Source organism: Sarcophilus harrisii, chromosome 2, assembly GCF_902635505.1.
Source record: "Sarcophilus harrisii chromosome 2, mSarHar1.11, whole genome shotgun sequence".
In the NCBI taxonomy this organism is placed as follows: Eukaryota; Metazoa; Chordata; class Mammalia; order Dasyuromorphia; family Dasyuridae; genus Sarcophilus; species Sarcophilus harrisii.
This window is the reverse complement of record NC_045427.1, coordinates 267490195-267562283: the sequence shown is the minus strand read 5'-3', so window position 1 is coordinate 267562283 and position 72089 is coordinate 267490195.

The following is a 72089-nucleotide window of genomic DNA, read 5'->3' as shown; positions in this document are numbered from 1 at the left end:
TTACTACCTTATTTCTCATCCAAAAGCTCAATTCCACAAACATATATTAAGGGGACCACCCACCTATGTGCTTGACATTGTGCTAAGCACTATAGGAAAGATGATGTATGAGAAAAAAAAATAAGATTACTTTTTTTTTTTCCTTTGAGAGGTTACAACTTCACTGAGGAAGATGACATAGAAAAGAGTTAACTAACAGTATAAGAGAGTATGTAATCATGGCACAATAGATATTGCTGAAATTGAGAGGGAACCACATAGGTGTTAAATAAGTTATTATTAAATAAGTTAAATAACTCATTATTCAATGAATGGAAAGCATTGCTGGTAAGATTTATCACAAGACAATGTTAAGTTAAAAGAAGATTGGTATTGTTACCTATTGCTAGTAAAAAGTGCATTGAATTGGTCTTAGAAGATCGAATCTCAGATCTAATCTCTGTGATTTATTCTGTGTACCCTTGGACAGAGTGCTTAATATCTCTGGACTTCAGTTCCCCCACCTATGAAATGAAGTCGTTGGGGTAGTCAAAATCTGAGGTCCTTTCCAGCTCTAAAGATTCTATGGTTCGCTTAATATTCTCTATAATCCAAAAACTGTGTCACACCTGGACCTGAGGAATATGAATTTTGAATGCTTTGTTATATAATAAAGAAGGCAAGAAACTAAAATTGATGAGTTGGAATAGTCAATTAAGGAATTCATGAAAATTTTGATTTATAGATATTTTAAAAAATATACCTTTTATTCCAGCAACATACAGTTACATAATTTAGGCTAACAAAATATCACTTTATTAAATTACAAAATAGAAGTCAATCAGCTTTACTTTAATGAATAGTTTAAAAATTATTTGTAAATAACATATACATTTTTTATTTGAATGAGTGCTTTTAAAACAACTGATAATATGTTTTAAAAGTGGGCTTAATTGACTATTTTCAAATGCTTTGGTCTCAAAACTCCTTTACATTCTTTTTTTTTTTATTTTAGTAAAAGCTTTTTATTTACAAAACATATGCATGGGTAATTTTTTAACACTGACCCTTGCAAAATTTTCTGTTCCAAATTTTTTCTTCTTTCTCCCCACCTCCTCCCTTAGATTTCAAGTAATCTAACACATGTTAAATATGTCAAAATATATGTTAAATCCAATATATGTATACATATTTATACATCTTGCTGCACAAGAAAAATCGGATCAAGAAGGAAAAATAAACCTGAGAAAGAAAACAAAATGCAAGCAAACATCAACAGAAAGAGTTAAAATGCCATGTTGTGGTTCATACTCAGTTCCCACAGTCCTCTCTTTGAACCCCTTCCCATTCTTAAAATTATTGAGGACTCCTCAATGAGCTTTCATTTATGTGTGTTACATCTATCAAAACGTACCATATAAGAAATTAAAACATCAATATTATTATGGAAGTAGTTTTGACCCCCACATGAAAAGCTCTTAGAGGACCTCCAGGGATCTCTAACCCACATTTTGAGAATCATTGGGCTTAATGTTCAAAACAGTAAACTTTATGCCAGCCCCTGTCCTAATTAGCACAAAATCATAATTCATCGAATTTGAATTGATAAGATTTTATTGCTTTTCCTTTAAAACTATTGATTTTGTTGATTTGCTACTGTGAGATATCTAGCCATAGTCAAATGATACCAAAGAGTTAGAATACCACCAGCATCACCACTCCTACCACCTTCAGCCCTCAGAGCTCTGGGGTATTGCAAATTCAATCTCCTACTTTTGACCTAGGACATCACATTCCCATTTATTGTTGATTCTTCCATATATGATCAGCTTCTAGCTTCATCTTACATACAGTTTCTTGGATCTTTCCTGAATATTACATTTGGATCTTATTCTTCTTTGGACAGATCTCCTTATAATGATACCACCCATCAAACTTCCAGTTTATGAAAATTGTCCACATCTTTTGAGATACCCTGTGATGACCAGGCTCTTCTGATCCAGAATTCCTAAAACATTGTCTTCTCATTATTTTTAAATAAAAGTGCCAGGCTACCCATGATGATCAGTAGCATCAAAAAGAGTACAGCTTCAGGAAATAACAACTGCTAACAGAAAAAGCAACTCTGTTTGCATAGTAGAAAGGGTGTAGCACTGGAACTTAGGAGACTTGAGTTCTACCACTGTCTTTGTACCCTTGACCCAATCATTCAGACTCTTTAAGGCTCTTTTTCAAGGACTGTAGCAAATCTCAAAGTCTTCTTCCCATGAATCTACACCAGCTGGTCACAAACAATAGGTGGTTAGAAATCATCAACAATATCACCTTAGAAAATCAAAGCCATTTTTCTATTTTTGCTCTTTTTCTTTTTTTAAAAAAAAATTTGAAATAACTGTTTCATGAATGGCTCTCTGGCAGTTAGAGGGAAAGGGATACTGGCAAAAATTTTGGTAAAGCAATAACAAAAGATATCAATAAAATATTTTTTTAAAGGAAAAAGATCATTCAACTAAGAAATGATAAAAGAGGCCTTCTCTGAGATATAGTGCTAGAGAGAAAGCAAAATACTGTAGTATTGAATGAATAAATGAATGAACGAATAAAAAAGTATGTAGAATATGCCGTGACTTTTGCTGGGTCCTGAAGAAACAAATACAAAAAGTGAAAGAAACTTTGCCATCAAAGCTTATACATTCTAATTGAAGAACAACACATATAATGGAGTAATGGCCAAAGAAGAAGCATTTGGGTTATCATGGGAATAGTAAATTCATTAAGAGGGCAGTCTGTTAACATACCCTTTTGAGAAGCCTATTATCACATTTTCTTTTGGAGGCTTAAAGATTGTTACTTTTTTTTATCCTTACAAGATGCCTAGGAAGTGGGTAACAATGAGAAGGGATCATGATATAAGAATCCCCATTATATAAACACAGTGCCTAGTACATAGTAGGTCATTAATAAATGCCTATCTTTATTTATTTAATTTTCCAGATATTAAAATTGAAGAAACACTTTGTATGTAAGTAAACATTTTGCCCATGTAACTATACTTAATCACCAGTGAAGGCCTGAACACAAATTATTGAAACCTCTGCCCAGGACTCTTCCTATTCCAAAGGCATCACAATTTTTGTTTATTTGTGGACCAGATTTATGATTTCATTGATATAAGGAACTCCCTCTACCACCTTAAGTCAGGAACCAGTTCGGATCTTGTAGTCTTAGAGGAATACCATCAGGGTCTTGCCCAGGTCCCTAATTTTTGGCAGAGGTGGGACTTGAACCCAGATCTTTATGACTAGAGACTTACTTTTTATCCACTACAGTGAATTACCTCTTGAAAGAATATTTTAAAAGAAGACTTTAGATTTTTATTACCCTGAGACAATTTAACGTTTCTAAAGGTCAGATTACAAAGATTTTGCCCTTGATACTAAAGGGAGAATCTTATGGTCAAACACTTCTTTTCCAAAAAAAAAAGAAAGAAAGAAAGAAAAAAAGAAAGACAGAAAAGCTAGGCCCTTCATCTTGCTCCTGTGCCTACACCAGACAGCAAGTAGAAACAGATTGCTAAGACACAGGTGATGCCCTTCTTGGCTCTGGCTGACAGGGCATCAACGTCTCCCACATGGCGGTAACCCAGAGCCCATGGGGGCCTGCGATGTCACAGCTCACTTCTAGTGCCATCAAACAGCTGCTTGTGAACACATTCCTGATGTTAGGGACAACCCTCAGAGCCCACGCTGACATGTCAGGGTGGGTGCGTACGTGAGCCCATGCTCATGCTGTGATTAAGACTCCAAGCGCCTACTATTTTCAGCCTGAACAGCTGCCAAATCTTTTGTATCCAAGTTGGCAGAGGGACACTCTCCCGTGCCCAGTCTGCTGTGTATGAAATGTGGAGAAAGTACATGCAAATAAAAGGAACTTCTTTAAAATTTTTCATGTCATGAATTTACATTAACTCTCCCTCTAGCTATAACCTCATGGAGGCAAGGTACTTCTGCCTGACCAAGTCTTTTTTTGGAATGATTCACTGGGCTTGCATATGTCTTCAATATGTTTTTAAATCTATTTGGTGGGTTTTTTTTTAAGGCACTATATGCCATGGAGTTTCTGGAAGGTTCTGAACTGTTTTGTTTTCCCACCCAGACACAGGTACATTTCAGCAATGGAGAAAACAAGTTTGTTTAGTATCATTTAGGAAGTCATCTCACAGGAACATAGAATTGGAATATTCCTTGAAGCTACAAAGGAATCTGAAGATCATCTGGTTTTGTTCTCATTTTACAGATGGGGAAACTGAGACTCAGTTGAGGCTCTGTAACTGCAATTTCAACAATCTATAATAATGATACTTAATATTTATGTAAAACTTTAATGTTGATAAAGCTGTTTTTAAATATCTTCACAATAACTCTGGTAGGTAGATGCTATTATCACCCCCATTTTGTAGAGGAGAAAACAGGCAGCAGAAGTGAAATGACTTGCTCAGATTTACACTATTAGGTCAGATTTGAACTCAGATCTTATTGACTGTTCTATTAATGGTATTGCCTACCTGCCATTCCAAATACAGAATTCTTTCCAATCTGCCATGTTGCCTCTTAAGTATGGAGCAGTTGTGGGTATAGGGAACAGCTAGGTCACCAACATCTTACACAAGATTGGAAAAACTGATTAAACACTGAGTGTCTCAGTTACCATATCTCTAAAAGTACTACCCTAGGGAACAAAGCACAGGATTTAAAGACTCAAAGTCAAAGTTAAAGCCAGTAAGGTCTGGCTTTAACATTAACTTTTTTATATTGGGAAAATAACAAGTTTTCATTAGCTTAATTTCCTAATCTACAAAATTATGATCACTATATACATTATCTTCTTCATAGGCTCTTAAGAGAATCAAGTAAGGTGATATTTGATAGATAAATATAATTTACATTAGGAAAATAATTTGAGATGCTTGGATACCAGATACTACAGAAACCATGCCCTACTAAATATATATATATATATATATATATATATATATATATATATATATATATATATGGCTAATTGCTCCTTTAATGAAAAGAATGAATCAAATTCTAACTAAACCTGACCCTACATACTGTGCATGAATCAAACCCTTCCATTAGTTATGTGCCACTGGTGTGAGCCAACAAATGCACCAAAAAGAAGGCAGTGCTAATAAAAAGAGATGTGTAAGAAAAAAAGATTTTCTGTCCTAAACTTTGGAGGCACACTATGTGTCTAATCAAATAAATGATTTTTGAGATAGTAGATATACTGATCTCTTTCTCATTTATATTTCTTTAGTGTCCCTGGCTTAGGGAAAAACTAAATTAGATGGCTAACTGATCAATTAGTAATATGGAGAATACCATAAAACCATGAGTCATTGGGAGACTTTTTGATTAGCTGAGAAATCAGAGATTGTTAGATTTAGTATCAGTGATGGAGCCAGACTATTTAAGTTAGAGAATTTATAAATCACCTCAGGGGAGTTTGATGAGTGAAAACACCATTTTCCCCCTGAGGCAATTGGGGTTAAGTGACTTGCCCAGGGTCACACAGGCAGGAAGTGTCAAGTGCCTGACACCAGATTTGAACTCAGGTCCTCCTGACTTCAGAGCTGGTGCTCTATCCACTGCACCATCTAGCTGCCCCTGTAAATACCATTTTTAATTGAGTCTATGAGTGAATCATGACCTTTGTTACAAGGTTTCCAGGGTCAGAGTTTCATTGCCATGTTGCTTCAGGTATTTCAAGTTAAGAATTAGAGTAGAAAGCTTAGGTGCCACTGAATCTAGGAGTAATTAGATTTGTTTTATATATACTTCTAATCATCTTGTCATATCCTACTATTTCTGATTTTGTATATAATAAATAGAACAATCAGTAAGGTTCAACTGCAAGTATACCAGACTGAGGTTGACAATTCTACCCTGCCCCCTCTAATCACTATAACTGATGCTTCAAGGTACTCTGAATGCTCTGGTGTTAGCCAACAGAGGCATGATGGGATTTAGAAATGTATACTTATTACAACACAAATATCAAATCTTGGAGAATTATCAGCAAGAGATATAGAAGACTTGTGCTGACTGGGTGCTGCTGTGAGTATGACTCACAAAAAGATTGACATGATCTTTAGGATATGAGCTAGACTTATTTAAAGAGTTGTAAATACTGTTTTATAGAGACAAAACTGTATAATTTGTCAGTGGAAGACAAATAACCCTTAGCTGATTGATGGAGAACAAGGAAGTGATAACAACAGATCAAAGCATCTTAGGAGGATCTTATCAGTTCTACTTGAAAGCAGCAAATACTTGCAGATAGATATTCTAGCTGGGACATGGCCTAAGAATTATGAGTTATTTAGGCTCTGTGAATTTTCTACATATATGATGGCAGCAAGGTGGAATAGTGGATAGAGTGAAAGAATTGGAGTCAGTTAACTCTGAGTTCAAATTCTGACTGTGACTCTTGCTGTTTGTTCTTTAAACAAGTCACTTGGCTCCAAATTTCTCATCTGAAAAATGAGGATAATTATAGTAGTTACTTCACAGGGTAGTTGTAAGAAACAAATGAGGTTGCATGTGTAAAGTGCTTTGCAATCCTCCAAGATCTATATACAAGCTAGTTATTAATATGACATGAGAGTATGTAATAAATCAAGTATAAGGGAAAATTTCCTTGTTATTTAACTTGCTATTCTGATGATTTAAGTGCTTTTGTTTTGATTAATATGTTTTTTGGCTTGGCATAGTTTTTGTTTTTAATTGGATGGAGTTTTGTGAAATATGGTTTTGGATAAATGTTAACCCCAAATGTAACTTCAATCTGATTACAGTTTTCAGGAGCCAAAGATGACAGAAGCTCATGCTATATACACATTCACAAACCACTAGACAGATACTCTATGGAAGAACATGAACAAGGTTATTCCAGGATAAGAAAGCATAGGTAGGTTATAATTTGTACCATTGCATAGGTAACTAACTGGTACAATGGATAGAGCACTGGGCTTAGAATTAGGAAGACTTGTCTTAATGAGTTCAAATCTGGCCTCAGGTACTACCTGTGTGACCCTGGGTAAGTCACTTAAATCTGTTTGCCTCAGTTTCCTCAATTATAAAATGAGTTGAAGTAAATAAACAATCATTCAAGTATCTGCTAAGAAAATCCCAAATAGGGCCAAGAAAAATTGGTCATGATTCAAACAACTTAACAAAAAGGATGAATGACTACACTCATTGATCAGATCATAGCTCCTATTGATTATCAGAGCTTGAAGAAACTTTGTTGTTGTTCAATCATTTTAGTCATGTCTGACTCTTTGTGACCTCATATGTCTAGTGGACTGTATATTTTCCTCTAGGTATTTTTTACATATTGTGGTCCTCTAGATCTTTTTATATTTCCCTAATAACTTAAATCTAGAAAATATAGTCTTATGATCTCATTTATAAGAGACAGGGAGTTGAGGAGAAGAGAGAATTGGGGGTCTAGAACTATTTATACACAATGATAATACTATAAAAAAGGGATAGTGATTTAGGATTTGAGTAAAGAAACTCCATGATCTCAAGAATCCAAGGGCCATTTCCAGAATATAGAAAGTCTAGGAGCTTCTGAGAGTCTTGTTGAGAGAGGACAGGAAAAACCTAGAAAATAGTCAAAGAAGAAAGCCCTGGAGTGGAAAGGCAAAATCCTTCAGACAGTTTCTAAGCAAATTGACTAAAGATCTCAAAATGTCTAAGGTAGAGCAAGATCAAAGACCTAGGTCTGAATTCTTAACAGGGTGTCAATTAGAATAGCATGGGAAAGAACAGAACTAAGCCAAGCCATGATGTATCCAGGAAAAACAAAGGAAGTTTCACACCAAAAGTAAGACTAAATTTATGTGGCTGTCATCAATGTTTTCTTGCCAACAGAAATGGGTGTATTGGCCCAGAAAAATAGAAACACTACCAGAGACTATGAGTCACCTTCAAGGGAAGTAGAAGGAGGACATCACCTTCTCCATGCAACCTGAGAACATATGCATGAAAGTATGGAATGGCTTTGCCAAAGGTCTCACAAGTCAGTGGTGAAAATGGAAACAGACTTCCTTCTTTCTCATCTAGGAAGTCCAGTAACCCATAAAGAACCACTGGACACTCATTGCCTTAACATTTCCCCTTTGTTGGAATTTCTGCATTGTTTGTGTTTTTAAGTGTGATTATTCTTCAAAATACCTATCGTGAAGGTGCAAAATAGTTTTACCTTCTACCGCCCATCCCATAAATCAATCCCAACCCAAACTCTTAATGCCAGAGATGGAACTGTACATTATGAAACAGGCAAATTTAATATCTCTTCATTTCTCTAGGCACTCCACTAGCAATCTAGTCAGGTTTATTCATCAGTTTCCCAAATACTTTTCCTTCTGCCATTCCCTAATAGTCACATTTACCTGTCAGATATGTCATCCCCTCAGGACCCTGATGCATTTGAAAAAAAAAAAAGGTGAAAACAACTAAACAACTTAAACCATGGTAACCTTTGAATGGGTAGTACAGACTTCCAGATTCTTTCCCCTAGGCCAAGGATGCTTCTGGTCAAATAAATAAACATTTATTAAATATATATTAATGTATTACATATTGTGCTAAGAGCTGGGGATACAAAGAAAATTAAAAATAATCCCTGCCCTGAAAGAGTTTATGACTTAATGATGGAAAAAAATAGAATGGTGGATCAGTGGAATAGATTAGGTAGTAAATGATCATAGTGACTTAGTATTTGACATACTCAAAGATCCAAGATTTGAGGGCAAGAAATCACAATCAGAAAAAAATTATAGAGAAATTGGAAAACAGTTTGGCAAAAACTAGGTATACATGAACATCTCATACCATATACCAAGATAAGATCAAAAATGTATATGTAATTTACACATAAAGGGTGATATCATAAGCAAATTGGGGAAACATAGAATATTTTACCAAACAGATTTATAGATAAGGAGACAATTTATATACAAATGAAATAAAAAGCATTACAATCTATAAAATTATAATTTCGATTATATCAGATTTAAAAGTTTTTGAACAAAGTCAATGTAGCCAAGATGCAATGCAGCCAAGAAACTGGGTGGGGGCAGGAGTATTACAGCAAATTTCTCTAATTAAGACCTCATTTCTCAAATACAGAGACAACTGAATCAAATCTATAGGGAGAAGTCATCCCTCAATTAATAAATGATTAATAGACATGAAGAGGCAGTTTTAAGAAGAAGAAATCAAAATCACCTATAGTCATATGAAAAAATGCTCTAAATCACTATTGATTAAAGAAATGAAAATTAAGATGACTCTGGGGTTCCACTTTATACTCATTAGACTGGCTAATAGGAGAGAAAAGGAAAATTATAAGCATTGGAAAGAATGTGGGAAAATAGGGACACTAATGCATTGTTGGTAGAATTATGAACTCATCCAATCATTCGGGAGAGTAATTTGGAACTATGCTCAAAGGGCTATACCTTTTGACCCAGCATTACCACTATTTGGTCTATATTCCTAAAGAGATCAGACAAAGGAAAATAATCTATATGTACAAAAACTTATAGTAACTCTTTTTGTGGTGGTAAAGAATGAAAATTGAGGGGATGTCTTTCAATTGGAGAATGGCTCAACAAATTGTAATCTGATTGTGATAGAATATAATTTTACTATAAGAAATTACAAGCAAGTTGCCTTCAGAAAAACCTGGAAAAGACTTATATGAACTGATGCAAAATAAAATGAACAAAATTAGGAGGGTGTTGTACACAGTAACAGCAATATTGTAAGATGATCAACTGTGAATGACAACTATTTTCAGTAATATAATGATCCAAGACAATTTCAAAGGACTTCTGATGAAAAATGTTATCTAACTCCAGAGAAAAAACTGAAGGACCAAACGCAGATTAAAACATACTCTTTTTTTTTTTTTTTAACTTTCTTTATAATTCTTGGGATTTCTTGGTGTTTCTTTTCTTTTGCAGCATGGCTAATATGGAAATGTTTTGCATGACTGTACATAAATAGACTATATCAAGATGCTGTAAAAAGCTGTAAATCTGTAAAAATTAGAACTTTGCTTGTGTGTAATTAAAAAAATAAAACAAAGCAACTTAATGAGGAAAACAACATGCAAACAATTATGTTACTTGTGTCATGGAATTTTTTGGTAATCTGGTGAAGCCTATGGATTCCTCAGAATAGTGTTCTTTAAAGTGTAAAATATATAGGATTAGAAAGAAAATCCATTATATTGAAATATAATTATAAAATGTAAAAGCTTGTTTGTATACATTTTAGCACTAGTAAACTACTCTAGTAATAATACAATGATGATAATAGGTAATATGTGTAACATCGTAAATCTTGCAAAGAACTTCACAAATATTATTATTTTTGATCTTCATAACAACTCTCAGAGAACTATCATTCTGTCTCCCATTTTAGGGAGGAAAACAGCTCTGAGAAGTTAGGTGATTTCCCCAAAGTCACACAGCTGCTAAGTGTCTTGATGTAGGGTTTTTTCTCAGGTCATCTTCCCACTCAGCATTCTTTCTATCCATTTTGCCATCAAACTGCCTCAGTGATAGCCATTTAAGGCCAATAGGAAGTGCATTGGCAATTCAAAAGAAAAAAAGATCCACTTCAGGTTAGGAGGGGACAAGTAATACTTCCTCAGACCATGGCACATACAAGTATGGAGGAGGTTTGACACTAGGCATCAGCTAAATTTGGGACTTATCTTTCTGAGTTCAAATCTAGCCTTAGATATTTACTAGCTATGTGACCCTGGCAAGTCATTTAACTCAGTTTTCTCATCTGTAAAATAAGCCGGAGGAAAAAAATGGCCAACCACTTCAATATTTTTGTCAAGAAAATCCCAAATGGGGTCATGACTGAAAATGACTGAGCAACAATTGACAACAACAGTTATAGAGAGAAATTCAGCTTTTAGCCTTGTAGGTTTTCCAGATCCCTTACTGTCACTTTCTGACCAAGACACAGCTCTCAGCCTTCTGGAGAACTGTGCATGAAATTCCCTTGAAATCAGGGGTGGAGGAACCCTGCAAAATGACACATTTACATTAGACTTTGACTACTTTGCCTACTTATGGGGCCTCTGGGCTATTTTTAAATCGATTTCAAAACCACCTTTGCCACTGTTCCTGCTGCTTTAAAAGATTGTACATGTATTACAAACTCTAGTCCTGTGATGAGAATGTTTACTGTGACAGGGTGTTATTTTCAGAGAATAGTAGAGAAAGCAAGATTGCAAGATTACACGATTTTCATAGGTCTAGACTTGGCACATACAACCTGCAGCTTTCACTAATCAGGTCTCAGGAATTCAACAACCTGAGCAGATCTCTTTCAGTCATATTTATTCAGAGGACTAAAACATCCATCTTCAATTTTTGAGGTGGGAAGTATACAATAAGGTGTTGGAAAAAAATCTAGTATCTCTCCCAAGAATAAACCCAGGATATAGAGTGCTGAATGATGCTTGAGAGGATGAAAAGAAGATCTGAAGTGTTAGAAAAATGTTTGGACAGCAACACAAATCTCTTTTCTTACCTTTATCATCTTAAACATCAAGTTCAAAGTCAACCTTTTATAGTGCATGTTTCCTACTACTGGGGCAGTTTGTTCTCCCATCTTTCCTCTCATTCATTTGATCAATCTGCTTTCTGACCTTTAAAGAAAAGTCCAAAACTCAGTAAAATCTTAGACCAGGAGACCAAATCACCCAAATTCATTCATTTAGCAGCAGTTTTTAGACAATGCTGGGATATGGTACCCTATTTAACCAACCAATGGTATGGACTATGATAGCTCTGGAGTTCCATCTCAGTCAGGGATGTGCTGCACCCGTCTCAGACCATTAGATTATAATGTCCTTGACTGTCTTTTATCTCCTTTTGTAGCCCTAGCATTTAGCACAGTGATTAGCATATAGCAGGAATTTAAAAATGGTTTTTGGTTGATTGCCAGCGCCTGTTGTTAAATTTTCAGTGTGAGCATTTTTATCTCAGATATCAGCAAATGCTATAAATAAAGGGTTGATTTATTATTTTGTGGATTGCCTAAATTTAAGAAAGTGATAAAGAAAATGTTAGTGATGCAGATTGAACTTAAAAGTATATAGTTTCTTACCCTCTCCCCATTTCCCCAAATTGATTGTTAAATATCCTGGTCTCCCATCATGCAGAAGGTCTTGGGCTTTCTGTTATTTCCCTTTTCTTCTTTCCAGTTAAACATTCAGACAAGGCTGGCTCATCTAAAACTCAGCAGAATATGCACTATGCTAACCACAAATGTAATTGGATAAATTGAATGAAGTCTTACTCAACAGTCATGGGTTTGTCTGTGCCCTGAAAAATCAGGAAGGAGGCCAGAGGGCCAAACCACTGATGACTGAAATGTCTAGGTTTATGATAGGATTCACATTTACATAAAAACAAACTTCTGTAAGGATTAGATAAGGGGGTTGGGTTTCTTAGCAGTTCTTAGACAAATCTGGCTTGATGAGTTTGTACAAGACCAAAAGGCTGTCACAAAGTATAAAAAAGAATAGTGCTCTGGGCTGAGCTATAGAAACCTAGAAATCTTAATTCTCATCTCACCTTTGACATTCCACAAAACTTTAGCCAAATAGCTTTTATGAGACCCGATTTCAGGGCTTTAGATAGAGTGAAGAATATTCTCTCAGTTCTTTTTTGCAGGATGGTCATTTTATATGATTACTGATGAGCAGGTAAAAATATTTCCAACAGTCTGGCTACATGGAAAAAGCCCTGGTTTTGGAGACAGGAGACTTAAATTTGAATTCTAGTTCTAATATTTATTATCTCTATACTCTTAATCAATTGCTCTAATTTTTTTTCAGCTTTCTCTAAAGTTTTCTTTCACCTTGTTAGCCAGACTACTAGAAAAGGGGAAAATAAATGCTTTATGATTCTTATGCAGTCTACTTGTACCTCAAATCTATTAGGATGAGTAGGATCTTCTAGGGGAGTTTGGTGGCACAGTGGATAGAATGCCTGTCAGTAGTCAGGAATTATTGAATTTAAATCCAGTTTCAGATGCTTACTAGCTGTGTGACCTTGGACAAGTCACTTTATCTTTTTGCCTCAGTTTTCCCATCTTTAATAAACTGGAGAAGGAAATGATAAACCACTCTAGTATCTTTGATAGGAAAATTCCCAAAATGGGTCATGAAAAGTTAGTTAGTTAGTTAGTTAGTTGGTTAGTTTTGGAAGTAAACAACAGGCTATTTTAGGTATTAAATATAGAATATTGGGAAAACCTGACTCTGAAAAATAAGTAAACAATCTTTCTGGAGAAAGAAAAAATTTAATCAATTAAATAATCACTAAGTATTTCTTTAGTGCCCACTATGTACTAGACGGTACTAGACAACAGAGAAACAAATACTATGAAAAAATTCCTACTCTAAAGGAATTTACATTTAAACAAGAAGAAAACATGTGTACGTAAAGTGAATCCAAACAAAAAATACAAATAAATACTAAATGGTTATACATCAGGTCATTTGAGAGGGAGGTCAGTCCACACAACCAAAGTAGAAAGTGGTACTTGAACTTCTCGAAGGGAGAGAGGATGTCTCTAAGGTTCAGGTGAGGAGTGAGAACATCCCAGGCCCAGAAGATAGTCACTAAGTGTGAAAGCATAAAGACAAGTAATTAAGTATATGAGGAATAGAGAAAAGGTCAGTTTGGCTTATCACAAAGTTCAGGAGGAAGATTAATATAGAATGAGGCCAGAAAGATATGTGGAGGTCGGGCTGTGAAAGGCTTTAAAAGTTAAATGAAGGAATTGATGTGTTGATTCTAGAAGCAATAGGAAGCCACTGGAGTGATTTAGTAGTGAAAATTGTTGGAAATTTGTGGAAAATCACTTTGGCAGCAGTGTGGAGCAAGAATTATCAGCCTACAGACTATGAAGGGAATTGTTACATCTATAAAGAACATGCTAATCTAGGATAAATGGAATCCCTAGCTCTGTACAAATAGGCAACATGAAAAATGGCTCCTATGAAATGAAAAGAGAATCTTAAATAATAATCCCAAGAATATGACAGACAATTCATTATTCTTAGGAAATAGATGACAATTGATTAACAATTGATACCTGTCCTAGACCCAGTGGAGTATTTTCTGAACACAAAGGCTTAAAAAGACTACTTGGATTATTCAGTTCTTAGGGATGACAGGGAAAGAGAGACAGAGACTGAGAGAGAAAAAGAAAGAAGCAGTGAGGAACAGACAGACAGACATACACACAGGAATAGGAACAGAGATATGAAAAAAAAAGACAAAGAAACAAAAAGCCAGAAACAAATGGAGAAGGGAGATGGAGAAAAGAAGGAAGAAAGGAAAGAAGGAAGGAAGGAAGGAAGGAAGGAAGGAAGGAAGGAAGGAAGGAAGGAAGGAAGGAAGGAAGGAAGGAAGGAAGGAAGGAAAGAAGAACAAACTGAGGGTTTTCTGTCAAGTGATTAAAAAATGTCCGGCTGGCATTTGAATGATTACCTCACTAAGAGAAGGAAAAATTGAGATCCAGTCAATGAGGAAGAAGATTATAGAAGAGATCTCAACAATTTCAATATTAATAGGTGATTGCTTAATTGCTTCCCAGCATAGAATATTAAGTAAGGGATAATTTTCTGTAAGGAATCTTCTAGAGCATTTATTTTTTTAAAGTAACTATTTGACATAAGTAGTAAAATATCTAAATTCTCTAACAAAGACTCTATGCAAAATTAATAATGGCTTGGATTCCATTGGTTCATCAGGCAAGGTTGGAGGCCTCCCATCTGGGAAGATCTTCAGTGCCCATTCCAGGCTCCCATTTCTACCCCTGTACCCCCTAAGGCCCAGGTCAGGCAGCACCTTAATGGCTGAGTTAGGACTCAAATGCAGACCCTTGACCTGGGTCAAAGGGCAGAAGTTCAGGCCTCAACCTCAATGCACTCATCCATATCCACCATCATCCCTGAATCTCAGCCATGGACCACAACCCAGGCAACATCCCAATCAAAAGCCCACTCAACAGCTCATGTATTAGCTCATAGTGGAACTTAGACAACTATCCAGGCCAAAAATCATGGGGCAACTCATGCATCAACTCACGTCAGAGCCCACAAATCAGCATATGTGGCAGCCAGGCTGGGGTCCACCCACCAGTCTATCCAACAGCCCATTCACCAGTCTATCCAGTATCTCATGCATCAGTCTGTCTAGCAGCTCATGCCCCAGTCTATCCAACAGTCCACATCCAGTAACCGTGACCCAGTCCAAGCACCAGTCTATGCAGCCCATCATGGCAAAGCCTATGTATTCACCCAAGCCCAGGTTGACAAAATGCCCTGTTGTGAATGGCTGGGGCTAGTAGGCAACTCCTAGCCCGGAAGCTCTTTGGAAAAAGTGGAAGCTTCACGGAGGAGCTTTTTGAACCCAATGGAGAGAACCTGGCAACTAGTGGGAGAAGCCCAGCAACTCTTCCATCCCCAAGTCCAATTAGATGACTAATCCATAGGGATGAGAGAGTGGGAATAGAAATTAGTTTTGAGAATAGACCATAATTCCCTCCATCTACTATGACCCTAAATCTGGGTCTGAGTATGAGAATGGATTGTAAGTTAGGATCACCAGTTATCTTAGACATTCTGTTACTCCTATGGCCCCATCCTTCATATTATATATGAAGCCCCTATTATACCAGCTTTGGGGGACACAATGACAAAAACAAAAAAGTATTTGTCCCCAATGAACTTATATTATACCAGGGAATACATCAATTGATAAGAATTTATTAATCATCAAAAAAAGTGATGAACATATAGATAAGGCTTTAAAGTTTACAAAGTACTTTTCATTCATTATTTCATTTGATTCTCCAAAACAACCCTGTAAAATAAGTGTTCTTTTTATCCCCATTTTGCAAATGAGGAAACTGATATTTAGCTTTGGCTCTTGGTTTTTTGGCAACATAGAGGAGTCAGGAACTATGGAATGGGGGTGGGGGGTAGAAGGAAAAGGATACAAGGGAAAAGATTCCTTTAAAACAAAACATAAACTTTATCATTTTTAGAAATTAAGGAATTTGTTAAGTAAAAGATTTTAGATTTTTAAAAACTTCCATGTATTAGTTAATCTCTATTTCAAGTCAAAAAAAAATAGAGAAAGAATTGATCAAGGATCAATGAATTGAGCATGTAACTAAAACAACTAAGAAAAAGAACTAATTAAAAATCCCTAATTAAACACTAAATTAGAACATCATGGATTAGTGCAAGTTCACTGACTTGTAGTCATTCAGTCAGTTAATAAATACTTATTGGATATCTCCAACATTGAGGCATTTTATTAAGTGCTGAGGAAATCAAAAAGCAGGGAGAGTGGACAAAAGACCACAAGTAGCTCCCAATCTAATGGGGGAGATAGCATGCAAACAAATATATACAAAAATATACAAGATAAATAGGGCTTTATTTGGGACTGAAAGTGGAGCTGAGGAGGCAGAGCATTCTAGGTTTGGACAGCCAGAGAAAACGATAGGAGCTGAGAGATGGAGTGTCTTGTTTGGGGAATAGCCAAGAAATTAACATCACTGGATCAAAGGATACGGAAAAGGGAGTAAAATGTAAGAAAACTGGAAATGAAGATGGAGGCCAAGTTGTGAAGAACTAAGCAGAGTGTTCTCTAATTGCTCAGGGCGGGTGATGTGGCCGGAGCTGTGTTTAAGGAAAAGCATTTTGGCAGCTGAGTGGAGGATGGATTAGAGTGAGGAAGGACTTGTAGCAGGCAGACACAGAGTAGGTTATTGGAATAATTCAGATATGAGGTGATGAGGGCCTGAATTAGAGGGGAGGCAGTGGCAGAGGGGAGAAAGGGGGTTATTGGAGAATTGTTGCAAAGCCAAAATCAGTAGACCTTGGCAACATTGTGGGAGGTGAAAGGAGTTGAGAATGATTACTAGGTTGCAAAGAAAGATTTAGGATTTCTCAAATGAACCAGCTACTAAATAACCAATATGCAATTATTTATTTATTGAGGCAATTGGGGGCAAGTGACTTGTGCAGGGTCACACAACTATTAAGTTTGAAGACTGAATTTGAACTCAGGTCCTTCTGGTGGCTCCTGCAGTCTCCTGAATCAGTATTCTATCCACCATGACGCCTAGCTTCCCCTAACAAAATTGTTAATTACCTAGCACGTGCCTAACACTTGGCTAGGAAATTATAAGGTAATTTAAAAGAGAGTTAGGTGGGTTCATTGATTAGAGTGCTGGGCTGTAGTAAGAAAAACCTGAGTTAGCATGTGATGCTAAATGTGTGATTCTGGGCAAGTCATTTAACAACTGTTTGCTTCAGGTTCCTCATCTGTAAAAATGAGCTGGAGATGGAAATGGCAAACTTTTCTTTGCCAAGAAAATCCCAATGGGAGTCACAAAGAGCTGGACATAATTGGGATGACTGAACCACAAAAGACCATAGAAAGGTCCCATGGTCAGCATGGTCAGAGGTAAGTCTTCTGTGTTGTGAGACTTTTTCTATTTACTAAACATCACATTAAAAAGAAGAAAACTGAAAATGTTCTAGTAAAATTTGGATTTTGAGGAACGATGCTGGAGAATTAAGACTGGAGGAAGGATGGAGTAGTTCTAGTCTAGCTGTTCAGAAAGCCTGGATTCCTGCAGAGTTGCTGGCTCTTTCCTGCACTAGCAGCTGTCTGGCTCTAGCACTGTCCATCAGGTTTGATCCTTTGCCCCTTAAACACATGTTAAGGTTAATACTGGACCAGTCTTGATTTCTCAGGGAAGATATTTGTTGAGGATGGAGGTTGGAGAAGAAGGGAAACTTTAGCCAATAGTGGCCTTGAAATGCCTTAGTTCACTCTGGAAAAAGTTAATCTTAAGAACTCTGTGAGTCAGGCACACTTTTCTCCCAAGGGATCGACTTGATTGCCTATAGGTAAATATTGGAGGAGGACTCTGGCGTGGCTTGCTTATATACATAGTTTATAATGGCATTGATGGCAGTTGTTTTAAAGCACTATATGGGTATTAGTAACTAATGGGTAGTTACTTAGCTTTTATATTAACCTTTATGTTAAATCCTGATTTCTCACTGCCTTTAGGATCTATACACAATGCATGTTCCCTTCTTGCCCCATGGAATCACCCACCTTGATTGCCATTTCTCTCTTTCATCTCAGACCTGAGATAGAACAGTCAAGAATCAGAAAAGGACAGAGGATCTAGTGAGACTGGGCAATGAAGATCAGTTTGCTATGGGCCCAGGGCCAAGCTTGGACCAAACACAGAAATACATAGACAGACAGATTTATACACACATATACATATTTGCATATATATGTATGGATATGGATATATATGTGCACATGCATATAGATATAAATTTTTATTGCTGTTCAGTTATTTTCTGTTGTGTCTTAGTCTTTGTGATCTCATGTGGGATTTTCTTGGCAAAGACACTGGAATGGTTCGCCATTTCCTTCTGCAGTTCATTTTACAGATGAGGAAACTGAGGCAAACAGGGTCACACAGCTAGTAAGTGTTTAAGGCCAGATTTGACTTCAGGAAGATGAAACTTCTTGACTTTAGGCTTAGCTCTTTGCACTGAATGACATAGCTGCTCTATGTATATATGAAGAAATGTATATTTTTATATATGCATATATATGTATGTACATTTTACATATTATATAAATATATAATAAAGTTGGTATTTAATATCCTTAGCTATCTTTTTCAGCACTATCTTTTCCTACTATGGCAACACATAGGGCCCACAGCCCTGTACCAAGATGCACCACCCTAACTTGCTCTTCCTCAGCAGTGCTTTAGGGTCTTTTGGACTTCTTTCTCTTTTCTTTCAACTATTACAATTTGCTCTTCAATAATTATGGCATTGCAGGGGAGCTTAATATAAACTCTCTGTGGCCAAGGATTGTTTTCTCCTTTTTTTTCTGTATACTTCCATTCTAATAGTGCCTCGAAGCTTCACACTGAAGTGTTGGTGATTGATGAGGTTTAATGTATTTTATTCCTCCTAGAAATCCTTGCATTTTATTTTAGTTAAAGCCATCTTGCATATTAATTTGAAATAACACATCCCACCCAGTCCACCCTGCCAAAAAGCAAAAACAAAGAAACAACAACAAAAACATGGCAAGTCTATGGCTCATCTAAAAGCCTCTATAGAAATATCCCACACTTTGTCTCATGAAAGTTAGCAGTGTAAATACTAGATAGTTGACTTTGATACTACAAAGAACAGAGTTTAAGTTCTGCCACATAATATCTGTTTAACTCTGGATAAGTTCCTTAACTTTTAATAACCAGTGTCTCAAGTAAAGAAGAACCTATAGCTTTGTTACATTTTAAGTTCCAATCTGTAATTTAAAAAAAAGAGAGAGAAAGAAAGAGAAAAGTGGGGCGGGGGGAGTGGAGGGGGAGGGAAGGATGGAAAGAGGAAGGAAAGAAAAGAAGGAAACAGGCCACAAGTTGATTTAGAAAATCACAAGTTAACATCAATGTTTTATTGCATTTTAATTTATTTTTATAAAATATTTCTCAATCACATTTTAATCCAGTTCAGGACACTGAGGAGTTTTGCTTCAGTTTGATGTCTCTTCTTTAAGGCAACTCTCTAAGACTGTCACAGAGAAGGTGCTGACTTGCATTTATACATGGAGCAATGAAATCACAGATCCAGAACCTATTCCTATAGTAGGTGAAATAAGATCTAAAGCAAGTTACTCCATCATTTCTTTTCTTTCCCTCCTTCCCTCCTTCCTTTCTTTCCTCCTTCCTTCCCTCCTTCCTTCCCTCCCTCTGTCTTCCCCTCCTTCCTTCCTTCCTTCCTTCTTCCTTCCTTCCTTTTTCCTTCCTTCCCTTCTCCTCCTTCTCTTCCTCTTCTTCTTCTTCCTCCTCCTCCTCTGTGATCTTAGCTAATTTTTTTATCTCTCTAAGCTTTGGTTTTTGATCTGTTAAATGAAAGCATTAAACTTTATTAGCTTCTAAAGTTCCTTTCAGTTTATGATTCACCTATAACTTACCTAAATTAAAGTGAAGATAGAATGAAATTCCAATTCAGAAGCAGGAATAATCAAAAACGCATAGGAAAAGCATTCCCTCTTATATTTGAAGTCATTGCCATCATGGTTGTGGGCAGTTGCAAAGGATTATATCTTGATCCATTTACAATGCACACCTATATTTTGTATGTACTATAGTGATCTGTGCATTCTCAAGGGTTCTAACTCCTTCTGCCACCAGGATCAGAGAAGAGATGACCAGAATAGGAGCCAGTGACGATGACAAGGACAGCATCAGGGACTCAAGGGAGAGAAATCTTTCTCCATTTTCTTTTGAGTTAATAGGAAAATAATGTTCCATGTAAAGACTTATTAATTACATAAGTATGGACAAAATGACTTTTTATGGACATTTTATTTTTCTAACTATTGTCTCTAACTCACTGTGATGTGGTAGAAAGAGTATTGGATCTGCTATTGGAAAAACTTACTTTTAATCATGTTTCTGAAACTGACCCTCTATCTGGAGAGAGTCACTTAAACTTTTTAAACCTTGGTTTCCTCATATGTAAAATGGAGTTAATAATACCCTAGCCACCTGCTTCTTTGAGTTCTTAGAAAGGAAATATTTTGTAAATGTTAAGCTATGTTAATATATGTTAAATATGTTAAATATGAGTTGTTATACTGTTGTAATTATTGAAATTCCAGTATAAACAATAATAAAACAGAACTTTTAGAAATCTTTTAGATTTGAAAAATCTAGTGACACATCCTATGATGCTTTTCTCTTGAAGTGATATTTATTAAGCAGGAGAATCATCTATTTACCTCAGGGTTTGTTGATTATCTAATTATCTGCCTCTCCTTTTCCACTTCCTCACTTTTTCCATCACCCACTCTCCCACAAATCACCATAAGCTAATTTTGAATATATTTATGTGAAGAAGAAGCAGGTAGGAAGAGGAAAGGATAAAAGATGGAAATTCAACATCTGACACATACTGTTTATATGACCCCGAATAGCTCGCTCTCATCCCCATGCAATCTTTTATGATGATTTCTTGGAGAGAAAATGCTACCTTTTTATTCCTGTTTTGAGTTTCTTTTCCTCCCCCTTTTTTTGTGAGACTGGGCTGTCCCTGTCTTGCCCATACTGGAAGTGCAGCAGCTATTCATGAGGCCATTCCTAATTCTCAGTGTTGATTCATTTTAACCTTCTCTATTTTTCTGACCTGATGCTATTCTGGATTAATAGTGAGAATTTCCTCTTAGGGAATTTCCTATGACAATGAAATCACTGGTATATATTTATACACATCTGTAGTCTCATTGAATAGAATACAAATTCCTTAAAAACAGAAACTTTCACATTTGTGAAATGCCCCCAATGTCTAGCACATAACAGGAAATGACTAAATGCTTATATTGGTTGATTCTCTTGGGTTCTCCGGAGATAGGATAGACCTGGCTCTCCTAGAGATGCTCCTGATTCTTTAACATAAACATTTCTCTTCTGGGATATAAGAACATGGGCATCTAGGTATCAGGGAAGGCAAAGGGCAATAGTATCTGGAAGTCTCAACCAGTACCCAAATCTTCCAGACCACACTTACTCTTTTGCAAAAAACAAAACAAAACAAAACAAAACAAAAAAAAAAAAAAAAAAAAAAAAAAACACCAAGGAGAGGCAACCTTAGCTTTGGCCAGGGGCTGTATTGTCCACATGCCATCAAAAAGCTGACCAATTGCCCCCTGTGAAGAAAGATTAAAAGTAACTGGCAGAATGTGGGGTGATTATCAATGGTCATAATCCGACTCTACCAAGTGCACCTTCCACTGGTGCTCAGTTATCAAGTAATGCAAAATATGTTCTAGCAGTGCTCAGGGAACCAGAGTATTACAGTCTGTCAGAATTAAAAGCAAAAGATCAGCTGGGCTTATTAGCATTTATATGGATGGCTAAAAAGATTCTCTCCCATCTTTCCCTAAACCGGGCAGGCAGCAACACAGCATGAGACTCATTTGTTTAGAGTCCTGTTCACTACCACCTTAGAGGTAGCTCTCCAGCAATAAAGAAGCTGCTTAAGAAGTGGCTAACTTTATACTTACTGTGATGTACAGGCAGGAGCCAAATGGCCCCCAGGGCTTTCTCTACTTGGAACTTTCCTATTTAAAGCTTCTTTTTAGAGTGAAATTTACATGTTTGGTTTCAACCCAAAGACCAGCATTTTGGGAGAGTGGAGGAGCAAAGCACACTTCAGGCATATGATAATAACTATGAGTATAGTTTATTTTTATCTAGTAGCTATCTGGGGAGATAGTGTCAATAACTAAAGTGAATTTAAGCATTTCTTGAAAATGTTTCATTTCAAAAACACGAACAAAACTGTTGCCAACTTTTAAATCGCAGAAATTCTGAATGCTATGTATGAAACACAATCATAAGGATAATACACTTATATGTATATGTATATATACAATTTCCAAAATGTTATACCAAAAAAAGTATTTTCCAAAAAACTTTCTCACCCCCAATCACTTCTCAGTCCTTTGCCATATTGTTTCTATTCAACCCCTACCTCTTTTTTAAAGAAAGTTTTCTATTTTATATTTCGATTAACAAAGTATATATATTTGTCTACCTTCCTTCCCACCCCTTTTAAAACAGATAAAAAATGCAAATATTCATAGTCAAAGAAAACAAATTCCTTTATCTACAAGTCTACAAATGTTTGTCAGATTCTGCATTTTGAATCTATCACCTTGCCACAGGATATGGATAGTGGATTTCATTATTAATCCTCTTGATTGCATTGATCAGATTTCTGAGTCTTTCAAAGTTATTTTGAAATTGTATACCATCAACTGCTTTCTCCAAGATTCTCTACACTATCTCTCTCTTTTCCTTTTTTTTCCCCCCTTCCCTTGGTTTTTGTCTTGTTTTCTTTTTTGAGACTGAGTCTTCCTATCTTAACAATTTGGAAATATAGCAGCTATTCATGAGACCAATCCCAATATTGTTCTGTCTTCTGGAAACTTTAATCTGCTCTATTTTTCTGATCTGGACTGATTCCTCCTTCTTAGGTAGGTAGCCTCGTAGATTTCTGTTCCTTGGGATTTATCATATTTATGATAAACTCAGTGTAGACACTTTAGCAGAGATTATAGGCATGAGTCACAAATGCCAATGATTTCTTTATCATTAAACCCAATGACCTTTTTTTGGTCCTTGTTGACCTGGCTGCTGTACCTGATATTACTGATCATCCCCATCTTCTGCTCATTCTCTCCTGCCTAAGTTTTCATGACATTTTTACAATTCTCTTCCTATCTGTATTCTATCTCTTTAATAGGTCTCATCATAAGTATGTCCCAAGGCTTTGTTTTATGTAGGCTCCTTATCTTCCTATACTTTTTAAAAAAAATTATTATTATTATTTGCTAAGACAATTGATGTAGTAACTGTCCAAAGGTCACAGAACTAGGAAGTATTAAGTGTCTGAGACCAGCTTTGAACTCAGGCCCTTCTGACTTCAGGGGTGGTGCTCTATCCATTGAGCCACCTAGCTGCTCCTCCTATACCTTTTCTTGATGATATCTTCAGCATCCATTAATTCAACTATCGTCTCTATGCAGGTGACTCCCAAATCTTCACACCAATGTCATCTCCACCTGTTAGTATCTATAGTCATCTCCACCCATATGTCCCATAGGCACTTGTGTCAGGGGCAATATCCTAACCCCTTCTCCTATATGGGTTAGGATATTGTGTCCTTGAAAAGTATCAAGACATTCCTGGAAATTGGTTAACTCAAGAAACTAACAGGACAGAAAATATTAAGATCATTTCCTCATCAACTGAGTATTAAGTTTTTATCCTTTGTTTTTGAAGAGTTCCAAAATGACATCTCTATGTTAGAATCGAATTAATGTGTGTCTGACTATGGCTAATCAGACCAATATGAGTTTGAAATACTCTGGCACAGATCAGATACAAATAGTCCACATGAACTTTTGGGGATAGTTCTCTAATTTTGCGTATTTTGCATTTCCTTTGGGTTAATTCAGTTCTGCTTTGGAGTACAGAACTTTTTCTGATGATGGCACGCCATGCGGGGCATTCCTATGCCAGTGTCTCTCTCTCTTGTCATATAATCAATTCCAAAGTTCTTAAGCGATATTTAGAGAATGCCTTTGTATTGTTTTTTCTGACTACTTTGCGAGAGCTTGCCCTGTGTGAGTTCTCCATGAAATAATTTTTTTTAGCAAGCATGTATTTGGCATTTGAACAATGTGCCAGTCCAACAGAGTTGCATTCTCTGTAGTAGAACTGGAATGCTTGGCAGTTTAGTTTGAGAAAGGACATCAGTGTCTGGTCTCTTCTCCTGCCAGGTGATCTTTAGAATCTTCCTAAGACAGTCTCATGGAGCAGGAGGATACTCTTGAAATCTTGACTGGTGGATTGGGCATGACAGGAACTTTGCCCAGCTAAATTAACTCAAGGTGTCTTCAATGTCCATCCTTGTTGAATATCCTTCTTCTGCTATCACTAAGTAAATCTCTTAGTTTACTCCTGGATGATCTAAGAATGTTTCATTTTGTTCCAGAACTAAATCTAACTCATCAAGGGACTAAATTGACTCTGTGCCTGTCATACTAACCAACATCTATTCCCTGTAGATCAGTGGTTTCAAACTCAAATGGAATGGATCCCTTCAAGTCATAGTCAATTTTTTATTTCTTACCTAAACCCTTTTCTATGCAATCTCCCTCATGAAATTATTGTCATCATATACATCCCAAATACCTGATGGCAGAGACTGTTTTGTTTTTGTCTAGATCTATGATTCCACTAGTGTATAGAAATCCTGTTTTGGATAGTCTCTCTCCCAGTAATTCTTCCATAATTTATATAGTCTTAGAGTTAATCGGTCAGCCACGAAGTATTTTTAGATGTCAACTATAAAACAGACACTGTTAAGACTTGGGTACATTTTTAAAAATCTACATGTATCTGTGAACACATACACACACACAAACCAATCATGATTTCAAAGAGCTCACAACCTAATTGGGAGGACAGCATGCAAACAGTTCTATATAAACAGGACATATGCCATGTAAGTTGGAGATACTCTTTAGTTAGACAAATCTGAGAATTATCAGTATAGAAATAATCATTAGAGTGTTGCCCAGGTAAGGACTGCTTAAGTTGATTTTTACTTATGACTTCTTTTCACTTGAGAATTTTTTTTTGACAAGGCAGTCGGGAGTAAGTGACTTGTATAACTAGTACCTACATCCAACTAGTAAGTGTTTAGGTCAAATTTGAACTCAGGTCCTGCTGATTCCAGGGCCAGTTCTGTTTCTATTGCACCCTCTACCTTCCCCTCACTTGAGAAATTTTTATGTGACCCTGGGTATATAGGTATATAAAATAGTTATATAAATCAAACATTTACTGATAATAATAATTTTTTGACCTCCATATTCAATTATAATATCCCCGTATGATATCATGAACCAGAGTTTAAGAAGCTTGGATCATAGCTTCTCCTTGGTCACATAAGTACTATGGATCAAATCAAGGATTATACCCTTTTCTTCTGGATTCCAAGGCTGTCTCTTTATTACAAGAGCCTTTCTTTCACCCTGCACATAATAATCATAGGATCATAGAATTGAGAGCCAGAAAGGACCTCACAGGCCACGGGGCACATTCCTTTCATTTTATGCCCAAGGAGTGACTTTCCTTTCTAGGGTAGAATTTGAATCAACTGTTCTAATGCTAGGACCAGAGCTATTTCCCCTGTACAAGCCATCTTCCAAATTTAGAAATATCTGTTGAACTAAATATTTGCGTATGTATAGTCTCAGAAAGTTGACTAAGGTCACATAGTCTATATGTCTCAGAGATAGGACTTGAACTCAGATCTTCTTGCCTTAGAAGCTAGCTTTCCAGTCACTGTGTGACTATTCAAATTCAATTCAAAAGTTGATTTTTCATTTTTAGCTATTGTTTACAATATAGGGTAAACAATAGCTAAAAATGAAAAATCAACTTTTGAATTCCACACACACAGAATCCTTGTGTCTTCCAAGAAGAGGGAAAAAAGAATAAGCATATTTTGCATTTGAAGAATGTAACTTACCTGCCTAGTTTTAAAAGTTGTTTCTTTTGTAGTCTTCTTTCCCAATAGCAATTTAAAACAAGCAAAAAAAAAAAAAAAAAAAAAAAAAAAAGAATAAGCTTCAACTAGTTTTTTAAAAAATAAAACTTTTTGTGAGTAAACTGAGATTTCATAGATGCCAGAACACATAACCTCTCCAGTAATCGAGGATTTTAACAAACCCACCAGATTATAGCTCAATAATAACAACAAACCATAGCTGTGTTTTTATTGGTTCAACAAAGTAACAGGTATTATTTACTCTTTTTCATTTCTTCTCACAAAGGAACCACTGTGAAAAAGCAAAACAAGATTGTAAATACAATTGGAGAGGGAAGGAAAGTGGTACTAGACATTTGAACAAAAAACTTCAAGAAATGCATGTCAGTGTTTAGTTTACCATTAACTCACATATGATATATATTGTCAAATTAGATTTACATGATCTAAAAGTTTTTTTTAAAGAACTACAAGAGAAATATGATCGTGAATTATTTCTTAGCTGAGCCACTTTCTCTAAGCCTCCCATTATGTTCCTATTGAGCTAGAAAAACATATTTTATTATAAATATTTAATTTTTAAAATAAATATAATTTAATAAATATCTAATACATAAATTATATCAAATTAAATTCGGCATTTATGAGGCACCTACTATTTGCAATTCCTAGGCATTAATGACAACAGATTTTTTTTAAGTGGGCTCTATCTTTAAGGAACTATTGAAGAATGGAAATGAGATAGCTTTAACAGATATCCTAATATTGTTGTTATTCTTGTTCAAATGTTCCTGGCCCTGTGATCTTATTTGGGGTTTTCTTGGCAAAGATACTGGAATGATTTGCCATTTCATTCTCATTTTGCATTTGAGGAAACTGAGGCAAACAGGGTTAAGTGGCTTACCCAGGGTCACACCGCCAGTGTTTGAGATCACATTTGAACTCAAGGTTTCCTGACTCCAGACCCAGCTCTCTATCCACTGAGTCACCTACAAGCCCTGGAAAAGGTGGAACAAAATTAACAATTCAGTTCTGCAGGCTGAACTGCTGTTAAGGGGAACATCATGAACTATGGTAAGAAGATATTTAAAATGAGATATTAAAAGGAAATGCTGTTCAAATTTAGTCAATCTTACAAATTCACCTCTCTTGAATCTATTGTAATGCATAGATAAAAACATAAGTAAGTTATTTCACCAAGTTTAGGATTATAGATTTTAGGGGACCTGAGATGTCATTGAATCCATTCCTCTCATATTTTAGTGAGAAAAACAGAGGCCTGAAGTAAGGGGCTAAAGTAGATGTAACCCCAGGTTTTCTTGATTTCCCATCCAGCACTTTATTTATTATACAAGCTGTCTTTCCTTCCCATCTTATCTTATTAAGAGATCTCCACATTATTATGTTGCCAAAGAAAATGAAAAAAAAATTCCTAATTATTTAACAAAATCACGTTGGGGGCATATGGTTGTCACAGTGAATAGAGAAATGGCCCTGGAGTCAGGAGGACCTGAGTTCAAATCAAAGACCTCAGATGCTTGATATTTAATGCATGACCCTGGGCAAATCATTTAATTCCAATTGCCTCACCAAAAAAAGAAAAATTGACTTAGACACAGCAGGCCCAGCAGACCCTCAGTGAGTAGGTTAGTACCAAGAAGTTGTATGCTTTTCTATTCTTTGTTGCCTTCATTCTGGTGCAGAGAAAAAATAACTACTAACCAGACCCTACCTTCCAAGATCAAATGAAATGGGTGATAGGTAATATCTAAGGTAAGGTAACTCAATCTTCCAGCAGAAAGATAGAGGGAGTTCATTCTGGGGGGTGTCATTCTGATACAGCTTACAGGCCTCTCTACTAAATAATGTTTAAAAATTAATTTTAAAAATACATAGAATTAATAAGGAAATCAATTATATTGAAATGTAGTTACTTAAAAAGTTTTTTTCAGTTCATAAAATTCCCATTAAGAAATTCCTTTCATAGACAAATAATACCAGTTAATATAGGATGCAAATTTGCAACCATTTTATGTATATTATCTCACTTGATCCTTATAACAACTCTGCAAAGTAGGCACTATTATTATTCCTATTTTATAGAGGGAGAAACCTAGACTAAGAAATGATTATAACTCAACTAGTAGATGGCTATCTAAGGCGGGATTCCATCTCAAGTCTTAAAGACTCCAAGTGCAGCAGTCTTCCTACCATGTCAAATATCCAGTGGACTTGTAGCTATCAAGGTCCAAGGACCCATCATTGTGAAGAATAAGCAATCAAAATTTATATTCCTTTGGGCAGAGCACTAAATATGTAAGAGTAGGACTCCCTATGTGGACAGAGGGAGAAGAAGAGGAGAAGGGAAGGAGGAAAGAAATAGCAATATTGCCCAAATAGGACTGGCTACTTGGGTCCCTAGGGAAGGAGAGGGGGGCAGCTACTACTAGTCACAGATTGTTCATCCTTCATTCTCAAAGAGGACTCATGACATCAGGAGAGTGATGTTAGACTCACCGTGTCCTGCAGAATCATCCGAATCCAGGGACAGCTAGTTAGGAGGACCTGAGTTCAAATCTGATCTCAGCCACTTAACACATCCTAGCTGTGCGACCCTGGGCAAGTCACTTAACCCCAATTGCCTCAGGGGGGGAAAAGGACATCTGAGTCTAGTGTCAACAACCAGCAATGGCCCCATACACATCAAGTTCTGGCTTAAACCATCCATCAAGTTAAATAAACTCTAGATCTTTGACCAAACCAATGAGCCTCAAGATAATACTATACTGGACAATGGCAGAGAGTCCCTAATGTCACCAGACTTGAAATCTGTTCCTGAGAATCTAATGACTAAATTAGAATATATGAAAAAATAGCTTAATCCTTTAACTCCCCCTTTGAGCCTTTTCCTCTTATTTTAACTTCATTCTCACTCTTTTTACTCCACTTTGACCAGTGGGGGTTAATAAATAAATTCCATTAATGTTGAGATTCAGAAAGCATTCCTCCTATCATTTTGTTTATGCTATCCTTTGATTTCACAGCATATGGCTATCCCATTCATCTGGAACTTAATCAATATTGCCTTCTAACATCTCACATTGTTGACATTCATTGTTCTTTAAGTTTTTGTATTATTGTTTTTTCATAGGCACAGGTTTTATCTTCTCATCTTGATACTAATTTAATATATGTATCTGTATTCTCTCTGGTGTCACAAGTTATTATAAATCCAATATTCTCTCTTCTCTTGGCTTCCATGTTTTTTTAAAGTATTGTCCATATTCCTTTTATTGAATTATAAATTCCCTAAGGATAGATATTAGGTTATTTTTTTTTATCTTTTTCCCCCTCAGTATCTAGCACAGTGCTTTGCACTAAGTAGTTATTTAGATGTTTGTTGAAAGAGTAAATAAATTAGAAGCTCATCTGATAGATATGGGACCTTTAGACAAGGCACATACATAATAATACCCCTGGGCTTCAGTATCTTCCTCTGTAAAATTAAAACAACTCTGAGGTACCACCTCACATCTATCATATTGGCTAAAATGACAACAAACAATAATGATAAATGTTAGAAGGGATGTAGGAAAAACTGAGACATAAATGCACTGTGGAGTTGTGTACTGATCCAAATATCCTGAAGAGCAATTTAAAATCATGTCCAAAGGATTATCAGACTGTGCATACTCTTTGGTCCAACAGTACCACTACTGGGTCTGTATCTCAAAGAAATAATAAAAGAAAGGAAAAGACCTACATATGCAAAAATGTTTATAGCAGCTCTTTTTGTGGTGGGAAAGAATTAAAAAATGTGTAGATGCTCATCAATTGGGGAATGGATGAATAATTCATGGTAGAAGAAAGTAATGGAATATTATTATTCTATAAAAAATGATGAACAGGCTGATTTTAGAAAAGCCTGGGAAATTTTACATGAACTGATGCTGAATGAAACAAACAGAACTAGGAAATTGTACACAGCAACAAGAAGATTGTGTAATGATCAACTATGATAGACTTGGTTTTTCTTAGCAATTCAGTAATCCAAGGCAATTCCAATAAATTTTAGATGGAAAACACCATCCACATTCAGAGAGAGAACTATGGAGACTGAATGTGGATGAACATACTATTTTTGCCTTTTTCCCCTTTCTGTTTTTTTTTTTCTTGTTCTTTTTCCTTTTTGTTCTGAGTGTTCTCTCCCAATGTAATTCATATAGAAATATATATAAAAAATGAATATACATGTTTTTTTTTAAAATGAGATGGCCAAACTAGATGATCTCTGAAGTTCCTCTCAGCAATGAGGCCTAACTTTTTTCAAATGAATATTCTTCCAATGACTTTGTATAGCTACAAGTCAAGCAACACTACAGACTCCAAAGAACCCAAGTTGACTTTTGCATAAAGAGGTGATGTCAGAGGCAAAATAGTTATAGTAGTGGTGAATTATAATCCTTTTTGGCTAACAGAAAAGAATGATTTATATTGCTTTACAATCCATACTTCAGATTAGAGCTGTCTGCAAGATGATTTACTCAATCAATCCATCAATAAACATTTATTATGTACCTACTGTATGCTAGGCATTGTGTTCACTACTGAGCATATTTTTAAAAAGATAAAAGACATTCTTGCCCTCAAGGGACTTACAGTCTAATAGGGGAGACAACATGTAAAGAAATGTGTTTACACATTGACATTAAAAATGTGTTTACACATTTTCACACATTTCTCTATTTCTCTGTCTCTCTCTGTTGCTCAACTTTTTTCAGCTCTTCTGAAAGGCACTTTCCTGAGCTTTCTTGAGATGGCTGACACATTCTATAAACTTGCATTGCCTTATCGGAACAGAAGTAAGTGCAAGGGATAATGTTGTAAAAATTACCCTGGCATGGGTTCTGTCAATAAAATGTTATTATAATAAATAAAATTTAAAAATAAATAAATAATAAACACTTTTAAAAAGTCCAAAAAAAAAAAAAAAAAAAAAAAAAAAACTTGCATTGCTTTGCCAGGGACTCTTTTGTGTACAATTGAAAGAAGACATGCCTTCACTTAGTGCTATGAATCTGGATGTGATATAGGAAATGGGAGCTCTGCCCTAGGCACATCCTGAGCTACTAATACTATCCATGGGCTGGTGCCATTCACTGAAGAAGATATCTTACTCCTGGAGTAAGAGCTGCAGGTTACAAACAATATTTAGCTGCCTCAGATTGTTGACTTTACTTTCAAATTTGGGTGATTATTTGGTATTGGTTAAGTTCTTCCTTATTGTCTGGAATTTGGGGTTTTCCTAGCTGTTTTTCAGGTTTTCTGATGATGTTAAAAAGAAATCCTTTGCAGCTTCACTTTCTCCATGAAATCAAGTCTGGACTTCTTATAGAAATTTCATTATTTAAGTACCCTTCCCAAAACATCAAAGTTATGATTTCTCTATGGCAATCCAGGGCATACTCTCCAGCTTTTACTTTTTACATTTTCCAAAAGTGTACATTTATAAGACAAATTGAAGAGGGAATAGGAAGTGCTATTTTAGAACAGTTATGTCATTCTCTATATATTTTTTCTTCAACTGCATAAAATTTAATAATAATTCTTTTGAAAGCAGGTAGCTTGAAATGATTATGTACAATAGGTGCCTTTATTATCAGATCTCAGACCTAGAATTTCTGTCAACTTTTGTAGATCATAGGATCATAAATAGAGCTGAAAAGGGCCTCAGAGACCATCATTTCAATCCCTTCATTTTATCCACAAAGACCTGAATCCCCAAGAAAGTGACTTGTACAGTTTGTAAATATCTGGATTGAGATCTGATTCTAGGTCTTTCACCCTATTGATGATTTCAGGCTGTCTTTGTGTCCAAAGAGATCAGAAAATGCCCGTTTTTGTGAACACCTTTCAGGTTTCTTTTAAGGACATTTATTTCATTTTATTGAAGGCCTTTACTATAAGCAGTCCATAAAATGTGCATAAAATTCCTGATTAGCTCACCTTGTGAGTGCAGGTACTCTCCAAATGTTGATCATGAGCCAAGACCCATTAACCCTTTGCAATAAATCATGCTATCCAGAAACCATCTTGTAGTATATGTATGTAATTTCTGAGCCCTGACTAGTCAGGTTCATCTTGGAAAGCAATTTCTGAGCATGAATATAGGAGACAAAGAAGTTCCTTATGTGAAAAAAAGGAAGAGTTAGCCTCATATCATCACATGACATAGAGATTTCCCAGTAGCTAAAAGAATGCCAGTCACATATTCCTTTTTGGGGTCATTAAAATATTTCCTTATTTATCTTTTTCTCATATTTCTGACAATAGGCATTCAGAGCAGAGCCACTTATCCATTATTTATACTGAAGGAAGCAGAAATTTGGACATGAATCAAAAGAACCATAATAAGTGGCAACATCTGGATTTTGCTCCAGAGTATTGATAGAAGGGAACACATTTCTTCAAGGAGATTAGGGATTGTTTTTTATTTTAGTTCTCCAAAGATTATCCTTCTCCTGCCTTGCTGTCCATAGTAGTTTTGATTTCTTAATTAGTCTTACTCACCAACCCAGGGAGTTCCATCCCCATGGCACCCTCTCCTAAGAACTGTGTTCTTCCCCCAACTCACTGGGGCTGAGGGGGATGGCCTAAACTCCTTGTGGCTAAGTAGCCCAATCCACAGAGTGCTGACTGCCTTCCTAACACTCCCAACTAATTTTGTCCTTGGTGGAGACAACTTGATCTAGGTGGGGTGGTATAGTTCAAGCACCAAAAGGATGCAGATGATGTAGACACCAGATGATGGTGGGTACCAAAAATTGGAGCCCAGTCATGTAAAGAATTCACCATGGCCATTCTCTTTGGCAAAAGGTAGATTTATTTGGGAGAAAGGGTCACAGACAAAAATGAAGGGATACAATAGATACCATAGAGCTAAACTGATCTCTATCAGAGCCTTTTCCCTGCCTGTCCCAGAGACTCATTTTTATCATTTCCACAGCTATCACTGAAGACCCCATCAGCAGCACATACCTACAATCTTTGTTACCAGGGAGGCAGAGGCTGGCAGTTCTCTTGAGCTCCAGAGTTCTGAGTTTTAATGAGCTAAGCCAATCAGTTTTTTATACCGTTTGGCATTAATATTAGAATTAGGGAGGTAATGTAAGATTGCCTAAGGAGGGATAAAATGATACAGGTCAGAAAGCAGAGAAAGTCACCGATCCTACACTAGTCAGTGTGACCCTTCCACATTTAACTTAGTCTTTTTTAAATGGCAAAATAATACTAATTTTAAGAGTTGAACTGGTTTTAACCTCTGGAATTTCTCTCTCCATTCTCTCAACTCCTAATCCTCCCACCATTATTGCTAACAGGTAGCAAGCTTCTCTCTTTTACAAATCTGCCCATCTCTCTTGTTAAAAGATAATTACTGGATCTGGGATTTCATTGCTATAGAGAGGTCACAAGTGAGGAAACTTCTGATACCAATGCAAGTCAGCACTTTTTCTGTAGTTTATAGTCTTAGAGGGTTGCCAAGGGCAAAGGTGTCCAAAACAGTCCACACCACTTCTGAATATACCAGACCAGACTAAAATGTAATTGGTAAATATTTAACAAAATAAGTAAAAATATGCTCAAACACTGATTCTTTTCAGACTTTTCTTTTCTTTTCTTTCTTTTTTTTTTTTTTTTTTGCAAGTCATTTGGGATTTAAGTGCCCTGCCCCAGGTCACAGAGCTAATATGTGTTAAGACTGGAACTTAGAGCTCACTACTTCAGGGCTAGTGCTCCATCCATTTGGCCACCTAACTCCTATATATATGACATATATATATATATATATATATATATATATGACAAATATATATTATATATATATATGACAAATATATATTATATATATGATATATATGACAAATATATATATATATATATATACTGCATGTGGAGATCCTTACATATGATTTAATAGGCCTTTTTTCCTATGTGAGTCTGACACAACTAGGCTAAAATATATTTTAGTGTGACAGGATATTGAGTGACATATATTTATGTCTTAAGTTATAAAGCTAGTATGTATCAGTCAGGACTTGAATTCAGCTCTTTCTCACTTTGGTGTCAGTTCTTTTAATAATCTCCTATGCACTTTGCTACTGCACCACACAACAAATGTGTCAGAAGAAATGGAAGTAAGGAGGCAATCCAAAGGACAGTGGGCTTAATGACCATTCAGAGTGGACCACGTTTGATTATAAATTGCTCTCGTTAACATTCAGCACAATATGCCCCTGAATGAGTCTCTCTGAGTCACAGAATGGTGAAGTCTCCTAAGGTCACACAGTGAATTAGAGCAAACCCAGGTATCTGGCTTCCCAATTCAGTCCCTTCTTCTATAATTTGTACTTGCTGAATGAACCTTTAAATGTAGCTGATTCTAAACTATCTATATATCTTGACCTAGTAGTTGTACTCTTGGGAGTATTCCACAGATCAATAACAGCAAAAAAAAAAGTCATGTACACACACATTAGGTTTGTACAAATGTGTATGCACAATATAGATGGATGTATCTATACATGTGTATATAGGTACAGCTATATGCTAGCACATACGTACACTTGCATGTTTATGTGTGCTATACACAATACAGATTTTCATTAATTTACCATGTACATATCCATATGAGTGTAGATGCTTGTACATGTGTATATGTGTACATATGTATATTATGCTATATGTATGATGTTTGTACATTGTCTATGCATACATTTACATATATATGCATGTCTTCCATTCATGAATATGAATGTATGTAAAATATTCATTAAAAACACTTTTTGTGATAACAAAAACTTTGAGACAAACTTAACATAAGTTAATTGAGAATATATGCACTCACTGTGCTAGGTGAATACAATAGAATATTATTACACTATAAGAAATAATAAATGTGAGAATTTGAGAAAAGTTTGGGAAGAATTGAATCAGAATAAAGTAAACAAATCCAGTAGAATCATATATGCAATATATATAATGATGTAAATAAAAATAACACTAAAAAGACAAAATTAACCAATCTTGATCCAGAAGAGCACATGATATAATGTGTTTCCTTTTTTTCTAAAGAGAGATGAGGCACTACTAATATAGATTTGTGCCTTAGTTGCCAGATTTTATTATAATGTCCACTAGTTTTGCTTAACTGCTTTTCTTTTTTACAAGGGAGATGTGGTAAAGAGGGTTGTATAAGGGAAATAGCTATTGTCAAAAACAAAAAACAAAAAAAACAAGAAGAATCTTTTTTTTAAATAAGATAAAAGTTTAGGTGACTTTTAAAACTTCTTCAAGGCAAAATGAGCTAATTAAATGCTTGCCACTGGCTTAGGTGGGAGAGATCATACAGTGAGTGACAAGAGGTTGAAAGAATTTTAGGCCAGTATTGATTACTTTGAACACCATGGAAATCATCCAAGCACGTAAGGAAGGTAAGGAAGCTAAACCCAGACCACATACTTCATGACTGATGATTATTAATATGGTAACGCTTTGGCTTATTGGTGCAGAAGAGCAATCCTGGACCATATAAAGGAATCCAAAGCCTAGAGATGTAGTGAAAGGGAGAAAATAGAATCCTTCAAGGTTAAAGAAGAGTCTAGTTAAATATTCCATCTAATTATTTTGGGATAACTATTAGTACCCTGTTTAAAATGGAAGCAACTAAATCAATTTACTTCATTTAAGGGGAAGGAAAGGCAAAATTGCGGGGCTACTCACCATGGCAGAGTTCTACTCTGGCCCAGAACCCAGGTGAGCAGCCATCATTTAAAAACCTGTCTTCACATTCTGTGACAAATTAAAACAACCTTCAGTGATCAAAAAGTTCATATTGAAACTTACAGAAAGACTTCCAGTGCATCAGTTTCATTTTTAAGTGCACTGTTCATTTTTAAGAGACTGCCAGCCTTTTTTGAGCTCTGAATTTATCCCTCCTTTTCCCTCCAGTGAGATGGTGATTTCATTCCCTGGTAAAAATTGATAAGGTCTTAAATCAGAGCATTAGTCTCAGTCACACTCTTAATTCACATGGCACTTCTGTGATCCAAATCAAATCTTCCTTATACTTCATGTTGACCTGAAGCAGCTCTTGGGTTTTCATTCCAAAACTTAAACTCCCCAGAAATCAACTCAAGTCCCTGGTCATATGGTAGAGTCACTGAATGATAGAGTCTTGGAATTGGGAAGGGACCTTGGAGGTCAGTTAGTTCAACTATTCCCTGAAACATAGGTTTTCTCTACAACATCCTCCCCATAAATGGTCATTCAGACTCTGCCTGAATACTGTTAGTAAGAAGAAACTCAGCGTCTGCTGAGTTAGCACGTTCTCTTTTTGGATAGCTTTACTTATTAGAGATTTTTTTTTCTTTTTATTGAGTTAAAATCTGTTTCCCTCTAACTTCTATCCATTATTCCTAATTCTGTCCTCATAACAACCCTGTGAATTTGTCATCTGTTATTCGTACTTTACAGACCAAGAATCTGAGATGCATAAATTTGCTCTAAGTCACACAACTGGAAAATATTGAAACCAATATTTGAGCATAGTCTCAAATCCAATTTCCACTATAGGGTGCTGCCTTTTCAATTTGTAGAGAGTTAGTATAACCTCACTGTATTCTCTCTTATGAGTTAAATATTCCTGGTTCTTTCAGCTGAAATTCATAGATGCTAAAATTTTGAGTTCCTTCACCATACCTACTGTTCTCCTTTAACTGTATGCAATTTGGCAATGGTTCCCCTAACATTTGACATCCTTCACTATACAGATCTCATCTAATGAGAGTTGGGTACAATTAAGAATTTCTTTTATTTTCCATTTTAATTTATAGAATAAAATAAGCATTTCCATAACATAGTACAATTTTTTAAAAAAAGATGATTACATGTGAAACTTTTAGGTGCAATTTGCTATTCCTTTTAAATATATAATAAAATTATGATGTAAATTCCTTTTTTTCCTTCCCCCCCACCCACCCTAGGGATAACTAACATTAGACACAAATATGTGTGGATGTGTACATGTAAAGCTTCTATTTATTAGTTTTTTCTCTGGATGCAAATATCATCTCCCTTCATATGTCCTTTGTAGTTAATTTGGGTATTATAATAACCAAAATGACTGATTCACTCAAAGTTGTTCTTAAAACAATATTGCTATTGCTATATACAATGATCTCTTGGTTCTCCACATTTTTGTGTAATTCTATCCATATTTTTTCTAAGATTCTGAGCTTATAATTTCTTATGGTACAGTAGTATTTCATCACAACTTGGTCAATTATACCTCAATTGACAAGTAACCCCACAATGTCCAATTCTTTGCCACCACTATTGCTTTTGATTGAGATATTTGTGGGTCAGCTAGTTGGCGCAGTGGATAGAGACTGGTCTTGAAGTCAGGAGGACCTGAGTTCAAATCTGGCCTCAGACACTTAACACTTCCTAGCTGTGTGAGCCTGGGTGAGTCACTTGGCCTCCATAAAAAAGAGAGAGAGAGAGAGATTTGTAAAGCAATTTGTAAGGCTCTTTTTTCATCATCATCATAATCACTTAAACTCTCAGAACCTTGAGCAGTTCTATAAAAGTTGCAAAGCAAATGCTGATCTGAATTATTACAAGGACTTCTTCACTGAAAGGCCTTAGCATCATTAACATCATAGGTCTTAAATAAACAAACAAAAATACTTCCATTAAAATAAACTAAAATCACATTAACTTTTTGGGTCACTTCAATGTATTAATTTATGTCAAGATTGCAGATTCAAAGTTTTTTTTTTTTTTTTTTTTTTTTTTCATGTGGCTTACTACTACCTAGCCAGATTTCTTCCTACTTTATATTTATGGTGGTTGTTTTCTTGGACTCAGCAAATGAAAACTACACATTTTTCTCTATAATATTTCATTGAATTAGATCTAATCAGTTATTGCAAAATGTCAACACCTTTTTAATACACATTTCTTTATGAATCATGTTGGGAGAGGAAAGTCAGAACAAAAAGGGAAAAATCACAGGAGAGAAAAAAAAACAGAAAAAAGAAGTGAACATAACATGTATTGATTTATATTCAATCTCCATAGTTCTTTTTCTAGATGCAGATGGCATTTTTTATGCAAAGTTTATTAGGCATTACCTTGGATCACTGAAACACTGAGAAGAATCAAGTATTTCATACTTGATCATCACACATTCTTTCTGTTACTGTGCACAATGTATTACTGGTTCTGTTTGTTTCTTTCAGCATCAGTTCATATAAATTTTTCCAGGCCTTTCTAAAATCAGCTTGTCAAGACCTTTTTAGATTACAATTCTATCATCCAAAATGAAGCTGTTCCTTCCAGCCTTAATCATTTAAAATTTTGACAAATGCAACATTTCTATCTTTATCCAAGTAGAATTTGAAATATATTTTTATTTGCTTCATTAAATATTTCCCAATTATATACAAAAATTGTAATATTCATTTTTTTTAATATTGAGTTTTTCTCCCCTCTACTTCTTAAGAAAACAAGCAATATGATATCAATTATACATGTTTTTATAAAACATATTTTTATATTAACCATATTTCAAAACACACACATACACATGAAAGAAAAAAATAAAGTTTTAAAAAGAATGTTTTAATCAATATTCAGTATTCATCAGTTCTTTCTCTGAAAATGGATAGCATTTTTCATCAAGGGAACTTTGAAATTTTCTTGGATCATTATCTTGATCAGAATAGCTAAGTCTTTAACAATTGATCATCATTACAATATTGCTGTTAAAAAGTGGAATTTTCAGTGAATGCAAATGGGCCAAGGAAAAAAAATTCTACAACAAATTTCTGTGGACCACTTTCAAGGTTAATATCATTTCTTTAAATACCTTCAATTGGGTCCAGTTATTCAACCAGTTCTGAATACCTTTAATTATACTCACACAATCCACATCTTTTATCTTGTTCACAGGGATAGTGTCATTAAATTTTTTGTCAAATTCCTTACTAATATATAAGTATTTTATGGTGAAATAAAGAGGAAATCTTTGTTCATTTTTAGAGTATGGAGAGAACAGTGTGAGCATATAATTTACATGTTTCTATAATGGCTCTAGGGTGAGTTTTAATTTAGTTATTGACACTAGGATTGTGAGGATTATTTAGACAGGCAGTAAGTTTTCTCAGTTGCCTCCACTTTTCTAGCACGGGTTTGGAGATTATGGATTATATGCCTGCTAATAAGCTATGAGGCAAGCAGAACTCAAAAACACCATTCTTGTCAAGGAAACCCACATAAGAACAGCCATATGTCAAGTTGTAGCAGGGTCTTAGAATGTGAGAGATTGGCTAGAGAAACTAAATAGAGTTAGAACAATTAAGACCTGTTTAGTTAGGAATTGGGAATGCTCCAGGGACACTGCTACTGATGATGATGGGAAGTGACTAATCTTCCAATTTTTCTAAGTTTATCAAGTTGACCTCAATGACTTCAAACTTAATAGAAACAACTTACATACTACACTTATTGACTTAATATTGACTTAAAAAACAATAAATTAACATAATCAATGTTGTATTTATTATTTTGTTAAACATTTCCCAGTTACATTTTAATCTAGTTCTGGTCATATTAAGAAGTTTTGCTGACTGTACACACTACAAATAGTGAGTTTGATACCTCTACTATAGTCTGTGATAAGAGAGGGGAAATAATGTTCTAAGATCACTGCCTAGCTTTCCCCACACCAGCTGCCCTTTGTACAAAGGCAAGAGTCTATTTTTTCAAGGTGCTCCCATAACTAGAAGCTCCCAAATCAGTTGTGGAATCTCTTACTGGAATGTCATAGAGCACTATCCAATTCTTCCAACCAATTGTAAAACATTATCTGATGATACTATCTAATTTTAATCCAATGGGATTTCACTCATACTGAATTAAGGCTTTGTTCACAACTACTTTAAGCTGTTGAGTAATCTAATGATGTCCAGAGTTTCTATACATAATTTCATTAATGTGGGTGGGAGGGTGCTTCTCACCTAATATGTTTGTCATAGGATGATAGATTTAGATCTGAAAAGGACCTTAGAGGCCATGATATCCAACTTCCTTTATTTTACAGAGAGAATTAAAGCGAAAAGAATCTGCCAAGATCACATAGCTAGAATCTAAAACAAAATTTGAATCTAAGTCTTTCTGATTCAAATCCAGTACTCAATTCCAGACTATCTTGGAGTAGGAAGCTTAATTTATAATTCTGCTCTTGCTATGTTAATAGTTATCAAAGCATTTAGTTTCTTTTTCTGTTTTTATCTGTTTGGGACTACTTTTTTGCAAAACACTAGCAGCAGGGAAAAACTCATTACTGAAAATGTTACTTCCAAATTTCAGTATATACTACATAAATATTTCAGTTATTAGTTTGAAGATGGCGTCTCCCACATCAGTTTTCTTCATGAAGGTTTTCTGATCCCCTCAAATGCTGGTGTCATTCCTCTCAATTTACTTTATATTTATTTTTATTTATTCTATTTATTTGTATATGCCTTTGCCTACACTGTGAGAATATTAACTTCTGTGGAATATGAATTATTTCATTTATTGTATTCATATACTTATCACCTAGCACAATGTCTGGAACATAGTAAGTGCTTAATAATTGTTGTTTATTGACTGATTAAATTTTGGGCAGATTCCTTTTTAATAGAACCCTAGGAATAAGACCCATTAAAGGTCTCTCAGCTCCAGTTTCTCCCCCCTTTCACAAGTTCACTATTAGCATATCTGACTTAGAAAATTCCTAGGCCAGCCCTGTTGTATCTGGGGCTCCCACTTAGGGCCCAGGGGCCCTGTATTACAAGAGTGCAGACTCCACTTTCCCCTTTAGCTTTAGGGCAGAATTGGCTAGAAAGGCTAAGTTTTTCCATTAAAAAAAAAGCACTTGACATAACATAATTTGTTCAGCTATTCCCTAACTGATGGAAACCTTAGTTTCCAGTTCTTTGTCAACACAAAGAGTTGCTATAAATATTTTTGTGCATATGAACTCTTTAACTTTTTCCTCTCCAAGTTACACTCTGAACTTTCTACCAATTCCTCCCTACCTACACTGTATATTTTTGTTGCTCCTTCCACTCACCTACTCAGATTTCTAATTAATTTTTATGTGTTATTTTCCTCCAATAGAATGTAAGCTCTTGAGGGCAAGAGCTATCTTTTTAAAATTTTATTTTTTCACAATAGTATTCCATTTTTCCAAATAAAGATAAAGATAGTTTTCAACATTCATTTTTGTAAGATTTTGTGTTTGAAATTTTTCTCCTTCCCTCCCTTACCTCTCCCCTCTCCAAGAGAGCCAGTAATCTGATGTAGTTAAATATGTGCAATCCTGCTAACCATATTTTTATATTTGTCACGTTGTCCAACAAAAATTATACTAAAAGGGAGAAAACCACAGGAAAAGAAAAGCAAACAAGCCAAAAAAGATGAAAATATTATTCTTCAGTCCACATTCAGTTGCCATAGTTCTCCCTTTGGATGCAGATGGCTTTTTCCATCCTAAGTGTATTGGAATTGGCTTGAATCACTGAATTGCTGAGAAGAGCTGAGTCCATTCCAGTTGATCATTACATAATCTTGTTGCTGTATACAACATTCTTTTGGTTCCACTCACTTCACTCAACATCAGTTCATTTAAGTCTCTCCAGGTCTCTCTAAAATCATCCTGCTGATAGTTTTTTATAGAACAATAATATTCCATAACATTCATAATCCATAACTTTTTCAGCCATTCCTCAGCTGATGGGCATCCCCTCACTTTCCAGTTCCTTGCTATTACAAAAAGAGCTGCTAAAATATTTTTGCATATGTGGGTCCTTTCCTTTTACGATCTCTTTGGGATGCAGACCTAATATTGTCACTGATGGATCTAAGGGTATGTACAGTTTTATAGTTCTTTGGACATAAGGAACTATTTCTTTTTCTGCTCATATTTGAATTCCCAGCACTTAGTATAGTGTCTAGCACATAGTAGGCACTTAATAAATGCTTGTTGACTGACTAATGGCACATATAGATTGGTACAACTTGTATTTGTAGGGAAAGTCCTGACTGTTGCCTTTAATCAGTCTGATCCCTACCTTGGCATCCTTTTTGGCTTCTCCTATCTTGATCTTATCTCTTAAAAAGAACATTATGTCTACCATCTGCTTGGCATCCCTACCTATACCCATTCCTTGCCTTCACTGATCTGATGAAGAATCCCTGGTGCCTGGATTACCTGCATCCTGTTCCAATCTTATTGTCCTTAGCCCATCCTTTACCTGGAATTCTTAGATTAATCTCCCAGGAATCTGCCTAGTTCCACTTGAAATATACAGTGTAGATACTGGTGAATTGGACCTAATCTCCAGCCCCGTTTCTGAATATAAATTCACAACATCAGCCAGTCCAAGCTTGCCTGGCTTCCACAACGATAGGCAAAGTCTCTGGTAGTTCATCAGTCCATCCCAATTTTCCTTTTCCCTGTATAACTCTGTTCAGAGTTACAGCAACATTTTCTACTCCTTTGGGATATAGTTGGGCATTCAGTCATCTATGAACAAATCCCCACTTCTGCCCTAATTACTGCATTTCATGAAGGACAGCATTATTGCACTGAATGCTATGTAGGAGGAGGAAAATGTGACTTCTGTCTGGTTCACCTACCTCTGACTTTTGTCATGGAAAGGGACTTTGGAGAAAGAGGAGCAGAAATGAATTTTGAGACAGATGTCAGAAGAGAAACAAGACATCAGCATTTCAAGAGTGGACAGGAAATATCTTTGTAGAATCATAGAGACATGAGACAACTGGCCCTCAATACATTCCTTGACTCCCCATGTCTATAACTTTAGGGAATGGTAAGAGAAGACTTCCCCTGATTAGATCATTTTCAGCTTGGATGAGTTGGATTTTTTTTTCCTTAACCCCAAATCAAAGAGTTCATTTTCTCTAATGTATTCATTTACCTATCCTAATATGTATATACATATCTACTCCAAGTTCTGTTTGCTACTTGCTTTGATAAAGAGGCTTATTAGCTCTCCATGACTGTATTTGTGAACCAAGCATTTAGAGCTCTACTGCCAAGAATAAGCTATTACCTTCCTCCTTAGAGCAACTAAGCAAAGCAGCTTTTATTTGGAACCACTAAAAGAAAACATTGTGCCTTTAGACTATCAATTTTTGAGATATGAGAAATAGAAATAATTCTAGTCCAATACCTTTTTGGGGAAATAGGTGAACGAAGGAATGAATACCAGTCAGTCTAGGGGCAAATACATAATTCTCTATTTGGTATTCAAAGCCCTTCATAACCTAGTCCCCACCTACTTTTCTAGTCTTTTTATACTTATTCCCCAACATAGGCTCTTTCTTCTTTGATACTGGCCTCCTGGCTGGCCTATGAACAAGACATTTTATCTCTCTGGCTATTCTTCATACCTGGAAACTCTCCCTTCTCCATTCCAACCACTGGCCTCCCTTACTTCCTTTAAGTTACAATCTGACCTTCTACAAGAAATTTCCTCTAACCCTTCCTAAATCCAGCATTTTCCTTTTTTAAATTATTTTCTATTTATGGGTATATATAGGATATATATTGAATTATCTATTGTTTTCCACATTAGATTATAAGCTCCTTGAGGGCAAGAACTGTCTTTTGCTTCTTGTCTCCCTAGAATTTAGCACAGTGTCTGGTACAAATTAGGCACTTAGTAAATATTGGTTAATTATGAGTAGACCAGATTTTAGATCAAATATCTATACATGTCACATCTGAACCAATCACTTTATATTAGATAACAAACAATGCTACCCTTGTATATGCTATCCTTACAAAGTCAAAATGACATTTTTGGACTTTTGGACCCAGACCAACTGAGTTCAATTCACAGCTCTTTCATATCCTACTTGTTTGAATTTGGATGAGTCACTGAATGTGTCTGAACTTTAATTTCCATATCTAAAAAATAAAAGAATTAAGATTACCTTCAAATTCTTCTTCTGTTCTGTACTTACAATTCTATAATGCCAATGAGTTGTGCTCAGTTGGTCACGTACTTATTTACTCCTTTGTGTGCAAAGCCAAAAATTGGGATGGAAAGATGCAAATTATGGCTCTGAGAAGTTGTTTCTCATTGCACAGATAACATATTTGGGTATTAAACTTATATCTGTAGCCTCAACCATTTATACCAGTAACAGTATGATAGGCAAGGTACCCAGATACCAAACTATATGGAATCCAGAATGCCCAGAGATTTTCTTTCAGATATTTGATCATTGAGCTCATAAAATACTAATTGTACCAGAAACAGTGTTGCCCTGTAGCTCCCCTCTTCTACCTCTATCCCCCCATGACTCTCTTCCACCTCTATCCCCCCATGACTCTAGTTATTTATTGGAGTGTTGTCATCTGTGTATCACTACTCAGTCCCTGGGACAACCAGGTACAATGAGGGTACAATGAAGATGAAATCTTCCTTCCTACATTTGTAACTCAGGTTCCAGGAAGATTCCTGGGGCTTCCATTTCCTCTTCTGGAACCTTGGGATGGATGAGGAAAGTTCTTGAGTTCACCTACTATTCTTATCTTGAAGAGTTAATTGTGCAGCTTGAGGTAGGGAGGGAGAACAACAGAGAAGTTCACAATATAGAAAAACTATCTTATTTGTGGGGGGAATCTCCATTACTGCATTTTTGTTATTGTTCAATCATTTTAGCTGTGTATGAGTCTCTGTGTGGTTGGATTTTCTTGGCAAAGATACGGGAATGATTACCATTTCCTTCTCCAGTTCATTTTCTAGATGAGGAAACAGAGACAAACAGGGTTAAGTGACTTGCCCAGAGATACACAGTTAGGAAGTAGTATCTGAGGCCAGATTTGAACTCAGGAAGATGAGACTTCCTGACTAAACTTGGCATTCTATCCACTCTACCACCCCTGATTGCCCCTTCATTACTGTGATCACCTGATGACAAGTTTAGAAGCATACTTACCAAGTGGAGGGAATTAAATTCAGGCAAATCATTTAACTTTTCTTGCTCTCCGTTTCTTATTCTGCAAAATGCAATAACAAAATCATTTATGTCACAGGATCAAATGGAATAATGCCTGTTTGCAAAGTGCTTACAAACATTAAAGCACTACAAAAAATGACAGACATTATTTTTAGCCAATCTAACTGGCCCCCCAAAAAATCAGCACAGTGTTTAAAAATCAAACTGTAATATTAACCTTCAGGGCAAACCATCAAGGTGGCAGTGTGCTCTTGGCGTACCCTTTGGTTAACGATTCAAGATGACATGTAATTTCCTTAGGTTCTGCTCAGCAAATCTCTACATTCCAACTTTCAAACTTAGCTACAGTGGATGTGGTACATTTATTGCAGCTGAGATATCCTTGTCCAGCTTTATCATATTGGCTCCATCTAAGACTTTATTTACACGATATATAATCACTACAGCGACATTTCATCTCCTGGCCTGACACTTATGTGCTTTATGATTAGAATAAGAATCAATATGGCTCTGGAAGATATATGTAAGGAGGGCTCTGTCTCTCTCACTCTCTATGGCATGCGATTATCTTCTTCTTAATGTGAAGAACAGAGGCTTCAGTGATAAATATCTCCTCGGTTTTAGTCCCTGGACTATATAGTTCACTTTTTCTGTGGTAAATAAATTAAATGGAATTTTAAAATTCAGACTGATCATAGACTCTTTGCCAGATGAGGCCTTAGAGGTCACCTAGTTTAGCTTCTTCATTTTATAGATGAGGAAACTGAGGCTGAAAGAGGTCATATAGGTAAATCGTGGCAAAGCTAGTATTTAAACACAGGTCCTCTGCCCAAAGAAATATCTAGGTATTTTTTACCTGGGGAAAAAACAGTTGAGGAATAGAATGTGACAGAAGTGCAAAGGGTACATTATACCAGAATATCCTGTCCCTCCCTCAACCATTTCCAGTTATTCTGCTCTAAATCTTGCCACTGGACAGATGGCTCTGGAGAGGAAAATGAGGCAGATGACCTTGCACAGCCCTCCTCACTTCAGTCCATCTCAAGTGCATATCATGACATTATCTCCCTGATGTCATGGTTCTCTTCAAGAAAGAAGGACAAACAACAACCTCTGTGAATAGGAGTAGGAGCTGTCCACTAGGGACCCAACTGGACAACTGGACAATATAATTCCTTTCTTTTTTTTCTTCTTTTCCTTCCCTCTGTCCACATAGGGTATCTTACCTGTTGGTTCTCTAGCCCAAAGAAATGTAAATGTTGATCACTGAAAACTTGCAAGTTATCTTGGGATTTACAGGTTAGATTTCTTTCTTAAGGCACAGGCCTTAAACCTAAATCACATTGATTGACCAATAAAAGATCCCAGGATAAGCCCCACCATTGTTTGGGTTCTCATTGGCTCAGAGTGAATGTGAATGGTAATTGTTTCTGTTTTGGCCAGAGACTCTGAAAGTCTTCTCCTCACAGATTGATTTGATTTGATTTATTTTTTTAAACTAGGTAAAAGAAACCAGTTTACCTAGCTTTAATCACTGATCAAGTATTGTCTCAGTCAAATAGACCTTAGCTTAACAAAGTCACAGTTTCTCACTGCATCACGGACCATTTCCAGTCTTCCTGATCTATATCTTGCCACTGGATCTGGATGGCTCTGAGGAGAATGTGAGGCAAGTTTGCACAGCCTTCTCTCTCTTAAATCCAATTCACTTGCACATCATGGCAGTATCTCCCTGATGTCATGGTCCTCTTCAAGAACAAAGGACAAACAACAATAACTCTCTTCCTCAGACATGAGGCCTGTATGGATTATCTCCCCAAGAATTTAGGAGGTTCAAGCCTGGGAGAGGGATGCCATGGCAACATCATCATGGGAATAATGGAGTGGGGCAGAGCAGAGGGTAGGATCTTCATAAATAATTTGGGCCTAGTGAGAACAGTGGAATCTGAACCTCCGTGGAAAAGAAAAGTCCCTCCCAAAATGAGGTACACCTCTTGAATATTGGTGTCCTGAGGGAAAGTCCCATCATCCTGCCCTACTTATGACCCTGTCTCCAACACTCAAACCAGCATGCTTTCTACTACATTGCCTTCTGAATGTAGTAACTTCAGATGTAATGACTCCTAAAAGCCAATATTGAGAAGGGACCCTAAAATGTTCTGTTAAAATGTAATTAGTATTATATGCTATGATTTTCAGATGAATGAAGGAAGAAATAGTGCTTGCAAAGCCTGCTACCATTGAAAATTTTTGAATAGGCTCCTAACTCATAGAAGGTGAACAATTTGATGGCGCATAGATGAGTTAGTTAATATAAAGTTATTATCTAGCTCTACTGCTGACCTAAACTCTTGAAGCAACAATACTCTTACAATTTATCCCTGCTAGAATTTCCATTTCCTTTTCCTGTTGCTGAGTTCAAGTTCAAAAATCAGTCATTGAGTATATTTACACTTAATTAAAATTTTTCACTATTTGGTATTGTTAGATTAAAACAAAACAAAAACCCTAACAGAGGAATAATGTCCAAGTTGGAGGCTCTTCTGTTGTAAAAAGTTATAAAAATCTATCCACTTATATAATATTAATTTCTGGGGGTACCAGAAACAATAGGCTAGCTAGGGGGCACAGTGCATAGAGTACAAGGCCTGAAGTGAGAGACTCATTTTCCTGAATTCAAATATGGTCTCAGATACTTATTAGCTATGTGACCTTGAACAAGTCACTTAAACCTGTTTGCCTAAGTTTCCTTATTTGTAAAATGAGTTAGAAAAGAAAATGGCACACGACTCTAGTATTTCAGCCAAGAAAACTGCAAATGAGGTCATGAGGAGCCAGATATGACTGAAATGACTGAACAACAACATACCAGAAATGATGACCTTGAATTTTTTCTTTTCTTTTCTTTTCTTTTCTTTTTTTTTTTTTTTTTTTTTTTTTTTTTTTTTTTGTCAAGTATTAAATGACTTGCCTAGATCCTCTTGATTTCAGGGTCGATGTTAGCCACTTCACCATGTAACTGCCCCCTTGATCTTGAATTTTTATACTTGTTGAGTATCCACTATGAGCAGGATCCTGGGTAGCCAAGATAAATGAGATTCAACCATTCTGGAGAACAATTTGGAACTATAATCAATGGACTATAAAACTGTGCATACCTTTAGGATCCAGGTTTACATTCTAAAGAGATCATAAGAGGAAGAAGGACTCACAAGTGCAAAAATATTTGTAGGAGCTCTTTTTGTAGTGCTAAGGAACTGGAAATTGAGTAGCTGCCCATCAGTTGGGGAACAGTTGAATGCAAAAGAACATGATAATTCTATAAGAAATGATGAGCAGGCTGATTTCAGAAAAACCTGGAAAGACTTACATGAACTGATACAGAGTGAAGTGAGCAAAACCAGGAGAACATTGTACACAGTAACAGCAACATTGTGTGATAATCAACTATGATGGACTTATCTCTCCTCAGCCAAACACTGATCCAAGACAATTCAATAGGCTTGGGATAGAAAATGCCATCCGTATTCAGAGAGAGAACTATGGAGCCTGGACACAGATGAAATCACACTATTTTCACCCTTTTTTATTTATTCACTTTTTTCCCCTTGTGTTTTTTCCCTTTTGTTTTGATATTTCTTTCATAATGTAATTAATATGGAAATATGTTTAAAATGATTGTACATGTGTAACCTATATTAGATTGCTTGCTATCTTGGGGAGGGGAGACGGAAAGGAGAGAGTAAGAAAAAAAATTTGGGACTCAAAATCTTACAAAAATTAATAAGGAAAATTATCTTTGCATACAGCTGGAAAAATGCTATTGATTTTTTTAAAAAGATGGATGACATCAAATTCTTGCTCTCAGGGAGCTTGTAATCTAGTTTGGAGACAAGCTCACCCCTCTCACTTTCTATTCTTTTTGTTTCCCACTATTCCTTGATTTTCCTTCTGTATCCTTCTTCCCTCTTCCTCCACCCCCATTGCTCTTTTCTGTTGGAAAAGAAAATGATTTCTTATAGTAAGCTATTATTGTTGGAGGAGGAGAGGGAAGAGAGGTTAGGAAGTTGAATAGAGGGAGTTTCTAAATTGTCAGGATTTGTCTCTTTTCAAAACCACGTTTCAGTATTGGTCTTCTTTCTCTAATTGCCTCTTCTTGGTTAGATACTTAACTCATTTACCACTTGTATTCATCTTTCTACTCATCTTTCATTTAATAAATGTTCTTTCCCTTGCATTAATGGTTAACAGAGCATGCACTGTAAATTAGCATTTATAAAAATCAATTACATTGCCTCATAAGAGAGAGCAGACACTAGGATTTTCTTCACTGGATCATTTGTATTTATCTGTTAATTATAAACCTTAATTGTCTCTTCTTATCATATTAATTTTCACAAATTGTACAACTTCAGAGTTTAGTAGTTTTCAAATCCTTGAAATACAATTATTCTCTTAACATTCTTTTTAGAAACATGGCATTCATTAATGATTAGCTTAGTAAAAATTAGCAGTTCTGATAATTGGCCTTGGCTTCTCCTTGGGATTTTTATTCTTTACTTATTAAGGAGCTAGTTTTCACAATTATAATCTTAGCTAGCATTTATTAACACTTTTGAGTTTATTAAGCACTTTATAAATATTATCTTACTTGATCTTTACAACTATCTTTAAAGGTAAATGCTATTATTATCCCTAATTTACAGAAATTTACTGAGACAGGCAGAGGTCAACTGACTTGCCCATGGTGATATAACCAGTAAATATTTGAAACCAGAATTGAACTTGTCTTCTTCCTGACTCTATGCCTTGAAACACCTAGTAACAAAATATACATGTATGTTTGGTGATGTCTTAAAGCTTTTAAATCCAGTTTTATTTGGACTACATAGTCCAGGAGATATTATAGGTTGGGGCTTGAGGTGGAACCCAATTCTATACATCTGTACATTATATTTCCAGGCCTTGGTCTCCACCCCACTCAGCCAAGGGAGTTGGGAATATTCAAAGACCCAGAGAGACTCAAGAAATGATATAAGCAGTTATCTTTATGTTATTGTTTGTATCTATATTAATATAGTATATATTTAATATATTATGTACTTATATGTTATACATTATTAATATATTTCATTATATACATATTTATATTATATATGTTTAAATGTCCTCAAAGGCAAACCCTGGCTCTTACCAGAGAAGCCAGCCTTTCTGAAAGATCTCAATAGTACACAGACAGACAGAAAGACCAAGAGATGCCCACATCTACTTCTAAGAACTGTTGCTTCTAACTAACCCATCATGAAAATGTTGGACATATCATTGTCCCTATTAAGTTTATTTAACCAGATGCTTTTTAGCCAGCTGTACTAAATTTCAAAGAAGTATGACTCTTTCCCCTTTCCCCAACCTCCTCTAAATTCCGTTCCCAAGGGCTTAACCTAGCTGCCTTTAACCTCGGGGATTGAAAGTAGCTGAGAGAGCTCTCCAAAACTCCAGCCCTGTTGGAGAAATAAATAGCCACAGATCGTAACACTTTGTTATTTGGCAAGCAAGATATGAGTGAAGGAGGCCTCTTCAGACTTGTCACTCATCTAACCATCTGTGCATCAGCAATGTCCTTCAAATCCAACCCACCTTGTTCACTTCATCAGGAAAGCATTTGTGATGACTGTTGAAAAGGAACTTTATCACAAATGACATTTATCTCATATGCCCTTAAAGTACTTCACCCTTTACTAGGACATACAAATACGTATTAGAACAAGAAAACACCAGAGAAAACAGAGAGAGAAAGAATACTGGCCACCTTGGAAATCAACCACACCATTTTAGTGATGCTATCAGGTCACCAAGTTGACTAAGCTGCTTCAAATTTATATACTATCTTATCTCAACTGGGCATTTACCACAGCAAGATAATTCTAGTTCTTGTTTCTAATTTCTTACACCACTCACCATCATGACTTCTCCAAACTTTCTCTACTTTATTCAAGCCCTCATGACATTCTTCCCCTACTTTCTCAGCTTAGGAGAACTAATGCTTCCTATTTCCTATTTCTCCTATTTCTCAACTCAAATTTCACTGAAAAAAATTGAGGCTATTAGTTTCCTCTTTTTCATTTCACACTCCTCTGCCATTTTCCGTATACTCTTTCATTGCTCTAGCCTCTGATGAAGATATGGCTCTTATGCTAACCTTCTTTGTATTCTTGATCTTTTCCCTACTTAATTTTTTTCTAATAAGTTGTCCCCACTATCTTCCTAACTTTCTCTGATTTTCAATCTCTCCCTGTCTACTGGTTTCTTCCTTGATATTTATAAAATCTTACTCATCCTAAAAATAGCTCACTAAATCCTACCATGCTGACTAGATATTTTCTTAAATTTACCTTCCCCTATTCAAGTAATCTTGAGAAATCCATTTGGATGCTCTCTTTCCAATTTCTCTATTCCTACTTTCTTCTAAAATCCCTGCAATCTTGCTTCCAATCTTATCATTCAAAGGAAATTACTATCTTTAAAGTTACCAAGCATATCTTAATTTTCCAATCTAATGGCCTTTTCTCAATTCTTATCCTTCTTGATCTGTCTTTAGCATTTGATTCTGTTCACCATATTCTTTTGAGCACTTTTTCTGGGTTTTCATAGACTTTTCTCTTTTGTTTTTCTCCTATCTTTTGATCACCTAGTCTGCTTGGCTGGATTTTCATCCATGGTTTGCATCCTAATTGCTGGTTGTAGGCCTTCTCTTTTTTTCTATATTCTTTCACTTGGCAATCTCATTAGATTCCAAAGGTTCAGTTATCATGTGAATACAGATATTTTCCCAGACCTATTTAATCAGTCTTAATCTCTCTCTTGAGCTTTAACCTTAAATTGCCCTCACCTATTGGATATTTTAAACTGGATGTTCTATAGGCATCCCTAGCCTGTCTTATTTTTTTCAAAACAGAAGTCAACTTTTCCCCCAAACTCACCTTACATCTAAGTTTCCCTATTACTACTGATGACTTTTTCATCCTTTTAATAACTCAGAAATCAAATCCTTGATTTCTCTGTCTTTGTTGTTAAATATTTCTCAGCCAAATCACACACACAGGTTCTTTTCTCTCCATTCACATAGCTTAGACCATCACTTGGAATTACCTTTCAAACCAGATGCTACTTCAAGTCTTTCCACACTCCAATCCATTACCCACAAAGCTGACAAATGATTTTCCTAAAATGTAGATCTAACCTTGTTGCTCTCTTCCTCAGGTCCTTCTTTTCCCTTCCCTCTCCTTTGTTTCTCACTATCTTCCCCAGCAGGAAGTGCAAGGATCAACAAAGGATCTTTAATCTTCTCCATTTCCAACTTGGTCTAGTTCACCCCTTCTTTAAGCAACCCAGTATTCTCCTATCCCCTGACATTTAAGAACTAGTTGTATCAGTGCCAACCTTTATGTAGACACCCAAACAGCATAATCTATTATAGTTCAGAACTTGGGTCCTCAAAAGATCTTACCAGCCTCAGTCTCCCTAGTAACTTGGATAACAGGTGTACACCACCAGTGCAGACCACTCAGCTTTTTTTCTCTGTAACCAGGAAACAAACAATCTAAACGCATTTTTCCGAAATGTAAGTTTGGATTCCTGGGAACTCAAGAAAACCAGCCAATTCTTTACAAATTTATTTTTAATGTGCCAGAAGGGATGTAGATAAATTATCAAAAACAGCCAAGGGTGCCAATTATTGCCCCCACCAAATTCTGAACGTTTCCTCTCTGTTTCTGTTGTAGCAACAGATTGTCACAACAATAGAGCGTGAGTATTTACTTCTCTGATCAGGTTTCTTTTAAAGAAAGGCATCTTTCCTCACCTACAAGACATAATCTTTACCCAGATCTGTCATTACTCTGCCCTGAGTTTTCTTTGTTTTGGGCTGAAAATTTGTACACATGAGAAACTTGGTCAGAGAAAGGGAATTAATCCAGGGAATCTGTCCCTATCACATAACTCAAATCAAAACAAAGCATTTAGCCTTTTGAGCCTACATGCATGGCAACATGGACAGCTTCCAGGGAGGGAGTGCGAAACCATTTCTAGGGATTTACAGCGTTATGCTAAGAGAGGGCTATTGACTCAAGCTGCAAGGGTGGGGCACATAGTGTGGGGTGATAGTGGGGCTTTGTACAACCAGTTCTGGGGAGGTAGGGAGGCAGGATTGGATTTCAAAAGACAGGGAGTTGATACTAACTTGGATCCATGAAGCATTTGCCCAGTTAATTTTTAGGACAGACATCAGGGTAGATGAGAAGGAGTATATAATTTTAAGGCCCTTCATAAGGAAATCAGGGATTTGGGGCAGGGAGGGGTGGGGAAGCAGATATTGGGGGCAGGAGATAGCACAAGATATTTATCTTCTCCTCCCAATCTCTACCCATCCCTTGTAGATAGCCATAGTGATTTTTCCACTAAATATCCTTTCTTTGTGTCCCCTCCACAGACTGCAAATTTTTTATTATTGCTTAATCTTCTAATTCCAAATTATTTTTGTCAGAATATAGCATCATAAGACTTAAGAGTTGGAAAGGACCCTAGATGTTATCCAGCCCAGTCCCCTTATTTCATAAAGGATCAAAACTACAGATCTAGAAGAGACTTGGCAATCATATATTTTATCTGTGAGGAAACTGAGTCCCAGCAATTCAAAAGAATTGCCCATGACTACAAGTAATATGTTACAGAGCTAGAATTTGAACGTGGGTCCCCTGACGCCAGATCTACGTCTCTTTCCATTGCACCAAACTGCCTCCCAGAAAGCACTGAAGTCCAGAGAGATTAATGGAGCTTTAACCTACATTTCTAACTTGCTCTGGTTCACACCTTCCTTAAGCAACCCAGTGTCCCCCTGGCCCTTGACTTTCAATAGCTAGCTGTATTGACACCAAGCTTAGTGTAGACATCTGAGCAGCGTAGTCTACTTTAGATGAATTTCAAATCCACCTGAGACTCCAAATCTTATACTTTTTCTGCTTTATGGTACTCCATAAAGGTTTTCCAGGAGTGAAGACACAATTTAACACAACTCAACAACCATGTGTGAAATACAAACCTTCCCCCAATCCCCAATATATCTACTACCACATGGTTCCTTTCTTTCCCTTTGGTCCTTCTCCCCCACTCCTCCAATTCAACCTGTTTATTTATTTCAGAGAAATCCAAACACCATTCCTAGTAGATCAATTCTCTTTCTTGGCATTTAGATTATAGCAGAACTAAAATGTCTGACAGTTCAAATATAGGGTAAAGAAGCTCTTTCTATACAAGATGAATGCCTGATTATAATACTTTGGAAAACCTATCATACTCAGCCATGTGTGTTCTTACAGCTCCAATTAAAGTTCCCTTCCAATGCCTCATCATAGTTTAGAGGTGATCTCAGAGGAACTGAGCTTTGTCTGGTCCCACCTGGAAAACCAGAAAGACTTCAAGTATGGTGCTGGACTGCATTGTCCATAATTCTGTGATTTTGTATTGCTAGAGGACCAGCTTCTTCTCTTTGAAGTTCAAAGAGGCTTATCAATAGCTTGATTGCAGAGTAATGTATTTTTCAGCCATGGCAAGTCTTAACTACTAAGATGGCACAGTGAATAGGGACTTATAGTCAGGAAGCCCTGAGTTCAAATTCAGACTCAGATATTTACTAGTTGTATCATCCTAGGCAAGTTAATTAACTTCTTCCTTCCTCAGTTTTCACATCTGTAAAATGGAAATAATATTAGTAGCATCTATTTCCCAAGGTTGTTGTGAGGATAAAATAAATACAATTCGTAAAGTTATTTTCAAATCTTAAAAATGCTAGCTGCTGGTGATAATGGTGGTTATCATATACAAAGGTTATAATCTTTACTAGAAAGGACATCTAAAATTTATTCAATGCTTCTTCCATTTTTTTTTCTGAAGCAATTGGGGTTAAGTGACTTGCCCAGGGTCACATAGCCGGGGAAGTATTAACTGTGGGAGGCCAAATTTGAATTTAGGTCCTCCTGACTTCAGGGCTAGTATTCTATCCACTGAGCCACTTAGCTGCCCCTACAATGCTTCTTCTAGACAAGTTTATGATATTCTTTGGGTCCATATTCACTCTGTATCATAGTACATAAACCCCCACCAATGTGCTTATTTTATTTGGTCAGAGAGAGATTATAATTCACTTAAAACAGAATGCAATAACATAAAAAAAGTAGCAATAAAATATTTCTACCACAAATCATACTTTCTTACAAATATATATACCATTAGTGGGAAGGATAGCTATATATAGTAAATATGTATGGCCAAGTACATGTGTGAAGGAGTGATAGATAATTTAGGGAATAAGTTGCCAGGACATATGGGTAGATGGGCAATTCATTCAAAGAAATATATAAAACTGTCCAATAGAGTGGCCAAACCTGAGAGAAAATATAATATTCCACATCACTTCTTTATCTCTCTAGCAAGAAAAGGGAAGTAGTTATTGCTTTTTATCTGTTATATTGTCTTTTAGTGTTGTCTCTATTCCTGATTATATCATTCTTTTGCTTCTGGCTTCTTCTCTACATTAGTTAATGCAAACTTCTTCATATTTTTCTAAATTTCTTGTATTTCTAATTCTGTGTGGCACAATATTCTATTGTATTCATATCCCATAATTCATTTAGCCATTCCTCAAATAATAGACACATAATTGTGTTTCTAATTTTTTACCACTACAAAAAACACGGCTCTAAGCATTTTGGTCTCCTTTGTGTATGTGAACAATGTAGAATCATTGGGTTAAAGGACTATAAACAGTTTAATAATTTCCTTGAATAATCAAATGCAATCTTTAATCTGCAATGCCAAAGATACCTGCATTAAAGCCTTAAACCCTATTACATTCTAATTCCAGAGAGAAGCTATTTTGCCAGTTCAGAATTGTGAAATTTTCTTTCTGCGCTATTTCATTAAATGCCTTTTGCTTGTCTGGCTGACTAGAAAAAGTAAACATCTAAGAAGGGCCTTGTGAGCTATGGTGCTGAATGGGTGTGGATTCTCAGAGTATCTTGAACCCTGGGTATTATAGAGAAGCTTTTTTCTGAGGCTGCTCTAGTAGGAATTAGGAATGAGATTGTACTTTGCCAGAAAAGAGGTCTAAGATTTGTCTGTCTATCTACTTACTTAATAATTCTGTCACAACTAAATATTTTTATATTTCATTTCATGTTTCTATATGACTTGTTAGTAAGCTAAAAACGGAATTTGATATCTTTAGAAAACCCCAGAAATCCCAGTGAGGACTCTAGCCAGCTGTGACAAATCCTAAATACCACATTGAATCTGAATCCATGAGAATACAGCTTTGAGTGGTATGCAGATTACATTATTATTTCTTATCATTGAAAGATTACCATTGATCTCCTAAGGCTTAGATTCAATAGCCTTTCCTCTGTCTTTTTCTTTCTAACCATCTTTTTTTTTTTTTTTTTTTTTTGACTCTGTTAAGTTATTTTTCATGCTGTCTATATTCTCATCTCTTCACTTCCTTGATACTGTTCTCTTTTCAATCTCTCTCTCTTACCTGTCTGTTTCTTCTTAGTCTCTTTTTACTGGTTCAAAATTCATTTCCTATCCAATAAATGTGGATAACACCCAAATCTCTATATTGAATTTTCTTCTCTCTTTTCTTTCTTGCTGATCTCATCTACCTTCAGGAACTCATTTATTTATCTTTATGCAAAGACTCCCCAATATATATATTTAGCCCTTTGCTCTCTCCTGAACTCCAGTTCCACATCACACACTATCTTTTAAATAGTTCTCTACCTACATGTCTCCTCAATGTCTCAAATTCAGTGCACATCAAAGAACTAATTATCTTTCCTCCCACACCTGCCTCTTCTCCAAAAGTTCCCTAATTCTGGTGAGGACATCACTCTGTTTTTAGTCAGTTAAGTTTTCAACCTTTGAGTCATCTTTGACTTTCCCATTTCCTTCTATAGCTCATCAGTTGCCAAATCTTGGCAATTTTATGTCTAAAGTATTTCTTGCATGGCTCCCTTTCTCTGAAATCCTAGTCAGTATCTAAATTCAGAGCCTCAGTACCTCTAGTCTGGATTTTGCAATAGCCCCCTACTTAAACATTCCATAAAATTCCAAAATAGCCTTCCTGAGGTATAGGACTGACAATATCCATTCTATGCTTACAAAAAAAAAAAAAAAAGTCTTCAAATGACTGTTTATTGTCTTAAGGTAAAAGTTACAAATTCTACCTGACTCTAAGGCCCTTGGCAATCTGGCTTCAATCCTTTCCAGCTTTATTTCATATCTCCACTCATAATGTATTCTATTTTCCAGCTAAATTTGCCTAAAAATTGTCATGCCAAGGGTATGGTGTGGTGGAGCGTGTGCTGGAGAATGAGATAAGGTTGGGACTAAGGGTATGAAGAAGGGTCCTGCAGGGCAATGCTCAACACAAGGTTACTACATAGCTAAAGTATTAATCACTGATGGGGAGAATTGTTGTTCCTCTTTGTTTTCAGGTGAGATCACAGGTGATATCTCCACATGCAAGTGATACACTCTTTCAGAGTCATCAACATCCAGTAGCAAAGCAAAAGTCAAAGACAACAGCAATGGCCCAAGATGCAGTGGATGATCTTGGCGTCCTTATTCTGACCAAGCTCTAAGTCAGTGGTTCTCAAAGTCTGGTCCAGAGCATCCTTGGAATCTCTGAAATCCTTTCAGAGAATCTACAAATTCATAATTGGTTTTTATTTTTAATGTGATCAATATCTATAACTATAACCCACATAAACAAAAACTCTTTGGACAGATCCTCAATCATTTTTAATAGGATAAAGATATTGAGAACAAAAGTTTGAGGACCACTGCTCTAAGTCCTCCACAGAGCCTCTTTCAGCTGCCTCCATGGCCATTGTTGTGGATTGCTTTCATCTGCTCATTTCACTGGAAGAAGTCTTTACATGCTCAAGGTAGACATCCCCCTAACTCACAAAAACTATCAGTTACCCACAATCTGGTTTAGCCAGTTTGCCAAGATGTTTTTGCCAGTGTGTGGCCTCTGTACATGTTCTGGCTTCTGGGAACCAAAGGTAAGAGTTGGGTATATGGGGTGTATGCAGAAAGATATAATGGTGGGGGGGTACATTGACTGAAGAGAAGAAGTCACCATGAATAAAGTCAAGATTTCTTATAGTGGGATACAGGACAATGGTGAGAAGAAGATGAGGGGGTGAACTCAAGAGTATCAGTCTCTCTAAATTTCTCACTCAGGAGGAGGGAAGGTGAGACTTCTGGAGTCATTGCTTTCCGTCTCCTAGAATTATTAGTTTTCTTCAATGTTTAATTCAGATACTATTTTATTGCCAATTTAAAAATCCTTTTTCTTTTTTTCAAATTAGCTTCTATTTGCAGACAAGTGAGTCCACATGTATGTCATTTTCTTAAATAGAAAGAAGACTATTGAGATCAGTGATTTCTTTTTGATCATTTTTTTTCACATGCACATACCTCTCACTCCACCCTTACCCCTAATGCCTAACACAGACCCTTGCTTATAGCAGGTACTAGATAAATGTTTGTTCACATAAATTCATCTATGGTGATCTAACTTTCAAGGGAGGATACGGAAACTCCCCTCCTCCCAGCTGTCCAAATCTAATAGTTAAGAGTATTACTAGCAGTTAAATATAACAATGAATACTTTATGACTAATATCTGCACCTACCCAAATTAAGTGAATACATCTTGAATTACCACAGGTTGTTAAATGTTGTACAGAACACACCAAAAGTATTTACCTCTTAGGCGCTTATAAGTCTGAGTTCTAATGATTCCTGATTTTGCATCAGTGAATTTTGTTCTGCTGACAACCTCAAACACTTGGCTTCCTTCCTGTTGCAATCTTTATAAATGGTACTGCTATTAAAAAAAAAAAAAAAAAAAAAAAAAAAAAAAAAAAAAAAAAAAAACTATAGATTTATCTGAGAAAGAAACCATGTTCCAAAATAAGATTTTCATTACTTTGTTATAGTAGAAGAATTGTGCCCATCTTAAACCTCTGAATCTTTTTTGATTTACTACAGTTTAAATATTATACTGAATATAAAGAAAACATCTCTCTTACCCTCTTGCCCCTTATCATCTAAATATTCTTTGATTTTTTCCTTTTCCTTTTCTCTCTCTCCCTCTTTCTCTCTTTCCCCTCTCCCCTCTGTCCCCTTCTTTCCCTCCCCCTTTCCTTCCTATAGGAATAACCAAAACAATAAAACAAACTCCCACAATGCTCACTCCCCCCTCTGGAATAAATTCCACAAAGTTCAGTCTAGGAGACTGCTAACAAACCACGAGAAGACAGGTGCTGACTGTCAAGGACAGACATATTACTATCAAACCAACATTGATATGAAAACATCTTTTTCAACATTCCCTTCCTTATGACTTTGCTTCCAACTCCCACACTCAGGGTAGATTTGCCTTAGATGGAAGAAAGCAAAAAAATATAGATAACCAACACAAAAAATGATAAATTGAAGAACCAAAATGTTCTTCATAATGTAGAAGGCTAGGTTGAATCTAATAAGATGAAATTTAATGGGGATAAATGTATAATTCTTCTTTTGAATTGAAAATTTCTTTCAAAAGTATAGTTTGGGTGGGGTGGGGAAAGATATAGCAAAATAATAGTTTGGGCTCTCAATTATTCAATGAGCATTAAGTGTTTACAATATATCAGGCACTGTACTAAGAGCTTTCAATACAAATACAATGAATGAAAAAACCTCTCCTTACAAAGAACTTATATTCTAATGGGGAAAGGTGCAAGCATATAGCAACATACTGATAGTGAGATAAACAACTATATTGATGTGTATGTGAATATTTAAATACCATAAGTATAAAGCATATGGAAATATTAAATACAAAGTAGTTTGGGAGACATGGCTTGAGCATTTGAGGGAAATCGGGAAAAGTTTCTTTCAGAAGTTAGTGTTTGAACTTCATTTTAAAGAAAGACAAGGGCTAAATCTGGGGGTGTCAGTGTACAAATTTTGTTGGTGCTCAGTTTTTCAGTTGGATCTGACTCTGGGACTTCACTTAGGATTTACTTGGCATAGCTACTAGAGTAATTTCTTCAACTAAATTTACAGATGAGAAAACTGAGGCAGATAGTGCTAAGTAACTTTTCCAGGGTCTGGAGGCTGGATTTGAATTCAGTTTTTCCTAACTTCAGACCCAGGGCCCTAACCACTACATGATATAGTTGCCTCAAGTTTATCAAATTCAAATTCAATATTATTCAATTGTGAACAATAAAAACAAAACAAAACAAAAAACCTCATGAATTTTTAACTCATGAAATGTGATAGTATTTGAAGGACAGTACCATGTAAGAGATACTGTATTAAATTTGTTCTAGTTGGTTTCAACCTAATTGGCAGAGAAAGGAAGATTTGGGTCTGATATAAAGGGAAAGTTCTTAGTAATTACAGCTGTCTAAAAATGGAATGGATTGTCCCAAGAGGTAGTGAGTTCCCCATCAGGAGAGGTGTTCAAGCAGAAACTGGATGACTACTTATGGAAGTTGTTGTGGAACACTGTCAGTTAAGTACAGGTTGAACCAGCTGACTTAGGAGGTACCTACCAATTCAGAAATTCTGGGATTTTCTAAAAGCAAATTGGTCATTTTTTTTTAGATCCAAAGTAATTTTCTACATTTAAGGCATATGTGTTATCACCACTTCCATACCTCCGAAATCCTTACACAGAGTATAGATGACCTGGTTAAGTGACAATCTCTATTTGCTTTAGTTTCGTCAACTATGTAATAGATGAGGAGATTTAATAGCTCCTAATTCCCAGGGTTGTTGTGAATCTTTAATGAAATAATATTTGTAAAGCACCCAGCACAGTGCTAAGCACATAGTAGGCACTTCATAAAACCTTACTCCCTTCTTTGTTCCCTGGTTCGTCCCCAATTTTTGGAATCAACACTGCCCACTCCCTACTTCTCAAAGAGCTATCACCCCAGTTTATTAATCAGAATTTCTAAAGTCCTGATAATCTTTTAACTGCAATAGGATTGTGAATAAAACTTTTCTGGACAAGGTTCTGAGGCTCTTTGTAGACCCCCTGCTAGATAGCTTAAATTTGTATCTGTGCTTTGGCTTGTAGATTTTTTTTTTCTTTTCCAGAGAAAATAGAAAAGCCAAATGTTAATTAAACAAAATACTAAGCTATTAATTAATTATAAATCTGGATAGAACATCTCATCATTTTACAGACAAGGAAACTAAGACCCAGAGAAATATATATATATATATATATATATATATATATATATACACGCATATATGTATATACACATATATTATATATAAATATATACACATTTTATATGTATATGTATATAACTATTAATCTAATCCTTTTCTCCTCTCCAGAGACTGAGGTAGTAAAAAGGGCTGTTTGCCTCTGATGTGCTTGGGGATTAAGTTTGTATATTTGTGATTATACTTTTTGAAGTAATTATGTCTTTGTGAAAAGTAATGTGATTATCACTGATTAAATGAAATTGGGTGCAGGGAACCTATTCTCTGTAATTGAGGGAAAATTATCTATGGGAGCTAGAGATATTTATAGAGAGTCTAATTACCCCCAAATTCCTTTAAGAGTACCTGGAAAGAAGTGGGTTGCAGAGAAGAATTAAATCTAATCTACCTGGCCTTCGGGAAGTGAAGGGCAGAGTAGTCTGCATTATGTTTATTTTTACAAATATGTTTTATTGATCTCTTGTACTTTTTATACATTATTTCTAGACCTATTTCTCCTCTCTCTTTCCCTGCACCCTCTCTGCCCTCCTTGTGACAAAGCAAAACACTTATGAAACCCTCAGAGTGACCACTAAGGTAGTATGAAGTGGTAGAAAGAATGGAATAAGAGAGAGACTCAATTTCCTCAACTGTAAAATGATGAGATGTTCCAGATTTATATCTATGGTCTCATGGCACAACATTGTACACCCATATTCTTTGGCATCTCTACCAAAATGAGAGCGATCTGGTTTGTCATCTGTACATGGAGGGCCTTTAAATGTCAAGCTAGGTCTTGATATATCATTTTACACCGATCAGATTGGCTAAAATAATTGAAGAGCAAAGCAAAAAGTGTTGGATATGGAAATTGGGAAATGTGGAAAAAATGAGACACTAATTCATTTCTGGTGTAATTGTGAACTGATATAGTCATTTTGGAGAGCAATCTGGAATTATATGCAAAGTGTTATTAAATTTCCTTTATCCTTTGACCCAGAAATACCACTATTAAGTCTATTTCCAAAGATAAGTAGGGAAAAAAAGAAAAGAGCATATCTGTTTTAATGATTATAACAGCTCTCTTTGTGGTGGCAAAAAACTAGAAATTGCAGGGATGCCCATCAATTGGGAAGTGGCTGAATAAGTTGTGGTATATGATTGAATATTACTGCATTATTAAGAAATGATGACCTCAATGATCTTAGAAAAGCATAGATAGACTTATACAAAATAATGAAGAGTGAAATAAGCAGAATCAAGAGAACATTGTATACAATAACAACAATATTTTTTTATGAATGAATTTGAAAGAATGTTATTTTCACTATTATAAATATTCAAATTAACTATAAAAGAATATGAAGAAAGATGTTATCTGCATCCAGAGAAAGAACTAATAAATAGAACTATATATGGAATAATATATGTGTGTATTTATGTGTTTATCTATGTGCATATATTCAAAGATATATATGTATAATACATGTGTACATATATACACATACTCATAAACATTGTATATATACATATATAATATATATAGAGAGAAGTATATGCATATATATGTATACACACACACTGGGAAAGGAAAAAAAGGAAAAATTTGCATGGTAATTTTGTTGTATTTTTTAAAGAAATAGCAAGTTGCAGATAGTAGATTTGCAGTTTCATGTGAAATCATCTTTTTTATTGTACTATGCTATGGAAATTCCATAAATTAAAAATAAATTTTTAAAATGTCAGACTAAGGAGTTTATATTTTAATCTGTTTCACTGAACATTTTTGAACAGTGAGAAGATGTGGTAAAAAAAAACATTCTCGGTCTGCTTTGCTGTCTTCTCCTTTATATCATGGCCTCTAATTTCAGGTGTTCCCCAAAGCTCTGTCCTGGGCCCTCTTTTGTTGTCCGAACTTTTCTCATTCGGTCTCTTTCTCTCTGTCTCTGTCTTCCTCCCACCTTTTCTGTCTGTCTTTCTCTTGGTTACTTTGTCGACATTCATGGGTTTAAATATGAGTTATATTCAAATGAATCATAAATGTCTAATATTCAACTACAGTTTCTCTTCTGAGCTCCAGCTCCAGTCATCTACTGGATATTCCAAATTGAATGTTTAAGTGACACCAAAATTCATACCCAAAACATTTATTGTCTCATCATATAACACACACACACACACACACACACTTCAATCTAGCCAAACTGGCCTTTCTGCTCCTCACACATGAAATCTCTTGTTGCTGCATCTTTGATTTTGTGGGAAAAGGAATAAACAACAAAAATAATAGTATTTATGTGGGGCTTTAAGATTTGCTGAGTGGCATTAGTATGCTAACTTACTTGATTCTGAAAGGAATCTTAGGAGATAGCTTCATTATTTTACAGATGAGGAAACTAAGGCTAAGAGGTTGAGTGACTTGCCTAATATCTCAGAGCTAAGTGTCTGAGGTAGGATTTTAATTTGTCTTAATTTGCTCTCCATTCACTGGTATATGGGGTCTTCAGGAGGACTGCCCCCTCTGATGTGGGGGCTTACACAGCCCTTTCCAAGGCTGCTCATCCACTTTTGATGTCCACTTGCCACACAACTTTCACTGTAGCTCCAAGAAGCTGCAGCATGAGCAGCAACTACACTCCAGTTAAACTACCTTGACAGATGAGCTAAATCAGGTCGAGAATAACCTCTATAGGTTTCAAACCCATTTATGAGTTAGGGGGATCTCTTTGAGAGAATGAAGCTGATGATTTTGTGCAACTTGATCTCACTTAAATTCAATTCACTTGCAAATCAAGACATCACCCTTTGATAACACTGGTCCTCTTAGAAATGAAGAAGGAACAACCACCTTGGATAAATTTGGCTAAACCTAGCTGTAAATGCTGAAATGGATATGGGAAAGTAGTCCTTTCTCAACATAATCCTCCATGAAATGGATGCTGCCTTAAAACTGGTGGTAATTGCAGGATGAGGATGCTGTGACCTGAAATGTATAAACTTGAAACAAATTAATCATTAGAATCATTAGAAACAAATCCCTAGAGGAAAATGTCACTAAGATGACATCAGCCACCAAAAGTCTCAAAGAGTCTTCTGGAGAGCCTAGCTAGTCATGAGATGTGTATCTATTTGTGATTTCAAACAGGAATATCTACCAATGCAGTACTTAGCATCCACTTTAGGTAGGGAAAAAACACTTCATCACAGACTCTTAAGATATTAACAAGAGAAATTTGTGTCTCTAGCTCATGTCTTTGCTCTTTAGTTCTGGGTTGGCAGGATTCAACAGGAGCATTTGAAACTGAGAACTGAGTTTCCTGTATTTCCAATGAACTTCTAGTCCAGCTTGATCATTTCTTAAACGACCACTTGGGCAAAATTATTCAAGAGCCAGCTAAGAAAAGGCTGTGGGAGCACCCTGTTATAAGAGCAGAAATCCCACTATTCGGACATTATAGGCCCCTCTAGACAGAAGACATTCTTGAAAAGTGATATTTTTGTGTAAGAAATTTCAGTGAGTGTGGATAACAACAAAAATCTTCCAGAAAAAATGTTTTCAAATCCTTTATTGACTACACTATTGGGAAATTTGAGCCAGAAACATTTCACCCACCTGGCAAGTGCCTGGTCCTCTGGGCTTTTTGATTAGTGGAAATGATAATGTTTTCCTCAGCAGAGAAGACTCCAGGAAGGTCATAACCTTACTTCTCTGGGATTGTTGGCTTTCTTTCCTTACAATAGAGGAACATGATAAATAATTTTCTCTACTTGAGAGTGCTTCCTCCTCTTGACAATTTGGACAGCCCATTGTTTAAGCCAAGAAAAAGTAATCTAGTAACTCATTTGCAGAGGCAATTGAGCTCAGGTGGTTTCCTTGGTCTCCCTTGGTGTCCTGAGAATAGCTTCCTAATTAATTTGTGTATACAAATACTAATCAGAATTTAAGTAAATATCATGTTTCTTTAGTCTATTCATATAGAAACATTATTTATAGACTGGCTCAGTTTTTTTTTCCTTCTGTTATATCCATTCTTGGAACTTGACCTGATATACTTTCCAGTGATTTGACTTTTTAAAAGCACTATTTAAATAAAGACCACAGACCTCTGTATTCTGTGGTAAAAACCCATCAAAGTCATTAGGAATGTGCTTTTGTAAAAGGTTTTCAGAATAGAATGATTCAAAATGTTATGATATGTGCATATCACAATGGAATGGAATATTACTGTGCTATATAAAATGAATATCATGAATACAGAAAAACATGGGAAAACTGTCTGGACTGATGCAAATTAAAGTAGGCAGAACCAAGAAAATAATCTGTACAATGGTATAAATGGAAAGACCAAAAGACAAAATAATTAAAACAGAATGCTATGAAGTTATAATGAATAAGCTTAGCTTCAAATAACAGCTACATGATGCACTTCTGACCTTTCTTTGCAAAGATGATGGACTATGGTCGTGGACCATTATATATAATTTCTAAGAAGCTATAATATGCTCAGGGGCTATACCCTGGTAAAACCATCTTGGCAAATGGGCCAAATCAGATTGAGGGTAACCCACAGATTTCAAATCTGTCAATGAGTTAAGAAGGTGTTTACCCCAAGCAAGTGAAGATTTCTCCTGGTCGAATGCTTGGATAAGAATAATATATTCCAAGGATCTCTGAAGGAGGCTGATGAAGGCCCTGTGGAATGCTTAGAGCTTGGTCAGACATTACATTAACAGTCATTCTAACTTTTGTCCTCCCACAGGATATCAGCCACTCTGGAAAAACACATGACCACTTTGTGTACTTCACTCACTTAAATCCAATACATAAGCAAATCAAGACATCACCGGTAATATCATTGGTCCTCTTTTAAAATAATGGACTATTACAATCATGTTGTCCCAATTTTATTGACATGGTTTGTTTTACTAAATTGTAATTTGTTTGAATAGAGTTGACTTCCATCCAATTTGATTCAGTTCAATAAATATTTATTAAGCACTTATTATGAAGCAGGCACTGTGCTAAATATTTGAAATAAAAATAATAAAAAGAAAGACAGTCCCTCTCCTCAAAAAGCTTATGATCTAACAAGGAAGACAATTCATAAAAAGAAGCTAGAAAAGGTGGAGGAATATCAGGGAGTAATGGACATGGGTGCATCTTATTCCATGGAATGGAAAATGAAATGAGTTAGAAGTCCAATTTCTGCCCATAAAGTAAAATTTTAGAAGAAGCGTAATACTTCAGCCTCTAGCCTTGAAGTAAGGGGGAAAGAGAGGCTGTTGTTATTCTGTCATTTTAATCATGACCCTGTTTGGCAAAGATACTAGAGGTATTTGACATTTCCTTCTCTAGATCATCTTCTGATTCAGATTACTTAGATAAGATACTAAACTGAGGTCTCTCAAATTAAACTGCCAGGCACTGCAGAGAAAAACTCTGTTGGGCTGGCCACATTGTCCAAATACCAAATGTACACTTGCCAAAAAACTTATTTTATAAAGAGCCCATACAGGGCAAGTGCTCACAAGGTGGTCAGAAAAAGCGATGCAAGGATCCTCTCAAGTTCTGCCTTAATAATTTTAGAACTGATTGTATGACATGGGAGATACTGGCACAGTATCACAGGATGAGATGCCCTCATCATTAAAGGTTCTGGGCTCTACGAGAAAAGCATGATTGAAGTAGCTCAGAAGAAATGTGAGATGTGCAAATTTAGAGAGTCCACCCCAAATGTTTATAGGGACTATTTGTGTCCAACTTGTGGCAGAGCATTCTAAGCTGTGAGTTTGATCAGCCATAGCTGGATACGTAACTCGACTCTAACAAAGTGATACCATTTTGGAACTCTTTGAGAACTGAGTTCTCAAACCAACAGATTAGATCACATTACAGATGAGGAAATTGCAGCAAACAGGATCACACAAGTCAGTTGTGTCTGAAGGTAGATTTGAATACAGGTCTTTCTGACTCTAGGTTCAGCACTCTATCCACTGAGTCACCTAGCTACCCAGAAAAGGCAGAATGGAAGTGGTTTCTAAGGTTTTGAGTTTAGCAGAATGATGATGATATTAAAAGCAATCAGTTTAACCCTATACTAGCCATTATTTGAGATAGAAAAGAGAGGGCAGCACTATGAAAACAAATTGGGAAATCTTAAAAAAAAAAAAAAAAAAACTAAACACAGTCAGATACAATCATTGTGTCAATTGGTTTTATTCAGCCATTATTCTTTGTTAGAAGAGAAAGCTCCCTAGATGGGTGAGTGGTGGGTATAACTAAAAATGACTGGTGTGAAAATAAAAGGCAACAGCCCAACCTTTTTCTTGAAGAAAAAAAAAGTAATGTCATTACCTTCAACTCATATAAGTAGTTCAATTTACTCTCCCCAGAATACAACAGTGTTGTATTTTTAAAAGATGCTGAGAGATCATCACCCTTGGGCACTCAGAACTACCTCAATCATCCTCTCTCACTAAGATATCTATAATTCTACAAAGAAAGCCTATTTAAATACATAATGATAGTGTCATAGGTCTGTATAGACTTTTTCAGTTTTGAGAGCACTTTTACATTCATTTTCTCCTTAGATCTTCACAATAAGCCTGTGAGGTAAATAATCCTTAGGGTAAATAATAATCCTTAGAATCACTCTTGCATGTCCTGCCCTTTCAGATCCATCCAGGGACATGCTAAAGTCAACTTAAACTAGCTCCCAATTGTTAAATTTTCAGTGTCACAGTTTACATTTTGGAAATCAGTACAAAATCAAAGTTTTGTCAATTGTCTAGACTAATAAAAGTGATGACGAAAATATTAATAATTCAGATTTAACTTAAATGTGTATCAGGCATGTATTGGCAGGAGAGAAACTGAAGAGTCAGTAGCTAAATATTTACCAGCATAATCTCGGTACTGTGGATATAATACTTTCTCAATTTTTTAAGGTTCAACTCCAAAACAAGCTTTTCTGATGGTCCCAACTGGAAATAATCTCTCTCCACTAGCATTTTCTTTTTTTCTCATTTTATTTTCACATTAAACTTTGTGTTCCAGTTATTAGCATACAAATTTTATTTCCTCCATTAGCTAGGATTCTATAATGGAAAGCATGCTGGATTTAAAGTTAAAAGTATTTTATTTGAATCTCTGCTCTTCCCCTTGCTTGGAAAGGTCGATTCACTGTATATTCTGAGGTCCTAATTTTATTATTTGTAAAAATAAAGAGGTTGAAAAAAAAGTTTGAGGTCTCTTCTAAAATTCTGTGATCCTACATGGTGCCTTCTAGTGCACTGAATGAAAAGGAGAAGAAACCATATACACTGAAAAAAATAATATTGATTATAGGCCAGTTAATTTTTTAAAGTCAGATTTGGGGTTATGAACTGAATAAAGAATGGTTTACACTTTTTCAATAGTTCAATAGACCTATGATCTCATGAATGTGACCACTGGATATTCTCACTTTCAATACAGACCACAGCCCATCAGTGACTTCACACTCTATCATTATTGTTTAGGTTTTCCCAAAAGATCTATCTAGTGTATTTTAAGGACTTTTACTTTGTGGGTGCTGTTTAGGCTCTCTTTACTCTTAATGTATTACCAGTTCATCTGCTTCTCCAGGCCTATGACTCCTGAATGACATCTTTTGTGCCATTTTTTATAAGGAGGTCATTCTTGGAAATGAGTTGTCATCTATTTGCACCTCCTAAACATCTCTCTTCCTTGACCTCTGGGCCACCTATTGCTGTGGTTCTTCTGAGATTGTGGTTACCATTCTCACAACCCTACAATTCCCTTCCTCCTATAGAATTCTGGGCCAGCCTCATTGTCTGCAGTGTCTGTCCCAGAAAAGGTAGACTGGCTGCCTAGCTGCGTGTCAAGATTATATATGACAATAGGTATTTCTCATCCATTTTTTTTTTATTTTTTTCCTGGATGGCTTGTTGAACTGACTTTTTTTTAGTCATGGATTTCACTGAGGAAGCCCTTTAACCTTTGGCCTGATATATTGAGTATCCTATAGGACTATCTGGAGAATTCTTCATTTAGACAGAATTCCTCTTCTTTTCAGTCATCTAGGTACAGTGAATTGGTATAGTGAATAGAATATGGAGTCTGGAGTCAAGAAAACTTGAGTTCAAATGTGGCCTCAGACATTTATTAGTTGTGTGATCCTAGACAACACATTTAGTTTGTTTGCCTTAGTTTCCTCATCTATAAAATGGGGGTAATAATAATGGCACCTGCCTCATAGGATTTCTGAGGATCAAGATAATAATTGAAGGGGCAGCTAGACGGTACATTAAAAACAGCACCAACTCTGAAGTGAGGAGGACCTGAGTTCAAATCCAACTTCAGACCCTTAACACTTTACCTGTGTGACCGTAGGCAAGTCAGTTAAGCCCAATTGCCTCACCTAAATAAATATATAAAGTTTTAAAAAAAGATAATAATTGAAAAAATGCTTAGCACAGTGTCTGACACATAGTTAAGTGCTACATACATGTAGCTATTGTTGTTCTTATTTTGACATTTCATCTACTAAGCAATTTGTGATCTTAAATTAGTCATTTAATTTCTATTTTCTCATTTGGAAAATGAAAGATTTGAACTAATTGTAGCTTGAGGAATAATGAAATATGGTGAAAAGAATGCTGATTTTGAAGACAGAGGACCTGAGTTCAAATCTTACCCCTCTCTGTAAGAAATGACCAGCAGGATGAATACAGAGAGGCTTGGAAAAACTTACATGAACTGATGCGGAGTGAAATGAGCAGAACCAGGAGATCATTATATACTTCAACAACAATACTATATGATGATCAATTCTGATGGAAGTGAATTTCTTCAACAAAGAGAAGATCTAATTCAGTTCCAATTGATCAATGATGGACAGAAGCAGCTACACCCAGAGAAGGAACACTGGGAAATGAACGTAAACTGTTTGCATTTCTGTTTTTCTTCCCAAGTTATTTTTACCTTCTGAATCCAATTCTTCCTGTGCAACAAGAGAACTGAAAGGTTCTGCACACATACATTGTATCTAGGATATACTATAACATGTTTAACATATATAAGACTGCCTGCCATCTAGGGGAGGGGATGGAGGAAAGAAAGGGGAAAATCGGCACAGAAGTGAGTACAAGGGATAATGTTGTAAAAAATCACCCAGGCATGGGTTCTGTCAATAAAAAGTTATAAAAAAATAAAATAAACATAAAAAATAAAAATAAAAAATCTTACCCCTCTGTGATTGTGCACAAATTATTTATTCTCCTTTGAGCCCTATTTCCCTCATCTGTAAAAGGAAAGGATTGATTAGTCTCTGAGATTCTCTCCCTTCTACCAATTTGGTATTTCTCATCCTATACTATTTTCTGAACTAATTTATGTGAGATATATTGCTATTAAAGAGAAACAATGTAGCTTAGTGTCTAGAGAGCTGCACTTGGAGCTAGGAAGAACACCAAGGAGACATACTGTTTTTTTGTTTTTTGGGTTTTTTTTGATCCTCAGCAATTCACTTAATATCTTGGTTCTAGGAGACTAGAAAGGCTATACGTTGTGAGGTACTGGCCAGTATTGATAAAGGGAGTGTCCTTATCTGGGAGTTCCCTATACCAAAAAAATTCTCCTTTTACAAATGGACAAACTAATAATAATAGGTAACATTTATGCATCACTTACCATGTGCCAGGCACACAGTGCTATTTTCTCATTTGATCTTTCTTCATAGCAACCCTGTGAAGTAGGTGCTATTGGTAGTCCCATTTTACAGAGAAGGAAACTGAGGTCAACAGGCAGGGCTTAAGTGATTTTCCCAGTCTCACCCAACTAGTAAATAAATGTCTGAGGCCAAATCTGAAGTCAGGAATATTCAGGCTCCAGGAATCTAAACTAAACTGTGGTCTCAACTAGATTATAGAAAGGGTGCCTCTCAAATTGACAGCACAAATCACTATTACAGAGAGTAAAATATTTTTTAGAACTTCAATGATTTACTTAGCCCTATTCTTCATCTTCCCTCAGCCTCTTCAATTTTGACACTATTCTCTGCAGTAGAAGTCCAGACTTAGATCTGAAAGAAACTTGAGAGATTGTCTATTTTAGTCCTCTCATTGTACAGATGAGGAAACTGAGACTCTAAGATATGAAGTTATTTGCCCAGGGTCACATGAGGCTAAAATTTGAATCAAGGTTCTCTGTCTTTCTCCCAAAATCTGTCTCTGTCTCTCTCTGTCTCTGTATCTCTCTGTGTATGTCTCTCTCTGTCTCTGTTTCTATCTTTGTCTCTGTCTCTTTCGTTCCCTATCTCTCTACCTCTGTGTGCTTCTATTTTT